The 71,513-nt window shown below is 38.3% G+C and overlaps 3 protein-coding genes and 1 long non-coding RNA gene across 6 annotated transcripts; 3 read left to right on the top strand and 1 right to left on the bottom strand.

Moving 5' to 3' along the window:
• Positions 1-11,649: 11,649 nt before the first annotated feature.
• On the top strand, positions 11,650-21,106 carry alpi.1 (alkaline phosphatase, intestinal, tandem duplicate 1). 2 transcript variants are annotated; one of them, XM_017413323.3, is made up of 11 exons: positions 11,650-11,843; positions 12,419-12,544; positions 14,410-14,525; positions 16,249-16,423; positions 16,798-16,970; positions 17,806-17,940; positions 18,035-18,110; positions 18,552-18,686; positions 18,806-18,997; positions 19,209-19,325; positions 20,433-21,106. In XM_017413323.3, exons 1-11 carry the CDS (start codon positions 11,750-11,752, stop codon positions 20,717-20,719), a joined length of 1,626 nt encoding a protein of 541 aa, XP_017268812.1. In that variant the 5' UTR covers positions 11,650-11,749; the 3' UTR covers positions 20,720-21,106. The 2 variants fall into 2 exon arrangements, with proteins under 2 accessions (XP_017268812.1, XP_017268813.1); XM_017413324.3 differs by lacking the exon at positions 11,650-11,843 and adding an exon at positions 11,875-11,992.
• Positions 21,107-23,014: 1,908 nt separating this feature from the next.
• On the top strand, positions 23,015-29,406 carry alpi.2 (alkaline phosphatase, intestinal, tandem duplicate 2). Its single transcript, XM_017413303.2, has 11 exons — positions 23,015-23,141; positions 23,630-23,746; positions 24,404-24,519; positions 25,618-25,792; positions 26,008-26,180; positions 26,424-26,549; positions 26,691-26,760; positions 26,866-27,000; positions 27,366-27,557; positions 27,674-27,790; positions 28,883-29,406. Exons 1-11 carry the CDS (start codon positions 23,030-23,032, stop codon positions 29,140-29,142), a joined length of 1,593 nt encoding a protein of 530 aa, XP_017268792.1. The 5' UTR covers positions 23,015-23,029; the 3' UTR covers positions 29,143-29,406.
• A 678-nt stretch (positions 29,407-30,084) lies between these two features.
• On the top strand, positions 30,085-37,879 carry ankle1 (ankyrin repeat and LEM domain containing 1). 2 transcript variants are annotated; one of them, XM_017413313.3, is made up of 9 exons: positions 30,085-30,452; positions 31,357-31,509; positions 31,618-31,723; positions 32,041-32,164; positions 32,608-35,010; positions 35,282-35,453; positions 35,678-35,840; positions 35,931-36,063; positions 36,642-37,879. In XM_017413313.3, exons 1-9 carry the CDS (start codon positions 30,388-30,390, stop codon positions 36,806-36,808), a joined length of 3,486 nt encoding a protein of 1,161 aa, XP_017268802.1. In that variant the 5' UTR covers positions 30,085-30,387; the 3' UTR covers positions 36,809-37,879. The 2 variants fall into 2 exon arrangements, with proteins under 2 accessions (XP_017268802.1, XP_037829920.1); XM_037973992.1 differs by lacking the exons at positions 30,085-30,452; positions 31,357-31,509; positions 31,618-31,723; positions 32,041-32,164 and having other exon boundaries at positions 32,666-32,694; positions 32,816-35,010.
• A 2,643-nt stretch (positions 37,880-40,522) lies between these two features.
• LOC108234400 lies at positions 40,523-68,782 on the bottom strand. Its single transcript, XR_001808524.3, has 3 exons — positions 68,458-68,782; positions 57,080-57,221; positions 40,523-46,916 (listed from the first exon to the last, which is right to left on the bottom strand). It is a non-coding gene; the product is annotated as an uncharacterized LOC108234400 (long non-coding RNA).
• Between the last annotated feature and the right edge of the window lie 2,731 nt (positions 68,783-71,513).

Here is a 71,513-nt window from a genome sequence, read left to right as displayed (position 1 = left end):
AAAACAATTAACCTGTCACATAGTGAATAATTATGCTCAAACACATCAATGTAAACAATAAAACTATTTTTTAACAATGTTTGCACTTTTCCTGATTGATTTACCAGTAGAGCCAATTGTGTTTTTTTTTTTCTTTGTCAGGGGTTAATTGACAGCAGCCAGACTAGCAGATGGAAAATGCTGACAGATGTGGGGCCCCTAGACATGCTGTCATCACCAGGTCTGTGGCTGTGACACAAATTTACACACACATCATTTAAATCATAACCTCCTGATCGTACCGCATGCCTCAGTGACTGCCAAAACTATTACTATTACTACAAGTAACTTTATTAAAAAGATCCAAAGTGTTAGTGTTAAATAATCAGATGTTTCCTCATGATAACTTGCCTTACAGCTCTCAGATCAACTCAGTCCGAGAACTTTGATCCATTATGCTTCTTATCAAGTTCATTTAGTGAACTCATATGCTTTAAAAACCCTTCATGTTGCTGTGCTGTATTTTCTTTTTCTTTCTACTGCAAATGCACACATTTTTAGCACCTTGTTTCCCCAAAGCTACACTTAAAATAATTTTCTATCCTGTCTTAAGTTACTGAAGGTTATTATTTTTTTTAGCTTTGAAATTGAGAGTAGTTTAAAAAACCTTTGGTTCATTACAGTTTTGGTCAAAATACTCTGTGTATTTTGTGTTTCCTGTTTGCATTTCATTTTACCATAGTGAAGTGAAAGTATAATATATTAACCATTCACTTAATAATAAGAGAAAAACATTTTTCTTTTTATTCAAATAAATTTCAGCAACAATATCTTGACTGACTGTAAAAAGCACAGAAGGCAAAGCTACATCACACTTAGAAGGTGTGGGTTTTATCTCTGCTGGTTTACTGCCTCAGGTGAGAGATCGAACCAAAGACTATCAGTAAGACTTTGTTTTATTTCTTGTTACCTTTTTTGCTCTTTTATTGTAACTTTAAAAAAAAATGTTTAAACAAAATCACTGTCTAGTCACTGGAAAATGAACAGATCACTTTGCAAAAGTAGTGATTCCCATAATTCAGAAAAGATCAACAAATGAAACAATATCATCAGCAATTCCAACAGAGAAAAGGGTTAAAGTCCATGATGAGGCGAGGTACAAATCGTGCTGTTTTCAATGTGCATTATTCTGAAAGGGATTTGAGACTCTGCTAGCTAATAATCTACAGTCATCTATTTATTCTAGCATAGCTGATCTCAAACTGTTTACTTTATTTCAGTGAAATGACTGACAGTTTTTATTTGTATTATCTCAAACTTTCCAAAATAACTGATTTCATAACTAATATGATCAAATAGCAGCTTAATGTTTTGTGTAGTGTTTCGGTGCCTGTGTTGCAAAGTAAGTTATGGTATCTTTATAGTGATTATCCAAAAAAGCTAAATGTTCAAGCTGGTGTTCTTTTTTTCTCATGAAAGTGTAAATTCATTTTTGTGCTTTCAAATAAGTCAAAACTCACTGAGGCTCCTAAATCTGCTTTAGATTTTTATGCTTATTTATTAGCACAATTTGAAGAATGAAAGAAAAGAGTGAAACAAACATTTTCTTCAAAAATGAACGGGACCTTTAAAGAATCACTGCTTTCGGGCTTGTTGCAGTGCATGTCCACTTTTGAAACATTTAAAGTACGCTGAGATTCACAATAACACTGTAGTAAAACAGAGGTTATGTGTATATGTGGTTTTTCTTGTTGATAGCACATGAAAAAAACAAACAGTGTTTATTTACCATTTGGTCCTCTGTTACTTGACAAAAATGAAAAATTGTTGTATTTGTACAATTGTTAGGCCCAGTCCACATGAAACATCTTCAAACTATGAGTAAAGCTTTTGTTGTGTCTAGTGAAACCAGGGGCAGATCTGTGGGCCGGGGGCTGACATATGATCCCCTGTAGCCACACAACACAACAAATAATGAAGTCTAGGACTACAAATGTACTCATAGCACTGCAGTTACATCTAGAAACTTTAATAAAATGATTCAATAAAACAGATTCAATGCTGGAGACTGTTGGATCTCTTCACAAGAAGCTCAGTTTAAAATGTATTCCTGGTGTGGTGGTCTGCATCCAAACTCATTAGTCACATATTTGCATTTTTCAAGTAGGAGACACAGCTTCAAGTAGTGGTTATGCACACTGGGCTGTAGTGGTTCCCCAAATCTATTTCTCAAACCAAAGTGTTGTTGTTGCCCAGTTTTATGTTACTCCAACAAGAGTCTGGAGAGTTGAGCTGCATGGAGCATGATGAAGTATGACAGGCTTTCTTGGTACTTTCGGTGTTTTTTAGTTCCAGTAATGCTTGAAGAGTTTTGCTTAAAACTCCTAAATGTTTAAATGTGCTAAATTTGACTTCAGACATCCAGTAGTTGTTGGCATTTTACTCAAAACCAAAAATGTAAATGGAACAGTTTCCAGAAAAAAAAAAAAAATCTGACACAGGAATTTATTGTCTGACTGCCATAACTGTCCTGTTATTTAATGGGGTTTTACTTCTTCTTTTTTGGAGAACTGCTAACTTCAGCTTGTTCTTTTACAACACAAAAAGTCAGCGAGTCACAAAGTTTTATTGGTCTTAACTCAATTGATGACATATTTTCACTAATTTAAAGGAAGAAACATACTGTAAACTGAAGAAGGGATGGAAATGAGAGTTTCCTATCTAAATATCTTCCTTATCTATTCAATTCTTGCTTGAAATTTTCACCCTGAGACAAAAAGTGGAGAACTCAACAAAAGCAATAAAATTTTCAAATAACAAGAAAAGTGGTGACTGTTCACAGTTTATTATCGAAAAGACTTTAAAAATTGTGAAATACAACTTATCAGCCATCTCTACAGTTTCCTGGGTGGTCCAGAGTGGCTTCAATAAAATATCAGCAGTGTACCTTCGTGGTAATCCATGTGTGAGTGTGGGACCTAAATGGTCAGTGTCTAATTTAAAATGGATGTTTCCGTACAGGCTGAATGAAACAAGCTGTCCGTCTCATAAAGCGTCTCTCCCACATTTACTGTTAGCGCTCTATCTGGGCAGCACCTGGAGACTGCAGAGGATGTTTTTGGACAGAAGATTTGCTGGGAAAATAAACCCAAGTCTGACCTCAAGCGCCAGTCACTAAGTCTCCTGACTTCACCACCTGACACGGTGTTCCCACATCATGCCTGGGTGGCCACGTAGAAAAAGGGAACACTTTTGGCTTCCTTTCGAAAGGGAAAACAAACACAATGAGGAGAGAGACAAGACTCCTGCTAAGGCATGTCATTTTTCATTTATTTACCATAATTAGGATTAATGAAAGATTTTTTTTTTGAAAATTTTCTATGATAGTTGGATCTCCTCATCCTGTCAGAGGCCTTGCCCTGTGAGGCAGACAGCAGAGATATTGATTTGTTTTGATTGATGCCTCTGTTGCCCCTTCCACTCACCCCCTCAATCTTTCCACCTTCTCTTTCTCCTGGCTCTCCTCTCCACCCTCCTTGAATCTGTCTGTGCCTGTGTGATTCCCTCTGTAATAAAGGCTCTTTCATGTGGAGCAGATCTGGGGTAAGTGTTCAGTCGAACTGGAGGCAATGCAAGGTGGGTTCACTCTCCCATCAGGCTGCACTCAGTCAACTTGAATACAAATGGATCTCCTCGAATATCCACAGCTTTTCAGCATAATCCTGCATCTCCAACCATGTTTATTTCCCCTGCCGTCCTTAAACCCCGCGTCCCACTTTGACTCCTTTGAAACAATTCAGACATTTCCTGCAGCCAACTACAAAGCCTGAACCTGTGTTAGCTGCTGACAGCTGTGTGTCCTCAAAGGGAAAGAGAGAACCACACTTTTATTCAATGCACCGAAAAGAGATGAGATGGGCAGTGTGTTGAGGGAAATGGGCCCGCTTTCTGATTTGATGGATTTTTCTGACGCAAACTGATAAAAAGGTGAATGTGAGTTTCTACATCCTTCTCTGTATTTCTGTCAAACTAAAGATTTAAGCCACAAACTAGAAGTGATGGGGAAAAAAAACAACATTTTTTATGCATAAGATGTTTATTTTCTTTGGACACCTTAGGAATAACAAAGTTTGACAGAGTTTAAGAGTCATATTTTCTTTGCTTGGTATTAAGAGATTCAAGAAATGGAAGTGAGAGATGGAGAAGAAGAAAAGGTTGTGTAACAAGATGAGAAAGGAAGAGCGAGACCTGTAACAATAGTGGGAAAAATAAATATGTCTAACTGTGGAAGTGATGTTGGGACTTGAAAAAAAGAAGAAAAGGATTATTATCCTACTCCTCTTTACTGGATTTGAATTCACAGGTGAGTCAGAATTCTACATTTGAGGTGTTGCAAGGTGAGCAAATAACAAAGTGAAGTTTAGCAAAACAGTAATTATGAGCATGTAAAAGAATAATTGTGATTTTTTATATATATATATAATTGGGTTTTATAAAAAGGTTATCAGCAGTCAAGGTCTTAACTGTTGTAGATAGCTCTTTGAACATCATCAGTTTGGAGAAACAGTGTTTAATTCTTATTGGATAGATGAGTTAATGGCTAAGAACAAAGTAGATTTATGCCGTCTTAAAACAGCTCAAATCTCAAATCATGCTGACATAATGAGAATCTTGACTGCTGTCAGTTTCAAATAATACATTTTTTAAATAAAAGTTGTTCTTTTTAATTATTATCATTGTTAAAGACCATATTGGACTGTTAATAGCAATAATCCATATAAAACTGATATCAATTTTCTTTTACGTCACATTTCTTTTCTATGCAATAGTTTTTCTGCCATGTTGAACTAAACAGATTCTGTTTCATAATACATGTTTCACATCCTCCACTGCTGGTGATGGACCGCAGACTGGCAGACATCAGTTGCATAATCATACATTTCTCTATAAATAACCATGCCAAATTGATGGAGGTGAAAGCATTTCTATATAAAAAAAAATTGCACAAATGATGATAATACTCTTGGGATTAAAGTTGTTTTAAGATGGCAGTGATCTGCTTGGTCTTGGTCCTGCTCTGACTAGCTGTTAGCTCATCCGTTCAGTCAGAATTAAACCGTGTTTTTCCAAACTGAGGCCATTTAGTGAGCTATTTACTCACTCCTGACCTATCCACAGAACACCACTTCAAAAAATCTGAACTATTCCTTCAATGTGGCTACCAAAAACCCATGAAAGTGTTTCTGTTCTAACAAAATGTCAGATATATTATATTACTTAATGCATACTGTAAGCATGGAGCTGCAGGCTATGACTAAAAGTGGGTTTACAAAAATTTCTGTTTTTCTTTCTATGTTATGACTGGTTTGGCATTAGACATAACCCAGTGACTATATATGTTCCATAGTGACCGACATGCTTGTATTTATAGACACAAGTGCACACATAAACAAAAGCCTATGCAGCTTTACTTTTTGAAACATTTCAATTAAATCAAGTTATTTTGTACAGTCTAACCTTATCCTTAACTTTAACATGACCAGTTTATGCCTAACTTTAACTTTGACCTAACCTTAACTAACATCTCACCCCCAGTTTCACAGTTAACTCAACTTTAAACTTGTTATCTAAATTACTTTTAAAAAGTGAAAGGTGTAAAGGCCTTCTATTCCTGACAAAAACAAACATCTATCTGATGTTTTGTGATGTTGTTGCTACATCTGGATCCAAATAACCACTCATAAAAAGGCATAAACAAGTCAGATGGTTTACTGTACTGTGTGTAGAAGTATCATCTACTTTATTGTCCTTCTCTTGTCTTATATGTTGTATTGCTGTGCAATAATAATTTAAAAATCCCCTTTTTTTCCTCCCTCCTTCTCTTGCATTACAATCTTTAATTTCTATCAACACCTACATAGATAGAAATGAATTATCTATACTTCCCAACTGTGCATTGCAAATATTTCAACACCCTGCTAAAATAATCAATGAAAACACTGCGAAGGTAGGGGAAAAAGAAGCTGCCTCGACATATCAGTTATCTTCCTGTGGGCTTTCTTCTTTCTCTCTGACTTCCCTCTTTTTTCCCCCTCTTTCTTTTTGCATTGCTACAAAAAGAGAACAAATTAAACCAAAAAGGCAGTGAAGCAGAATCAGGAATAAAAATCGATTCAGTTTAATTTATGACAATATAAAACTTTGCTCAACGTATGACCAATCTCCTGAAGTGGCTTACTGTAAACAAAGACGTTGAAGCTGTATATTTAAGAACATTGTGTAGGGGTTTTGTAGGTTACATAAAAAATCATGTAAAAATGCTCTAACTTTACTAGAAAAAGAGACACTATGATGACTTCAATTAAATAATACAGCACATTTGTTAGATTATCTGAGCAGCAGACAAAGGAATGCCAGAAAGTCAAAATATAAAATACATCACTAATACATCACTTTAATCTCTATTCTAGTTATTTTTTTATACTTTAGTCATCATGACATGTAACAAAGTGTCTTTAACTTTAGTCCTGCACAAAATGCATTGTACCTCTGTGTGTACAATGCAATAGTTGGCTTGGTCAGATACATATAGTAGTGCATAGACAACCCCACAAAACAAGAAATATTCATCACATGATGCTGATATGTCAAACTGCTGCATCTGTACCCAGAATGAGCAACAACATTAAATTTGTGCATGCTGCTGTGGACTTTATACAAGACTATTTTGAATTTAACTGCATTGATGGTGTAGCTCTAACATAACTGTTTCTAGTGATGCCATTTTAAATGATCTAGGATTGGCAGCTTGACAAAAAAACATATTTTTGTTGAGTACAGTAAGTCAACACTACTGCCTCTGCCACAGTGAAATGGGTTGGGTGACAGCTCTGTTTATATTATGTGGATTTGGACCAGGTCAAGTGGACTATAGATGAGTTAGTCTGCAGAAAAGCCCACATCTTGTTTAATTCTGCTTTGTTTGGAAATGGATGGGTTTAGCAAAGAACTGGGGCCCCAGATCAAATTTGGCTTAAATGCTCTATAAAACCGTGAACCAGCCCTGTTGTACGTTTGCGCAAACTGCACTTTTGTTCAACATGCATCTGTAGATTTCTGAGCAGTGGAGCAAATACATCCTAATTTTCCAGGTTTTGTTCTTAATTTTTTTTAAATATTTTAAACAACCTATGTCGGTGATTTATCAGTTATTTTCAGCAGCTGACAAGTCGCTAAAAACTTACATGTATCAATCTCTGCTCTGATTTATTTCACTTCAGTCAGTTTCAGTGTTTGTTATCAACCAAGTCTGACAATCTACACAGCAGAGCTTTAGAGGTGAACAGAATCACTGCCTGAAAATATTACAAAAAATGCAATATTAGTGTGTGTTCAATTAACTCTGCTCCACTGATTTCCTCCAAACTTGAAATGGGAACATTTCATTGTGTAATGTTGCTGAAATGAACCAGTTTGCCAGCCAACTTTGTCAGCTCTCATTGTCACGTTAATGCCCTTTTCTGACAACGCTCTGTGGCGAGGACTGGATGTTTGCAAAAAATAGTCACAGAGTATCCAAATAGTTTAAACTTCATTGTTAGGCTTTAGAGATGTCTAATTAAGGAAAGGCAGTAGAAACTTTCAGGAGTAACTTATTTTGTCAGAGTAAGCTATTCAAAACAACTTTATGCTCCAAAGAAATTTTTGATAAATGCCTAGTTTTTAAGTACCCTAAAGGGGGTATTTGTTGTTATTTCATTATTTGAAGGCAAGCATTAGCACTTGAAATGTCACCATCACACAATAATTCTGAAAATGTTTGTTTTAAGTTATTTATACATATTATTTTTAATATAATTATACCATTCATCATGGAAATAACATATTGTGTCCCAATTGACCTGTTTTTTTTTGGCATTTTCAATTTGCACCATCCTGCAGGTGACAGTCTCTTATAATCGGATGATCCAAGAGTTAAGATGGTGTAAACAGACCCTGTGCATTTGTCCAACTTTTGCTCTGCCATATTTTAAATCATAACGACACACACATATGCTCAGAGGTATGCCTGGTTTTATCAGATGTACAAGAGATCAGCGTCAGTTCACAGCTTAAAATGCCAGTGAGAGCAAACTGATGGACTGCGTATATCATCACCATTGTTTTTACTATTTTTTTCACTATTTTTGTTATTGTGGGAGTTTATACAAGGATATGAGTCACATTTCCATCTTTAGCCATGAATTGCTGTCGATGCTCCTTCTTGTGAAATCATTCACAATAAAACCAGTGTAAGAACCGCAAGATATGAGAGATGAAAACTAACAGAAAAGAAGGAGCACAGTTCCAGTGAATGAGTAGGGAAAATGCTGAGCCAGCGTGTAATGTCAGCGTGCTGACTTGAAATGTGATACCAGACATGCATCACTTCTGGTCAAAATGAATTGTGTATTCTGGTAAATCAGAATGATAATGAGAATTGCAGACGTTCAGAAATTGAGTGTTTTAAATGAAACCCCAGCAAATTGTAGTTATCATGTTAACATCATCCCTTCAGGCACATTTTTTTCTAAAACTTTTTAAGCGTTTATTACTTGGCTTTGCCCTGGATCACCTCAGTTTGTTACAACCTCCTGAGTCCCACATGACTCCGTACCGTGGGTGTGAGAAAAATTATTTTGTTTGTTTGTGTGTTCGTTTTAGCAGTTTTTCTCTTTCTTTTTCTCATGCTCATATGATCAGTTCTTTATAAATCAGTCTTTGCAATTTACCTTATTGAATACATAAAAATACAAACACACTAGCTTCATATTTTGGTGAAGCTACTTTATCTGTAAGTCTCTGTTCAGCAATCTACTTGCTGTGGTTTTTGTCTTTAGCTTGAATCTGGGTCTCATTGCTCTTTACCTTGAAATGTTCCTCTGTCTGAGCTAATGTCGCCCGTAAAACTTTTATGACCGACTGTCAAAATAATCTGAGTTCTCAGTCACCAGCATTTCTTATAAATATCAGTTACATTATTTATGATCCCTACTTAAGTTGAGCTAAATATATTCTTCATCTGTTATATGGATGTTAGTCTGAGAGTATTTTTGTGAAAAGGCCAGAACAGATTACAACCATCATTGCAAATGTATTTTTTCCCCCTGTTTTATACTCAGGACTTCCTGTTTTCTTTTTGCTAAATATACTCATAAAGTATCTACAGATTTTGCCATCATTATCCCTGGCTTGGGCTAAATTTCCTTTGTCCTTGTCATTTAAAAAATGTATTTTGCAAGATGTCTTTTAAAAGTCAGGGGTAGAAAGGATTCAGATCTTTCTTTGAAAGCTGTGTGGTCTGGCCTCACCCACATGCATAACCTCACTTTGACAACCTGAACCTAAACATTTGCCTGCATGAGCTGTAATCTAAACGCAAAATCTAGCTAACCACTGTAATTTACACAATCCATAGGTTCAATGAGCTCTGCATGTCACATGAAGGGAGGAGGGGAGGAGACTGTAACATTTGTAATTCATTTTAAGAGTAAATGAGAGAGTTCTAGCATATGTTCATTCCCAATAAAACCAACAACGCAAAGACATGAGATCTACTATATTTAAAGCAATAGGTGGATTAAAGACATGCTTAGCCAAATATAAAGGCTTGTTTTGCAATTTTAGCTATTTGTGATTTGATGATTTGTTGAAAAACAACTTTAAAAAGCTGACGGTTTTATTTCTCATCTTTTAAAAAAACAAACAAGAAATAAAAATCAGCCAAACCTTCTGCATTTATTGCAAACTGATGACTATGGTATCTATTTAAAACAATGGCATACTAGCTTATGTATCCTGAAAAAGATGTGCATTGCTCCGGACTTGGAAGGTAAAAGCACACAAAGGTTCAAACATCTGTCATGATTTCTAGTATTTTTGAGTTTGTTCTTAGTTTTTGTTCTGTTCCTGTCTTTGTTTCACTTTTCCTACTTGCCCTCAGTCTGCTCCTGCTTTCCTGTCACGCCCATCTCCACCTGTCGTCAATCTTCGTTACTCACCTGTGCCCACTTCACCTGATTATCCCCAGTGTTTAAAACCCGGTCAATTTCATCACTACTCCGCTGATTCATTGCTCTTGTTTCCCCGTCCATGCTACATTCATGTTCCTTGCCTTGTCGCTCCTTTAGTTTGTTTTGTATTTAGTTCGTTTGCTGCCTCGTCAGCCGTTTTGATTTTGTGTTTATTTTACGTTAATAAAGTTTTTTTTAAGAAGAGTCTGCACTCCGGGTTCGCCTTCTTTTCCACGCCTTACAACAACATCAAGACATAATAGACAGGTCTCTCTAATTCTTTGGCACTCCCACCCCCACCCCAAACACAAGTAGTCTCAGCTTAACTTCCCATAATGGATAATAATGATTCTTCCACAATATTCAAAATATTTGAGACTTGTGGACACAAATTTCTAGTATCAGGACATGAGATTTGCTTAAACACACCACATGAGTGAGAATCCCCACCAGGTACTCTGTTCCTGGTGGGGAAAAGCCACCCCCGGAAAAGCCACCATGAGTTTACATTTGTCATGGAGACTTTCACAACATAAACTAGACTTTCTCCCAGGGGCAAACACACAACAAATGACCCGACAGACGTGCCCATACAAGTTTTCCTGCTCTTGTGCATTGCTGCCGGTATTTTGAGTTCCACATCATGTGAGGCCTCTCTAGCCAGATTGCATCTATGATTTTATTGCAGCCTTGATTAGGTACATGTGACTGACTGGAAACCCCTGCTGGCAGCAAGTTAGCGGTTGGAGAAAGGCAGAGATCCTCCAGAGCTCTGAACTGTAACAAGATTCAGTCACAAAGTAAAAAGGCGTTCACTGGGAATTTGATTCCTCAGGCCATGTGGAGCAAGGTTGGCCCAACTCACCTGGATTCACACATCAACCACTGTGTTTGTGTAGAGGAGAAAAGACATTTTCATTTTCTCAGGCAGCCTCCACTACCTCACAGAAGAAAAATGCCTGTCCTGCATCATTTACCACAAAAAAAAACAGCCAAGATGGGTTGGCAAGAGAAACTATTGGGGTCCTTTACAGACAAAAATTCAAAGTGGGGGTAAATGGAAATATGACCATTTTCCTGACATAAAAAGCAGAGCACATCAAGACTAACTGATGGTATTCTCAAGAAGAGTTTGGACTTTTTTCCTTTTTCTGCACTTGGATTGTTTTTCCAGGGAATGGGGGCAAGAAGTGGAAAGACACACAGTTCTGATTTGTATCATATTTGATGCCAACATAAATTGGTTGGCCAATTTTTCTTTTCCTGTTTGAGGGATGGCTGCATAATAAGACATTAGGCATTCACCACATCAGAAAACCATTTAGGTTTTTAGAGTGGGAGAGCCAGGAAAGGTAGGGAGATTAAAATGAATATGTCCCCCTAAAACAATAAAACATGACTGGTGCATTCTTGGAAATCAAATTGAGTAGGGGGGCTCAGATGCCACATGACTCCTGTGTGGTCCCAATTTATCCCTTTTTTTTTCTGTCTCACTCCCAGTTCTTCCTGATTCCCTCACATTCTCTCTCCCCTTTTTTGTGGCTCTAAGCCTGTGGAGCTGGCGTAGGCCCTTCCTTTTTACACACCCCAGCGGGGCTTTATAAAGGCTGGGCCGGAGGTCTCAGCAGCCACACACACTCACTGCCTGTGCCTCTGCCTTTTGGTCTCATTGCTGCAGCTGGTCATCCTCTCCAGCCGTCAGGTTGTGTGGATAAAGGATGCAAATGGCATATTGCAGTGCCACAAGTCTTCAGGTTATCCTTCTGGGCCCCATCCTGATGGCTGTAGGCCTGGCCACTATGGACAACCAAGGTGAGGAGACAACAAAGATGGGATATAATTAGCACTTTGTGGGCAGACTAATGTACATCAGCAGGTAACCTCAACCTGGAAAGTCTGACTGTGTAAGCACAGACTGCTGAGGAGAACTTGAACTGCACTGATGCATGATCACAACTCAGGTTTGTGAATGGCATGGAAAGTTTCTGCAGATGAGCAAAACCTGTGTCAGTATATTTTTGCCTGTGTCAACCTGTGACTGCAAAATGTTTACTTGGATGTTTGTCTTTTCAGTTTTTCCATTTCTCTCTATTTTCCCCCCTTTTTTTCTGAAAAAATGCTCCTAATTTTTACTTAGCTAAGGATAAATTGACAAACGTCAGTGTCTTGATACGTTATGTCACTTTGTAACTGCTGTTCTTGTTTATCTAAATGTAAAATGTAAGTCAAAGTGGCAGTGAAGGCTTAAAATAGAAGTGTGCAAACATTTTTGTAGTAGATTTCAAGTGAGTTTAATCTTTGCCATCAAAATTTCTAAGTTTTGGACTTATCCACAATGTGCATGCACTTCATTCATCCCTGTCTGTGTGTTTGTTTATTTGGATCAGTGCTACATGAACTTGAGAAGGAGCCATCCTACTGGGACACACAAGCAAAGGTGGCACTGGATGCTGCACTGAAACTCCGACCTCAAGAGCACCGAGCTAAGAACATCATCCTTTTTCTTGGTGATGGTAGGTTTTGAAGTCATCCTGATAATAGTGAGTGCTGAAGCAATACCATTCTTCATTAATGGTACAAACAGTTCAGAATGCAAAGCAGGACAAGTGTATTTAAGGTTTTTGCTATGCTTACATGCTTAGGTAGTGGTATGGGCTGTGGGAAGAATAAAGCTGTAAAAAATGACATCTGGTAGGGTATCCCAAAAACAGTATGAAATAACAAATGTAGGGTGGTGTTATGGTCATCTGTTAAATCAGAAGACATTTATCAATAACAAAACATTTCTACTAAAGTACAGTTATATAATTTATTTATGTACATGACATTTATTTATTTAACCAGGCAAATCCCATTGAGATCTCAGATCTCTTTTCCAAGGGAGGCCTGGAGGCAGCCCAAAAACATGCATGTTTTTAGAAAACCCACACAAACTCCACACAGAAAGACCACTGGTACAATCCGGGGCTTGAACCCAGGACCTTCTTGCTGTGAGACAACAGTGTTAACCACTAATCCATCATGCTGATGTAGGTTTCCCTTGCAAATGTAGCTAGCCTCCAAGGTATTCTAAACAGCTTTAAAAATATATATATATTGTTACATGAACATTCTGCAATTTATATTAGATAACGTTTGATGCAGTTATTTAGTCAGAATACATTTGACTAATCAAAACATAAACAATACTTTAAAATAAAGCTTGAGAACATTCTTTTCTTTTGAGTCAGGTCAGGCCTTTAATTGTGGTGCAAGTGTTTACCACTGCAGCCAGTTTTGACTTCATGAAAATGTTTGATTGCACGATGTCTAAGAGGAGAAACTGCAATGATCTTTTTCGCAGTTTTAACTTGTAGTAGCACAAAGAAGACACTTTTGCAAGCAATAAAGTTGCACTAAGTGAGAGAAAAGTGTGTCTGTTTTGAATTCAGTATGACACTGACTTTAAAATTGGGTGAAAATAAGTTTTATTCTGAATATTTTAAATACAACCCAAGCATTTGAGTGCTGAAGGGGTTGTTCTCTTTGAAACAAATTCACCCTCATCACAATAAGATTGCAATCTCACTAAATTTATTGATTTGGTTGCCTTCCTTAGAAAGATTTGTAATGCATTTTTATTACATGTGCCATAAAATACTTTATTTGTTGTTGTTGAAAATCTTCTTTGTTGACACATTGCTTCATTTATTGGTACCATTAACGGCTGATTGGCTGTTCTGTGTTTTAAATGTGAGAACAACAGCACCATCAAAGTCCTGGCAAACATTTTCTGCTTTGCCTGTGCTGTGCATCTCTCAACTTTTAAGTAACTTAAAAATAAAGTTGCCCCATAAAGTCTTCAGTGCACCTTTGTCATCGTTGTTTCTATCACCACTTGAAATCACCCTTGAAATAATAAGTCATTTTGGAGGTTTTGTATCATCTTGCACTGCAATGCCTGTAGAAATAGTGACACCCAGAGGGAGACAGTTTACATCTGGATTAGATAAAAGTTCTATAGTGTTATATTTACAGCGAATGAGGCATTAGGAGAAGCTGTTTAAAGGCAGAAAGATTAAAGAATTGTTTTCCAGTGAACTACTACGGTATCTGTTTCAAATTAAGCTTACTTAGTCACATTTGTGGGTGGTCGGTGTTGAGTTTTCTTTGTGCATCTCTCCAGTCTGCCTTGCACAAGAGTCTGTCAGTTTTACGGCTGTGATTTTTTTAAGTTAAATTCATCACAGCTGTTATTTTTTTTCAACTAAGACTTTTAAAGCCACGGACAAAGTCCAAGAGATAAAATACATTATTAATTGCAAAATTCATGATTCATTTTGCAGTAGACTGACATTAGAAGCTAGGGAAAGTAAATGACTCTGATTTTTCTTGGCAGGAATGGGTGTGTCCACAGTTTCAGCTGCACGAATCCTGCGAGGTCAGATGGAGGGTGGGTTGGGGGAAGAAACACTGCTGGCCATGGACACCTTTCCATATGTGGCCCTCTCCAAGGTGACGATACAACACTACTGGTGCTTTTTTAAATCTCAAATTTAAACAGAGTTGATGCAGGGTGGCAGTAGGTGTTTAATCAGGCCAGTGAAGCTGACTGAGCAGTCAGTTTCAGATTATTATTTTTGGGTATGGAAGGGTAGAATGGTGGAAGAAGGCCTTTGTGAACGCCAAGGAACAAGCTACAAAGGATAAAATAGAGAAAAGAAAATTGCAGCAGTGGGGGAAATGTGTAGCAACAGTGAACTTGAATGAAAACACAAATACAAATGGCACCGTTCTAGTCCTTTTTTAGAAACTAAAATATTTACTAATGATAACTTTTCACTATTCCCCTCTCCAGAAACCGAGCACTTTTTACATTCAGATCGTACAAACATCTAACAGAATGAATGGATTAAATGCTACTGTTATTATATATGCATATAAATCTTTGAACGAGTCTGTGGCTTATGGTCACTTGGCGAATTACCACAATGCAACACACAGGAAAAAGACGTTGTTAGGGGAAAAAGACAGAAAGATGCTATCCAGATGAGCTCTCCAACTTAAAGACGAGTGGATTAGAGGTTTTTCTACGTGTTCATTTTCCTCTTGTTTTCCACTAACATGCTGCATCTTGTTTCATAATATCCCCCTGTAGCCTACGGTCCTAAACCACAGAGTGAAAAAAGACTTAAAAGATTTGATTAAAGTCCATACTTTATCTAAATTACTGACAATAAGATATAAACAGTGAACATAGATTTAGGGTCTCATGCAGCTTTCTGAGCAATCATAAGCCCTAAATTATTGTTACTTGAGTGATGTCAAGAGGCTGAGTCTGTACTTATTATTTGTGGTCTTTGTGTCTCAACCTGTCATTAGGACAGAGCTTATACATTATTAAAAAAAAAAGTTTTATATAGTGTTTTAGTTAGCTAGACCTTGGAAACCATTCTCTGTGAAGACAGAACATCTTAACAGCCACTTGCCTTGTACTTTTACCCCATCCTCATACCTACTGACGCAGTACACTACAAACCACACTAAGGCAGTAAAATAGCACACCAGAAGCTTCATGTGCAAATAAAGGGCACACAAAAAGTATTCAAAAAGTGTGCTATTTATGTATATTGCCATGACTTTATACTTTGAAGTGAAATATCAAACCTGCTTTACTTATTAAGAATTATTAGGCTAGAACAGTGGTGCCTAATCCTGGTCATTGAGGGCTTCTGTCCTGCATGCTTTAGTTGTTCCCTTGTTTTTCAGCATGTCTTCAAGTACTGATCAAAATTTTCGACGTTTTGCTGCTTTGTCACATCTGACTTGAATGAACGACTGATTAACAGGCTTCTGCAGAACTTAAAGACCCGCTGAAGAGCAGAGGTCAAGACTAAAACCTGCATGATAGTGTTCCTCTAGGACAAGGATTAATAAGCTCTGGGTTAGAATACTGAATAAATTCAACAGAAAATGAGTGAAAAATCAGCCAAAGAAAAAAAATGGCACAGTATTTTCAAATAAATGAAGTTGATGAGACAAAGCATATTTTTGATGAGCATAAATGGTGGAACAATTGGTTTGTTTTTTTCTGTTCCATACTTCCCTAACATTTTTTTAAATGGGTGTTGCAAAAAACAAATCAAAGGATGTGCAAAATGTGAAGAAATCTGAGACAGAACCCTTCATATCTTTATTATCAGTCTTATAATTAACTGTGTTTTTGTTCTTTTTCCAGACCTACAGCGTGGATAAGCAGGTAGCAGACAGCGCCAGCACAGCTACAGCCTATCACTGCGGGGTGAAAGCCAATGCTAAGACAATAGGACTCAGTGCTAAAGCAGTGGCCTATGAGTGCAACACCACCTTTGGCAACGAGGTGTACTCAGTGCTGCGGCGTGCTAAAGCACAGGGTAAGTACGAGTGATGACTGAGAGCAATGGGCGTGCTGAGTAATGATGGAAAGTTCAACCAGTTGAAACTGTATTCTTATCTTAAAACATAATGAGCATAAAATGTGTGGAGCTAAAGAATCATCTGATAAGGATGGTGTTGCAAATTGTGTTTCAATGTTCAGAAAACACTGAATCATGTGATCCTGCCTGTGGTGATAGTCATTTCCCTGCAAGGATTTTTGCATTGGATAAACCTTCTGAGCTTCAAGACATGTAGCATATATATATATATATATATATATATATATATGTATATATATATATATATATATGTATGTACTGTATGACAAAAAGCTGTGGCTCTTATGTGAGTGTGTCTCTGTGTTGTCCAGGTAAATCAGTGGGAATAGTGACCACCACCCGTGTCCAGCATGCCTCTCCAGCTGCTGCCTATGCCCACTCTGTCAGTCGCAGCTGGTACAGTGACGCAGATCTTCCCTCCAGCGCCCACACACACGGATGTGTTGATATCGCCACTCAACTGGTCACCAACTTTGACATTGATGTATGAAAAAAAAAACTATTATTGTTGGGCAGATTTTTAGATCACAACAACTAAGCTTTCTGATTATATAGTTATAGTGACATTTATATCAAAAGATATGTCGCTTAACACACAATTGAAATACAGTTTATGTCCTGTCACACTGTTTTTTTATTACCTTTATTATGCTGATAAGGAGTGTTGCAATATATTCTTGCAGTAAGTTACTCAGTAGAGATTGTTCATTAGAATATGACTCACATTTCTAAAGTAACATAACTGTTCAAGGACAATTATATTGCAAGGCAGCTTAGAAAACATCGCTAAACTATATCAAGCTTCAACTTAATGTGTTTTTCATATTTAATTTATAGAAAACAACAACAAACAGGTAAAATGATGCAGACTGTAATTTCAATCAAATTTAATGCATTACATTAAAAATGCATTTTATAAAATTACATACTAGAAAATATTCATGAAATACGCTAATAAATCCGTTATATGAATACATATGATTTGCAATCAAATAAATCACAGAGGTTTATTAGCATATTGTTGCAGAACTATTTGTAAATAACCTAATTATCAATTGATGAGGAGCAGCTTTTTAACTTCATGAACCACACAGCTTATTGCAACACACATTTCTTTATTTTAACCCACTACACTATTGCTCTCAAGAGTGGCACACCTAGGGCAAAGCTTAATTTATGTTCTGAAAAAATAAATAAATAATGCATTTTCTTCCTTTAAAATCACACCTCATCTTTTACACTTGTCTCAGAAATTGTATGTATCGTTTCACTGCAGGCATCAAACACTACAACAATATTCTTTTCAATGTCTTTTTAAGGTGATTCTGGGTGGAGGCAGGATGTACATGACACCCAAAGGCTCCCCAGACCCCGAGTATCCAACCTCCACCTCTCGGAAGGGGAGCCGCAAGGACAAGAAAAACCTCATTGAAGTGTGGCTGAAGGCCAAACCGGTGGGGTTATTTACCCTCATCCTGAAATATTACATAATAATTTTTAAGATTTCTGCTATAGACAGATTTACGTGACTTTCTATTTGTGTTTCAGAACAAAAAGTCACACTATGTTTGGCACAAGACGGAGTTTGATGAGATAAATGTTAAAACTACTGACCGTCTTATGGGTGAGTATACAGTTGTCAACAAAAAAAAAACAATATTTATCTGTTAAAAAATCATAGGGTTAGAAACTAAAAGTAATGAGAGATGATTGTCTTTCATCTTTACAAATGAGTCAAAAGGTCATGACAATGCTTTATCTTTATTTACTATTAACTGTATTATCAACCTCTACTATAAAGACGAGAGATAAAGACTCACAGATGTGTTCTTTACTCTGAAGATACATATAATCACAATACAGCCTTTATCATTCTGCTATCATCTTGTCAAGTGATATACGTAGTATTTATTCCTTCTTCAACTGTATTTCTACTGTTTAAAGCATTTTTTCTGTTTTTAAATTCTATGAGCTCTCATGCTTTTTGTAATTTGTGATTATGTAGCTCCCCAGCGCTATCTGCAGCCTAATATTTAGTCTAGTATTTTTCTTTCTGTGGTTCCAGGTCTTTTTGAGCCCAAGGACATGAAGTTCGAAGTTTTTCGAAATGATACGCGCGATCCATCCATTGTGGAGATGACAGAAAAAGCCATTCAAATCCTCAGGAAGAATCCAAAAGGATACTTTTTGTTTGTAGAAGATGAGTATTGAAAAGTATTTTTGCACAGCCTTAAAAGGAAAACATACCTATTTGCTAAGAGTACTGATCTCTGATGTTTTGCGCTTTATGTAACGGTCTGTTTTTTTATGCTGTTGTACGGGGGAGAATTGATCATGGCCACCATGACGGCACTGCCAAACTGGCCCTAACTGAAGCTGTGATGTTTGATCATGCCATTCAGCAAGCTGCACGACTCACCAGAGAGTCTGACACCCTGACCGTGGTGACTGCTGACCACTCTCATGTCTTTACCTTTGGTGGTAACACACCTCGAGGGAATCCCATCTTTGGTATGATACAAAACACAAACACTAATGCTGTTCAAAGTAAAAGTAGTAAAAAATCAGACTCGCAAAGTGTATTTGAGCTAATGTGTAGCTAAATAAGAAAATTTGCTATAATGTTAAATTTTTCATGTTAACTGCTTGTTAGCATCTTTTGCCTTTACGTAAGAATCCTGCTCATGACTTATATTACTAACATTCCCGTACCATTATTCAGGTCTGGCGCCAAAGAAAGCCGATGACGAAATGCCTTTCACCAGCATCCTTTACGCCAACGGCCCTGGTTATGTGCACATAAATGGAACCAGAGAGAACATCACAATGTTGAATTACTGTGAGTACAAACTAATGTTTTTCAGATGCATGAGCTCCTCCGTGCTGATGTGCATACAGACAGATTTAACTGATGTGGTTATGGCTGACTCATGCCTTTGTTAGTCTGTGACAGCAAAGAAGAAACATGTTGTTTATGGGAGACACGGTCCTGCCATTTGTTTTGTTTTCTCCAGAAAAACCCACTGGGTTCATGCAACTGCTTTTTGAAGGCATTTGTGTCTTTTTGTGAAAAACTGGACTTCCTTTTCCTCTAGTTTTTCATTATTCACCTTCCAGTATTAATGCAAAGACATTGAATGACTAGGTATACCAAAAGCTGAAAATAACTGCTCTTAAAAAAGTCCATGAATTACCTTTTTTAAACTCATTTTTTTAATGGATTGGCATTATGTCTTGGAACTGGAAGCTATATTTCATAAGTATACACTCAACCCATCTGGCACTTTAAGGGATTTGTTTTGTAAAATGTATCCATCTGGAGAGGCATAAAGCGCTGCAAAAGTCGGCGTCTGTGCTCTGATGAATGATATGAGACCAGAAAACAACTGCAACATTTACAAAGTAAAAGCATTAGAGAGGAAAACTTTCCAAGACACGTTTGCAACAATTTTCTAACATCACGGGAAATATTCTTTATCTAGAGCACAGAAAACATTGCCATGTTTTTATCTCAATAAATTCAAAACACTTTATCTCACTTGCTGTGCTTGTTTTTCCTAAAAAGTCAAGCACTTTTTTCTGTAATATCTATAGAAAAAAACCTTCAATAGGTTTTAAGAACGTCAATTGCAGTTCTGTAAAACACAATCTTATGAGCCAAACAACCAAAAAGAAAAAAGAAAAAAAAACATGCATGGGGGAAATGTAATCACGTTATCTGTGTAATCGTGTAATATTTGGAGTAGTAACATTAAAGAGCATAAAAAGTGGAAGTAGCAAAGAAAGGGCACATTTTTTTGTAGTAATACAATCCAGTTCAAAAGTTCAAATATCTTATTAAATATTCTATTAAATTGGTGATGTCTTTGAGTAAGGCTTATTTATACTGACATTTTCTTTTTAGTATTATAGTTTCTCTCTGTTCTTCAACTGTCCTTCTTTGTAGATGATGAGGTGTACATGCAGCAGGCTGCTGTCCCGTTGGATGCTGAGACTCATGGAGGAGAGGATGTAGCCATCTACGCCAAAGGCCCGATGGCTCACCTATTCCATGGGGTGAAGGAGCAGAATTACGTAGCACACGTCATGGCCTACGCCGCCTGTTTGGAGCCATACAGAAAGTGCCCTCCTCACCCTCACCCACACCCACACAGCCACTCAGCAACAAGCTGTGTGAACACACATTTAGGCTTTCTAATTAGCATGCTTGGACTGCTTTTGCTTTTTAGATGACGCCCCGCCCCCCCAGCAAACACACACACCTCAACACACATTTATACTGTTACTTTATATGCATGGAATAGCACAGACTATGCAGTAAATATTTGTTGTATAGTATGTGCACACATGCACTGGATGAGTGCAGGCTGGCAAACCAGAATGCAGGGATAAACATTGACAGTACTGTATTCGTTACCAAAAAACAACATAAATGCTAAATGTAAGCTTAAACATGTTTGAAAAGGTAAGCACTGATGGTTAGTACACATGCAAACATTCACAGATTAACAGTTATTCACCTGTGAGAAGTTCTTCAAAACAAAAAAAAAACATATTTTTTGAATTACACAGCCAGTAACTCTGATTATTTCTTTTAAACAACTTTAATGAGACAACAAACTTGCACTAACTTGTCGTTTCCCCATTTAGTGAGCTTTTTATTGTTGTTCTTTTTTTCTTAAGTTATATTAAGTCACTGTTAGCACAGCCTACTCAGAGGTGTCACAGACATACACAAAGTTGCAGTTGACTTTGTCTACATTAAACTGAACATTGGCCTAAAATAGCTTGAAGCAAACAAGCAGGCTGGGGGAAAGTCGCTGTCCAGTGTTTGGACTCTGTGGCAGGACAGTGGTGCTTGGCTATGACTACAAATGGAAAAACTGAGTCAATAATAGTAAAGTAAACATGACCTATGAACTGTTATGTCTCTGCTATATTATTAAATGACCTTTCTCAAGTTCATAGAGGCTCTTTTTCTCTGTCTTACACAAATAAAGAACAGTTTTTTTGCTTTGTTTTTAAATCTATCTATCATAATCTGAAATGTCTGATGTACTGTATGTGTGTTCAAATTGTAAATGAAAACATTTTGTAAGTTAAATGTAATTTGAATGTATTTTTATACTTCTTTTTTTTTTTCAAGTTTATAGGTATAAACATTTAGCTTTCTGACTGAGTCTCTTCTTTTTTATCTAATATCTCGAGGGAACATCCAGTTTTGGATTTCTCTGTTTAGAATAGGATTAATGGGTCTGATTTTTGATGCATTTCTTAAAGTTTGTTCCCTTCTGTTGGAAAATAAACTCAGCAGGGCTTAGTGGAGTTTTGTCAAATGTAATAATTACAACAAAGCCAAGCATTTGGCCTCCTAAGTGTTACTATTACGTCTAGATTGTGATTTAAGAGGAAACTTGGCAAGTCGTGGTCAGTCATGGTCCAACTATAACTATACACATGTGACAAAATACAAAAAATTTCACATGAACCACATTTGTACACAAAGCAACTAATGAAAGCAACGTGGCAGTTTAAAAAGACAGCCTTTCAAATGTCATACTTTATTATTATTATTATTATTTTAATTTAAGGTTTGAACTGAAGGCATTTGGACTCTCTTTGTTCTCAAAGCCTCCCACATGAAATGACTTCATCAGAGCAAACCAAACTTTAACCTGGACGAGCGAGAATCTACACCTGCGAAGTTCTAAATGCTTTAAAAAAAAGACAAAAAAACCCCCAAACAAAATAACTAAATCCGTCACTTGCCTGTTTGAAGTACACAGAAACCTGTACAAGAGTGCTGAAGTTTTCTAACTGAACTGCTGAAAATCATCTCATGGAAAGACGCACGCAGAAATAGTTGTTTAGTACAAAAATCTTGTTTCAGTCAGGTGAAGATTAACTGAATTGATCAGTAAAAGTGCTGTCTAGTTCAGAACTGTACAAAACAGCATTTATCATTAGCCTACCAAACTACAGTGTTTCATAGTAACTGTAAAAACATAATGATTAATAATGGTTAACCCTAACACTAACCCTAGAACAGATATGCATGCACATAAAAACAGATAATAGGTTTATTGTATCATATTTAGGTTTAATGATTAATACATTCTATCTTACATGCTCATGTTATCCATTTGTGTCAGAAAAATTAATGTTTTTTAGACTTCCAAGTGTCCTAAATACACTTTTTATGAAAATTAACATATAGTTACAAAGGAAAACATGAATATAGTACATTTAAATGTTGTTAGTAGAACATTGGGACTTTAATGAACAAAGAGTGTGAGGCATCTGCCTGCAAATTTTGCCATCTACTGAGTGCCGACTAACCATAAAGGCCACCATTATTTGCATAAATTGCATTGGATTAGCACATTGAGAACTTAGAGCCTAAATTTTGAAATATCTATGCTCAAATCTTCACATATTCTGTTTGAATGTGCATGTGTTTCTTTGTTGTGTATAATTTGGCCCTATACGATTATGTGCACTTTGCTCCTGCTGCAGCTATAAATGGTACCCGGGTAAGTGGACATGTACAGTTTGGTAGATTCACATGTAAGCAGCACAATGGCAAAGACACATAAGCTCATTTTTACTGGATTATTAATTTTTATCTCAGCACAGTGGACTTCGTGCGCATCAGGTAAGAATCCTCATCTTGTTCAATAACTGCTTCTTTCAGATGGTATGGAGATTTTTAAGACAATACAAATAGTGTATATATATCTATATCTATCTATCTATCTATCTATCTATCTATCTATCTATCTATCTATCTATCTATCTATCTATCTATCTATCTATCTATCTATCTATCTATCTATCTATCTATCTATCTATCTATCTATCTATCTATCTATCTATCTATCTATCTATCTATCTATCTATCTATATATATATATATATATTATTAAGTGACTGTGGTGAAAAATGTAACTTCTAATTTGCCATTTTTTACTGCTTCTCTTTTTTGCTCCTAATAATACTCCTTATATTGTTCTTGCTACTATACATTTGTTTATGTAACTGACTGGGAACTTTACTTTTCTTTACCCTCACATGGACGGCTCATGTACACTGCATGTGTTCTATCTGGTTGTCAACATCTTGATGCATTTGTCTTGCTCTTAGAGGAAGAGCTCCATGCTAGTTACTGGAACAACAAAGGGAAGCAGGCTCTTCATTCTGCTCTGAATGTTCAGCGTAGTCTGAACCGAGCCAAAAACCTCATTCTTTTCCTGGGGGATGGTGAGTCTGTACGATCATCAGAGTAATTTCTTTCACTTGTCAAGTGTTTACGTCAGTTCATTTAGTCACAGAAAAAAAAGGTGTAAGGCTGAAGCAATTTAACCCCCAATATTAGGCATCTATAGAGTGGTGAAGCATGAAAAAACAAAGTGAATTAAAAAGAAAAAAAAGGAATAGAGACACTTCTTTGATAAACATTAGGAAAAACAAACAAAAATACCCTCATTTGACCAGTGCTCTGCACAAATTACAAATTTATGAGATAATTATGGAGGCATCCTCTCCCTCTAAACATGCTGAATGTAGCATGTTTCAGGTTTTATCAGTGTTGGGGATTAATCAGTAACATTTAATCACCCCATATTCCACATGTTTATGATGTTTATGACAATAAATCAAAGTTCTTGTGTAAATGACCAGATGGTTATACATCATCAAGGGGTTTGTCCTTAAACATGACCAGGTTTTAGTAATTTATAATTTGTTCAGCTTATTTCATACACTTATACAAAGTTATATATATATATATATATATATATATATAAACCAGCACAACTTCTGACAATGATTAATGGACAAATACTTCTCAATATTAATTAATATCTTGAGGTTCAGCTCATTAACATAGTTGTGACTTTTCTTTCCATATCCTTTCAGGTATGGGGGTATCAACAGTGACGGCTGCCAGGATCCTTAAAGGCCAGTTGGGGAAAAAATCCGGAGAGGAGAGCAGTTTAGTCATGGATACCTTCCCTCACCTGGCATTGTCAAAGGTCAGCACACTTTAACCCCTCAGATTGCTCAGTAGAAATGTCTTCAACTCTTAATGATTCCACACATGCAGGGAAGAAAATCATTAAACAGTGGTAACCATTAATTCTTGTGAGAAGAGCACACAGTGTGTCATAAGAAACTCTGGTAACACTATTTAATTTTTGTTGATGGACACACCAGTTATTCTATTACCATGTTAGAATGAAAGAAACCTTGGTAATAATAATAAGGTGTCTTACTATTTTTAATTTTTATTATATTTAATTTTGTGATGATCCTTCACACAGTTCTATGAGTTTGAGTTTTTTTTATCCAAGTTGTTGTTATTATTATTGTTGTTGCTGTTATTATTATTATTATACAATTAGTTGGATTTTTAACTGAAGCTCTTGACAGAATTTGTTTGACAGCTTGCCAAAAACTGCTTCCCTGCTAGAATTACAAAAAACCTGAAGGACAACAAAATTTACTATAATACAGCTTACTTTTTCCAATCATAAAAAAGCCTATTTTTTAAAAACATCCTAATTTTAGCTTTATTTATTTATTTACTCGACAGCAAAGATTCTTGAAGATTTTCCTGTTTCAGTATCATATGTCATTCAATGTCATTTAAATGTTATAGGTTATAGGTTATAGGATACTCAGATTCAAGGAACCAAATTGGACCACTATAGAAACTTCCTGGGCTGGTTTTTTGCAGAAAGCAAAACTGACAATATGATATGAAAAATAGAGAATCTAATGCAACTGAGTATAAAACAAGCAACAGTGACCAAAGAGAGGACATGGTTTTTGTAGTCGCTAAGAAACTATTGTTTCTCACCAAACACTTTAAATTAAGCATCACACCAAACAAGGCAACTAGACAGATTTAAGATATAAAATTTAAGGTATCACTATAAGTCTTCACAAATCCCTGCCTTTGAGGGCACCTCCATTCTAACTGGGTTAAAAATCTCAAATTTCCAAAGCTTGTAAGAGTTGATGATGGTACCTTTTTGGAAAGTCTGTGCCACTTTGTATTAATAAAAAGACAATTACTTTAGATAATAAATGATAATGCAGCTGTGGTTGTCTACGTTTGGTCCCTGCAGACATACAACGTAGATCAGCAGATGCCAGACAGCGCTGGCACAGCAACAGCATACTTATGTGGTGTAAAAGCCAACTATGGCACTGTGGGCGTCTCTGCTGCCACTCCAAGGAGTAATTGTAAAGCTGCTAGTGGCAATGAGGTTACATCTGTTCTGCACCGCGCCAAGAAAGCAGGTAGGCCCCCCATGGACAAAGCTTTGTCAACATACCTGAACCCCACTGTTCTGTGATTGTTCATCAGGAGTAGTTCCTCTGCAGGGAAAAACATATACTATGACAGCACAGATGGCGTTGAACGTTTACAATAAATTGACTCCATGGGCATTTTGCAAATTAGTTGGTACATATTTTTTTTGTTTCCATTTTAATGAAAGTCATATTTGTTTTAGGGAAATCAGTTGGAATTGTCACAACTACAAGAGTGCAGCATGCCTCTCCTGCAGCAAGCTACGCGCACTCTGCTGACAGAGGCTGGTATTCTGACTCTGATCTCACCTCTGAAGCTGCCCAAAACGGCTGCCGTGACATCGCCTATCAACTGGTTCACAACACGGAGATAGATGTAAGTCTTTTGATATAAATAGCTTTTTGGTCTTAAGTCAGGAAACCTTCTCAGTAAGACTTAAAATGTTATTCAAACCAATCCACTGTGTAGTTTTCTACAACTTCTATGTACTTGATTTTTAGTTCTTCATTTTGTTTATGTTCGTTGGAGGACAGTCTTTCACACAAACATGGTGTAAATGCAAAAGGATAGTGTACATATGAGATGAGAAGAAAACTTTTCCCGTCTGTTTCCAAACAGGTCATTCTTGGTGGAGGTCGTCAGTATATGTTTCCCAAAACCATAAAAGACCCAGAATATCCAGATAAGACAGGAGATCGAAATGATGGACAAAATCTTGTTGTAGAGTGGGCAAAAAACAAAACGGTAAATGCATTTGCATGCATATTCCTATTTAGAGTTTAAGTTAATGTTAATATCTCTTCTACTTCAACTTTTCTTGATTGAATACTGTACATGAGCATATTTTCAAATTTTTGCCTGTTTGTTGCTGTTCATGGACTACAGAAAGCTAAATATGTTTGGAACAAAAATGAATTTGATGCTGTTAATCCTCAACATACAGACTTCCTGCTGGGTAAGAAAAAGTGGTTTTGTTATCTTCTAACCAACAAGTTCACACACAGAAAACTGAAATTACAAAATTTAACACTTGGGCTTGTAAATCTTTTCTTGCATTTAGGTCTCTTTGAGCTCAAAGACTGCCGCTATGAGTTGGAGCGTGATCCGTCCATGGACCCTTCGCTTACAGAGATGACAGAAAAGGCAATTAGGATTCTTAGCAAGAATCCTAAGGGATTTTTCCTGTTTGTGGAAGATAAGTTTATCTCTACACACACGATCCTTGCCTTTTTTTGTTTTGTTTGTTTGGTTTTGTGCTGGTTTAGATTTTGTGAAAATATAAAATGCTGCTGGTGTTTCACGTGGTATTCCTTGGTTGTAGCAGTTTTGTCCTCTGAGTGCTACATTTTTTATGTCTTATTATTTGATTTAACTTTACATCAAATATTTTACACTTTTAAGTTGAACACAGCACTCCTTTAAAAATTACTTTTAAGTTAGAATTTTAGTAGTTTTGCTAAGGAACCTAATCAGTTCTTTTACACAAAAATAAGTTGTTTTTTTTCTGAAAAGGAGTGTTTGTGATGCCTTTTTGTCTGTGTCCCTGTTGTTGGACTTTAAGGGGTAGGATTGATCATGGTCACCATGCTGGGAATGCCAAAAAGGCTCTACATGAAGCTGTAGAGTTTGACAACGCAATTGGGAGAGCAGCTGAACTCACCAGTGAACTGGACACGCTGTCTGTTGTCACTGCTGACCACTCTCATGTCTTTGCTTTTGGAGGACATTCTGCCAGAGGAAACTCTGTTTTTGGTAAAATACACTTTGAGAAAACTGATTTTGGCTGACTGCAGAGAAAGCATGTGAAAGAAAGTAATTTAATGTCATGAGATTTTGAACTGAGCACCCGTGTGTTCTGTGATTCTTAGGGGTGTCTCGTGGATTGGCTGAAGACAGAAAGCACTTTACCACTGCTGTGTATGGAAACGGACCAGGATATCAGATCGCCAATGGAACGCGTCCTGATATGAATGAGTCAATTTCATGTAAGTGTATGCTGATTTTCTTTGTAAGGAAGTCATAATGTAACAGCTCCATCTAATGGCCCAACAGGACACCTTCTGCACACACCACCCCAAAGTAATGTCATGTCATAAAGGACCACAAAAGCTCTTAGGGCCATGTCTGTGGCAGATTGTTTAATAATAATAATAATAATAATAAATCCAATTTATACCGCACTTTTCATTAACAAAAATCTCAAAGTGCTACACAGTGCAATTAAAATCAAAGATAAAAAATCAGAGATAAAAACAACATCATAAAAAACATGTAGAAGCAGAATAGGCTTGCTTAAATAAAAAAGTCTTCAAGCCTCTTTTAAAATCAATCAATGGTTGGGGAGCTCTCAAATAATCTGGGAGAGAGTTCCAGAGCCGGGGGGCAGCGACAGCGAAAGCCCGATCTCCCATGGACCTCAATCTGGAGCGAGGAAGGTGAAGGAAGTTACAGTCTTGTGATCGTAGAGATCTGGTGGATGAATGAGGAATGAGAAGGTCCTTCAAATAATCCGGTGAGGTCCCATTTAAACACTGATGGGTGATGAGCGCGATTTTGTACTGAATCCTGCAGTTGATAGGAAGCCAGTGAAGATCATGCAGGAGAGGTGTAATATGGGCAGATTTGCGGGCCCTCAAAAGAATCCTGGCTGCACTGTTTTGAATGTATTGGAGCTTCTGAAGATGTTTTTTATGGATTCCAACAAACAGAGAGTTGCAATAATCGAGCCTGGAGGAGACAAATGCATGAACGAGAGTCTCAGCATCAGAAAAAGAAAGAAACAGACGAATTTTGGAGATATTACGAAGATGAAAGAAACAGATTTTAAACAGATGCTTAATGTGATTTTCAAATGTAAGTTGAGAGTCCAATCTAACTCCAAGATTTTCTTCTTTCTGTTTCTTGTTTACTTTCAAGATAACGTTGAAAGTAAACAAATTATTTTTTAATGACCCCGCCTTGGCGGAAGTTTGCCCTCTCCGAGTGCTTCTAGTTTTTAATGTATTTGTTTGTCTGCAAAAAATCTCTGATAAATCAAATAAATGTGTTCCTCATTTTCACATCTCATTTTCCAACAGCAACAAATGACTACCTTCAGCAGGCTCCTGTCCCCCTTGACTCAGAAACCCATGGTATAGAGGATGTGGCTATCTTCGCCAAAGGACCGATGTCACACCTTTTTCACGGAGTTCAGGAACAGAGCTACATTGCACATGTCATGGCTTATGCTGCCTGCATAGAACCCTATGAAAACTGCGCACTACCTGACCATGCAGGAGCATTTTACCCCAGCCTGCTCCTTCTTCTAATGGGCCTCCTCCTTACCCTCTCCGCCTGAGATTACACTCCCAGTATTTGGCCAAATGTTGGATTAACTGCTCAATCTTTCCCTATGGTTGAAATATAAATTGTTCTTAAAGAGTAAAGGAATTATTGCTAAAGAGTGAAGCATACATTATTCCTAAAAGTGCTGTAAAGAATTTAATTTACAAGTTTGACACTACTGTGCAGTGTGACTTTTAAGACTGTATTGAATTTATATGTTTAAAAAAGCTCTCACCTCACACGATTGTGTAAAGAGAATAAAGTAGATGGAAAAATATGCATGGTTTTCTATTGCTCTACATATGAACAGCTTTATTTGACCCAGTTATGGAAACTATCTGCAAGCTGAGGAGGAACGTATTTTCCTGCACTCTTTGTAGTCTCTTATATTTCCACTTTATTTTATTATTTTAACCAAGACTGTCAGCACATCTTTGTCCCACATTCTAGTATTTTCAAACTGTTTTCAAAGTGTGATGCTTAAACTGAGCATCACACTTACAAATCCTACATCTTTATTCAGGAAATTCTCTCACTTCAGTCATAACCACAATGGCCAAGATTGTGGGAGATGAATTGTTTTTTATTCTTAATTCAAAATGACTGTTCGTAACTTTTAGAAGCAATAAAAAGAAAGAAGCAGCATTTTTTCAGTAAACTATTTAGGTAGGTTGTCAGCATCCACATACTAAGAAAAACAAATAAAATGAAATAAAAAAAGCTTTAATTTACTTTGTCTTATAAAGACTGTATCACAGTGCAGTGGTTTAGGAAATAGAAATAATATCAAAATAATTGACAATATTCGGCTCAGCTGTAAGAATAACCGTAGATGTAGCCGTCTGATTGGTGTGTTACGTTCAATAAGGTCTCTTCTGATTGGTTAACTGTTGTCCAATAAGAGCTCCTAAATGGTGAACAGTTGTCCAATCAGAGCTTCCCCTGGGCGGGTCTTCCGCTTGCTTCCTTGGAGGGAAGTTTAACCAAAACGTCCCGTAATTAAACTTGAAACTTTAAGGTTATTCATAAAGCCTGAGGCTCAATACATATTAAGTTAGCATAATAACAATTCGCATGAAATTACTGTCTAATGGAAGCATAAAAAAGGAACTATTATGTGTGTAAGCTATGAAAAGTAACCTGCAGGAGTAGCGCCGTAAGCTAGTCTCGAGTTAAAGTTTTTCATTGTTTCTTTGACATGAGCTAAAATGGAGTATGCTGCTTATAGTTGAGGGTAGCTTTAAACATCTCGGGAGCCATGGATCGCAACAAAAAGAGGCTGGCCAGTCAACTGTGTGCCGCAGTGAACGATGGCGATCCCAGGTACTGATCGAGCCTCTTTGTCTTTGTTTAGCCCAGACATGTCCCGCTGCAGAGACGAGACGACAACTCGAAACTGCTCCGATAATGTTGTGTTTCTTTTGTTTGCGCTGCAACGTTATTCGACACAAATCTGAGGCTGAACACTTATTTTGCAGTCACAAATAAAGCGTTATTTAAAAAAAAAACAATGATCACATTAGACGATCATTGCCGAGGATGTAACATTAGACTTTAGCAAACAAACTTAGTTTACCTGTCAATGTGTTTGTGCAGATATATGAGTCAGGAAGTTGCAGACTTCAGCTTATATTTGTTTTGTTACAGTTTATTACTCAGTTTTCCCTTTAGGACTGTAAAGTATAATCAGAACAAAGTCAATTAGTAACTTTTAAGCAATCAGCAATCTGCAACCATCATATGGAAATTGAAAAATATTTTCAAGCAAAATTTATATTTGATCATTATGAATGCTGGTCTTCTCTGTTTATATTATAATTAAATTGTCATGAATTACCAATTATATATAAACAGACACATAGTAAGACTTAACACTAAATTATAGACACCTGCTTGTAATAGCCATGTAGTAAATAATAGTTTAACAAAGTCTACAATATTTATTTTTATAGTTAGAATATTATACTTTGTTCCTGTGTGTGTCAAACAATAATGACAATAATTTGTACATTAAATTGAATTAAAAAAAAAAACAGATTTAAAGTTTTAGCTCTGGTCAATCACCAACTAAAGCTCCTGTTGATCTGAGTAACTTACTGCATTTCTATGACTGCAGAATAAAACGTTAAGTCTTTCTAGTCCGACTGTAATGTTTTGCTGTCTGTCATACTCTTATTTATAGAACGAATACTGTCTGACGTAGAGAGTAACAGACTTTCTTTGGCAGATGTGTGCAGTTGCTCCTTACGAAAGGTGCAAATCCTGACCTGGTCGGAGCCAAAGGCGTGGCTGCGATACACTTGGCCGTCGGTAAAGAAACTGAGAAGAACATCCGCTGCTTAAAAATGTTGCTACAGTATGGTGCAGACCCTAACGTCAGGTATTTTAATAAGCTTAATCTGCTTTTTTTTAAGATATCTGTTTAACATTATTTCCGGAGCAATACATAGTGACTGGTAAACGTTGTATTTTCACGTATTTCTTCCAGGTCATCTGAAGGCCTGACTCCTCTTCATGTTGCAGCACTGTGGGGGTGTTATCAAAATCTGAAGCTGCTCTTAATCAATGGAGGAAACCCAAAAATTAAAGATAATGTAAGAACTCGTTTTAAGTTTCTGTCAGGATATTATAAAAAAAAAAAAAAATTAGAGAGCAGAGCAGGACATCACAAAACAATTAAAACTACATTAAGTAAACCAATGCATTCTACTCGGACACAAAACCCTGTAGATCTGTTTGATTCTCCTTACAGAACATGTTCCTGTGCACCTCACACCACCTCCAAATGATGCCTGAGTAATCAGAATGTGCTTTATGTCTGTTTACTCTTTAACTTCGAGCCGCCCGGTTATACCCATTTCACAGATGATGCGTGGTTTCTGTTGACCTTGTTATGTGTTTGTCCATGCAGGAAGGGAACACTCCCAGGCAGCTAGCAGAGCAACAGGAAAACCAAAAATGCGCCCATCTCCTTCAGGAGTACCAGGCCAGTTCATCTGACACGGAGGAGGAAGACCTGCCTCAGTTCCAGTACTGTAAGATCTGGTTTTTCAAAACTTTATCCCTCATAAACAACTAGGATTGTTTTTTAACACACAATTGTTAAGTTGTTAAAATCTGTTTTATACTGAATGTTAAGACTTTGTGCAACCAGGGATTTTTTTTTAATGATTTCTATACAAATAAATCTAATGAACTAAAAGAGGGTGTATTAATTTTAGTATGTCAAAAGATTTATATTGCCATATTTCTTCTGATTTAACAAAGTAGCAAATCAAAACAAGAACATACTGAAACAAGTCTCTAATTTGCATGAACATTTACCATTAATCTTCACTATTTTTCTTGTTGGCTGAATAAAAACATAATCTCTCTAACAAAACACCCAGTAGTGGTCAGATCATACACATTGAAGCTTTTTTTTTTTTATTCTTTTGTGATTTTTGTTAATTCATAAACCCTTTTATTGTCTCCACAGCTGTGTTCTCTGACCAGACTGACATGTCCAACTATCCTGGATCGGACTACAGTTTCAGCTCCCATTCATCCAGGATAAGTGGTTTTGGTGAAGATCCACTGAGCAGCACAAGGCTCTCATCACTTTTCAACCTGTCTAACGTTAATGTAATGCCAAGTTGCAGAGGGTTATCCTTTAACAGACCTCATGGCACTTCTCTTCTTTCCAGTACTCGCCTGTCTGCAGTGGGACCTGCAGTTACAATGTCAGCTCCGAAAGAGGACCCTTTGGGTAGTGAAGGGATGTTGACAGCAAAAGCAAATGAACATGTTGCTAGCAGCAAAATTTCTCCTTCTAAAAGAGACGCATTTCCAGAGTTGTCTTGCAGGCGGAGACCAAGTTGGAAGAGTGTAAGCTTCAGGAATATAGATGAATATTTCCCTGTTTTCAGTCCTGAATCCTCCAAAAAAAGCGTTGATGGTGAAGGCAGCCCAAACACCAGCACTTTACCGTTTGACTTTTCTGAGTACTCAGACTTTCTAGATCCAGAACGCATGGCCACTGTTTTACCCAAGCAGAGCATTGATGTCACATCCCCGGATCACGTTTTTGTTTACTGCAGGGAAAACAGTGAGAGCACAGAGAAGGACTTGGAGAAAACTGTTGTCAGTCACTGTACTCTTGAAGTGAGCGATGATGAACTGGACGGACAAAATGACAGAGAGCCTCAGGGGAATCCACCTGAACCGCGAGCACATACTCATGTGGCCAGCAGCAGCAGTGGGACCGGTGGCAGCCGTTACAGTAGCTGTGACAGCGACCATTACACCAGTTGTGTGGATGCTTCCTCAGACCCTGGACGTCTTTACTTCCCTTCTGCTGAGGTTGAATCCAACAAAAAGGCTTCCTCAGACTCCAGTAATGAATTCCCAAGAGAAAATGAGAATATTCTACCTGCTCAAGCAGAACTCAAGATGAGTTCAAAACTTGAATCTGCAGAGCCTTTACCTGCTCTGCTTGATAAACTGACCTTGTCTGAAGAAGAACACCCAAAGAACAATGTATTTGGTACTGGCAGTGGTTCTGTTATGAACAGGTCAAATAAAGAAGACACAAAACAAGAATCTATTTTCAAATCTGATGAAACTGAAGTGTTAGAAGAAAACGATAGGCTTCTTTTCACACCCAGTCCTTTTGTGACTGGCAGGACACGCTCTAGATTGAGCCGCTGCTCAATGAGGACGAGCAGAACCCCAGAGAGCATGCTAATCTCGTCTTCTTTGTTTGACGATACCCTGCCGACGCCATTTCGAACGTTCCGCCAGACACCCAGGTGTCAGAGCAGTGAACGCTGTTACGACTCGCCACGCACACCTAGTTATACGTTGGATAATTCATGGAGAAACAAAGAAGGAAACTCCTTGTCTTCAGACGGCCAAGACACACAGTCCAGCACTTTTAAAGCTCCAAGTGTCAGTCATAGCCAAGCTGATACTCTCATTCTTACTAAGAGTGTGACAGACTCTGTTGACGACTCACAGGCTTCCAATGACACTGTTATATTAGACAAGTACCAGGATAATTCACTGGATGCTTATGAGAAAAATCTTGCTGAGATTATTCTTGCTGTGCGAGCACAAGGCAAGGATCCTTGGGAAGACAAGGGATTTCTAACTGATGATCTGACTAGTGCAGATGAAGCAGCTACAAAGGGAAATGTGAACGATGACTCTGCTAAAGAGCTGCAGGATGGACTCAAAAACAAAGATGTCTGGATCACAGAGGACTGCGGTTCTCAGTCGGACTCTGTGTCTTCTTCATCCACTTCCAGTTGTTTTTCTCCTAAGAGATCCAGGGAGGACTCGGATCTCCCTTATACTCCAGGAACAGGATGTACCCCGAGGTACAGCATGAGCAGGCTGTCGACCAGCCACAGGCCCCAGCGCCTGGCAGACCTGTCTTTCACCCCAGGTGGGCGCCCACTCATCCAGGACCTGGATGAACCGGTGGAATACCTCTACACTGACACAGAACAGGGCCACAAACTCATCGAGACGCATGTCCCTCCTACAACAGACACGTCACTCAGCTCCAGCATGAGTACCACCGGCAACGAGGAGACCGTTCTCTACGACTGGCGCTCCCTGCAGGCCGAAATGAAGAGCGACAAAAATAAAGAGAACCTGCATTGTGAGAAAGTGGCCCCGAAGAAGGTAAACAGTAACTCTGAAAAAAATCTGTTGCCGGAAATTAGAGGCATCACTGACAAGGAGCTGAGACTGAGGCTTGTGGAGCTGGGAGAGAGTCCAGGTCCTATCAGCGGCCGGACCAGGCCCACCTACATGAGAAGGCTGTGCCGCCTTTTACACGAGTCTAACTCCAACAGACAACAAAACAAGATACCGTTAGACCAACCACAAACAGGTAAAGGCAATTAAATAACTTAACCTGAACATTAATAAGTAAATCAATGCATTCTTTAAATTGGAGTTTAGGTTGTTGTCAGTTTTAGATAAAAATCAGTGCATCAGCAGTAACATAAATAAATATTTTAGTACAGATTCATAATTAGTTGTTAAATGAACTAATTTTTGTGAGATTGTGTGCTTTATTTGATTGTAAAATTACTACAATTATAACTGTCATATTGCTTATATTCACTGACATTTTCTGTCCTTTTTCATTATTATTTAAGTTAATTTAGGTTATAGTTTGGAGCTGTGCCGGGCCCTGCAGACGCTCCAGCTGCCTGATTGCCAGGCCGATGAGCAGGCTTTGAGCCAGCAGTTTGACCAACCGGATCAGAACAGGAAGTGGAGGGAGGGCATAATCAAGTCCAGCTTCAACTACCTGCTGCTTGACCCGAGGTGGATTGCCTGTGTTTTACTTTGTCCTGCACAATGTTTCCACCTCTGCCACAGATAAGGTCTTTCTGTGTCACAGTTCAAAAAATACTGTATGTTGGAGAATTATTTACGTATTTCACTGGTTGTTGTCACGTAGGAGCCTGTAAATGTGATAATTAAACATATTACTGATCAAGACAGTTACATTTGTTAATTTAAATTGTTTTTTTCTTTTTCTTTGTTAGAGTGACAAAAAACCTCCCCTTCCGCAGTCAGTCCACGAGTCCTCACGAGTGTTTCCAGAGTTTTATTCATGCTATATTTTATGTGGGCAAAGGAAAACGCTCTCGGCCCTATAGTCACCTTTATGAGGCTTTGGAGTACTATAGAGGAGACAAGACCTCCAAGGTGAGGCAGAATAAAGTCAAATAAAACAAATAACTGAGGGGTTCAGTGCAACATCTGAATAAAAGTTGGATTATTTCTTCTCTGTGACAGAAACTGTGCCCAAAAGTGCAGCACATCCTGGAGGTGTGGGGCGCCGGGCAGGGGGTCGTCTCTCTGCACTGTTTCCAGAATGTCATCCCGGTGGAGGCTTACACCAGAGAGGCCTGCATGGTGGAGGCCATTGGTGAGTGCAGCAGAGCTCCTATGTGTCTCTGACAACATCTGGGAGGTGTTTTGTAGTGCTCTATTTTAATGCGAATCTGGACAGTTCACTGAGGATCTCCTTCCAACTGAAAACATTACAGGGTTGTGTTTCTTTGGATGTAACTGTAGCAATGAAACATCACATGTGAGACTGCTGTGACTGTGAAGAGTAATGTTGGACATGAAAACAGTCCCTTCATAAAACGATTCTACAGAATCACTTAGACTAAATTTTGGGGTGGATTTATTGAGATTTACCAGCACTTAATGAAACGATGGACTACAAAATGTTTATTAAATACTAAATACCACACCATGTTGTTTCATCCTCTCTATGCAGACTTGGACTGTATTGGCAATTATTTTAATATTAAACAGGAAAGAAAAAGCTGAAGGAGTAATATATGTAAATAATATATAAAATACTTAATCTAACATATATTTTATCATTTCAAACTTTGCATCATTAACTTAAGGTAATAAAAAATAAGCTCTTTTGAGACGACTTGAGGACTGTCTTAGAACAGCATTGTTTCTTATTCCATCCGTTTATTCCAGGGTTAAAGATGCTCACCAATCAGAAGCGTGGGGATTTCTACGGCGTGGTGTCTAACTGGGAGATGAGGAGGAAACGGGAGCTCGGCATCCACCTGTTATATCGGGCCATGCAGATCTTCCTGGCTGAGGGTGAGAGGCAGCTCCGACCAGCAGACATCCGGCAGTAGAAAGTCCGACAGGAGCGGACAAATACCACTATTTTACAGCAGTGCTATTGTGATAGCAATGTCCAGAATTTCGTCGTTTTTCCTTGTTAGTGTCTACATCAGATGTGGAACACGTGACGTAATATCAGGGATGAGGCATATCGCCTCAAATCAAAATGTTCAATGCTGTTTCTTTGTTTTTATTTAGATTTAAAAAAAAACACTGGAAGAATGACCATACTTTTCAGAAGTCTAGAAAAGTTAAAGAAGTTGGTCAAACTGACCAACAAATTCAGTTCTGCCGCATTTCAGCTTCACCAAATCATGTTGTCTCATCCAGCAATCACAAATGAATCCAGTCTTTAAAAGTAGTCTGTGTAGTGCTTTTATTCCCAGGAAGTTTCAGTGTAGTGATAAGTAAGAGCAGAATATTGTACCTTGGGTGTACTAGATCAGCAGATTTTCCAGTTTTGTAGCCAAACTCGTTTCTGTTGTTTAAGCCTTGTTTTCTAGTGTGCAGGGTGTTCAGATTGCCTGCTGTATTTCTGGGGTTACAGCTGCTATTTGGTGTCATAATCTCCATAATTTTGTCATTTCATTTACCACACATCAGTGACCTGAGCAGGGAGCATCCAGACTGCTCATTATCGCCACAGGGAAGTACAACTGATGAATTGTCTGGAAGTTGCACACATTTTCTTTTATCACAAATGGGGCATTAATTTGGAAGAATACAAACTTAGGGTTTTAGAAAAAACAGTGGTTTCTTTACTTCCAAATGCCCAAGTTTAAACAAAGTTATATGAACATAAAATTCTTCTTTTGACAAGGATTGAAAAAATTACTTAATCTAAAAGTGCCAAGTTTTTAAATTAGATTCTTTTTCAGGGGTAATAGTTTGGAAAAACAGAGCTTTTTAGTGTGGTTTGATTTTTTAAAACTGATTTTTCTTGTTATTTGCAACAAAATTTACTTTTTATTATAGTGTAGTTGTTTATTTTAGCTAAGTGTTGTTGTTGACTGTGTTCTCTTGGTTGGTTGTTTTTTCTTTTGTCTAAATGTAGAAAGCATTAAAGATCTGCTGAGTTTTCAGTTCTTCTTGTGTCTCATTCATTGGTCTCCCTCTAGTGGCCAAAGGAAGACATTAATTTGCTTCAGCAGCACATTTCTTCACATTCTCATCTGCTATAATTGATCTTCATTTACTGTTTTTTTATTACTGTTATCACTAGTAGCAGTTAATTTGTGCGGAAGTTTCTGCTTTTAAAATCTAATTGCATGTGTATTTTGTAGAGCTCATGTTTTCTTTTCACACTAGGTCAGTAACAGCAAAAAACCAAACATCTTTAAAATCTCACCACAAGCTTCAGTTGGCTCGTACAGAAATGTGTACATGAAAAATGTGCATCTAATTAAGATGAATAAGTTTTTCTCGGTAAATGTTGACAAGAAGGTTCTTTAATTACTGTTAATGTGACTCATTTGGTTTCATCTGCAGTTTCTTGGTAATGGCTAGGCAGCAGTTTCTCACAGGCGTCATCGTCACCATCATCATCGTCATTTTCTCTGTAGCACCACATGTCCTGTCCTAAAGCCCGGTGACCTGAATGATGCATTCAAACATTCGATAGATGGTTGCAAATCTCTTCTGAGTAGCCGCCTTTCGTTTTATTCGTTTCACACTGTCCACCTCAGATCAACATCTTAAAATGCAATATATGTATTACATTGTTGATTTATTTTGAAAGCCTAAAATTACAGCCATGAGCCTTGTGGTGTGAGAAGTGAAATCGGATTCTTTGTTGTTGATGGTCAAGCAGTGGTTTTAATTGGGTATCAGCCCCCTTCAGTTTTTATTTATTTATTTTTAATGTGAAATACTAAGAAGGTACTTTCCTGGCTAGGTGGTGCGGAAAGAAATGAACTAAAAGTCCCTTTAGTGAAACTGAACGTATAGAAGCAGCCAAACACAGACATATGGTACACTGAGCAGCATACTTATGCATTTATTTATACTTACGGAGGATGTACTTATGTCTCATCTAATATCTCAGTTGCTTTATTTCAGTAAGTCAAAATGAGTGTGTGACCTTTTTTAGAGGTTGTCTCTTGTAAAAAAAGTAAACATTATTTTTCATTTACTAAATGTGCTGCTAACATTGTAGTTGCACAAGTTGGTATCAAGATTGAAGGAAACTGAGAATAAGTTCAATAATTATGTTGTTGGTTTAGGTCCAAGTTTAGCATTTGAAATTAGGCATTCAGCACAGATAAATTATATTAGGCTTGTTAACAACTAAAGTATTTAAGTGGAGCATGTGGGAGTGAAGTAGTACTGTGTATATATATATATATATATACAGTCTATATATATACGTGTGTGTGTGTAGAGCAATCAATTTACATTAAACTTTTGACACAAATGGTCATTCACAGCCTCTTCAAAATAGTACACAACATGAAGCTAAAGGTATTGTAAATCATTAAAGTTTTAATTATTTATTTACAAAATATTAGCTTTCAATTTGTAAATTGTTCTGTAGCCACTATGCTAAAACCTGCCATACTAACCTTTATAACTCAGGGGTTAAGATAATTATTTATGGTCCAAATTAATCAATGTAATCTATGAATAAAAAAAGCTTTATTCATAATGTCTGATGCTGTTAGAAATAATTTTGGCATAACACTCCAGTGAAGCTGTTGAAATCAAGAGTTTATGAAACAAAATATTGTAAGTATGATTATCTTTCACTTTCTTGGAAACCACATATAGTGTACCCCAAAAATGAAGGGATCTAAATCTGTTGGAGTATTGTATAAAATTAGAGAATAATAAAAAACGCTGTACTGCTCTTATAGAGCCATTTGTTTTACTGTGTTGTAGGTTTATATATACACTTAAACCTACAAGTAATCTCTTTATGTGCCCCATTTTTTTTTGTTTTTTTTTGGATTTATTAATATTGGGTACTTAAAACAATAGAACAATAGTGTTTTTAGGTTGTGTCCATTTCTTTTTTTTAAAATATGAGGAAAACACAATAACCTTTGAGTTATTTAGATTTAAATAGATAGATTTAAAGCCAGTGGATCAATATTTGGTTTCAAAAAGATTGGGGTTGAAATGTGCAGACTGAATTCTTTAGGATAGTGAAGTTTATTCTCATTTTGTGCGTGTTTGTGTTTCACCACTCATTCCAGGATTAAAAAGAAAAAAAAATCAAAATGGTAGACAAAAAGTAGCCGACATCTTGAACCACATGGTTTAATTTATTTGCTTTTATCCCCTTCACCCTCCCCACAGAGCAAAACCCATTAAAACCTTTTTTGTTCCAGTTTGTACATAAATTACATACAATATATAAATTTTGGTGTAAAATCATATTTAAATTTTAAACAAGAAAAGTGTTTTTTGTTAATAGTAACGTGAGATGCTGACCATCTGGAGTGCATTAAAATGAACTGGATTGATTAAAATTGGAATTAGACGGTTTTTATTTCCTGTTCAGTGCCTTTAGTTACGGTCTGTTGTGTGTTAGTGCTACGTAAATAAATTGACCTGAACTTAAAAATGTGTTTTACATCAGTGGTGGGTGGTGCTTTGATCAGTGGCAGAAATATATTGCAGATATCTTCTGATAAAGAGAAACTGCTTTGACCGCATTACACCCAACCTCATTAATTTTATATGCAGCCAAATTTTCAAGGAACATGAAAGACCAACAACATAACTGGGAGCTGAAAGGAATTTATTTGATCAAAAAACACACACATTAACACAAACACAATAAAGTAGTAAACAAATGAATGTCATTTCTAGAAGAAAAGACGAGTCATTATTTCATACTATTCATATATTTTTATTTTAAGCGGATCAAACTGCCAAGATGTCAGTTTACAGCAGCCGTGTGGATGCTGCTGAGCTCAGGCGAGGAGGAGAGACATGCGAATGAAAAAACACCACCATCAGCATGTCGTGACAACATTCCTTGTGACGTTCAGCTGAAATCTGGGACACAGTTGCATTCATCGTTCAGTGAGCTCTTCCACACAGTTAAACCCACCGACAGCAATGAATGTTGATTGTGACCTTTGCTGTGATTCTGCAGCCAGAAGTATTCTGGATGTTTCTCCCATCGGTAATTTGTTTACTTATGTTTTTGCTCAAGAAGTCACGAGTCGTGTTTGCGTCCAGGTTTCTGAACATTCTGGGCTTCCTTGTCCTTACCATTCTGAGACAGGGCGTGACAAAGGCTGGCCACAAGGTACAATCAACGGTCGATGGTTTACTTTAATTTAGCTCAAACTCACCGACAGCGTTGAATGTTCACTGGGGCAAGAAAGGACCTGATGGTGACAAGAGATGACAGTCTGCTCATACATGAAGTGTGTCTTCTCTGTGGGTGGAGGAGCTTCCAACACTCACAGTCAAACATTAATTCTCCTTCATTCTTGGGAAGGGTGCCGAAAAGGTCATCAGAGTTTTGCCAAACTACAGCAACAGAATCTTTTCCAATTAGTGCTTATCAGATAACTACTAATAGTTAAACAGAAAATGAGCCTACACTGACTTTCATCGACTGAGCTGTTTTCAGCTGCACAGAGATAGAATTCAAAAAACTTTGACGGGAGATAAAAACAAAAAAATAGCTAAAATCAAGAATAAATTGCTCTCAGAAAAATCTGCTTTTCTGCAAATTAAGAAAATTACGAAAGAAAAAGCCCCAAATACATTTCAAATTTAAAGAATACATGTTGTTGAGTTTATAATGAAGATATTTCTCCTACCACAGTCTGTGTAAAGAAAAAAAAGTAACAATCTTGACTCACCTCTGCTTTAATTCTTAGTAAAAACTGTGCATGGTACTTAAACTAATTTACTTCCATGACACATGGTCATTCTTACGCCACAGATAAGTGCATGGGAACAAATTTTCTTCTGCCTCAAGTAGCAGTTAAACCAAGAAAGTCATCTTGAAACTCCTGACTCATTGTAGCTTTTGGTAAACACGACACCTGGGCCGAGGCTGAAGCCGGCAGTCGAGTGCCGTTTTGAGGCATGGTGGCTCGGCCTCTAGAGAAGCGTGGCCATGCCTCAGAGGCTCGACGCAAGGTGGAGGATGAGGAAGACGCCGAGTATGAAACTGCAGACTCACTCTGATCAGTAGTGTTTGTCGTTTCGCTATGATGTGGCTCTGTGTCTTGAGACTGAAATATGTTTTTTTTCTCTCTCCCTCTCTCTCTCTTTGCACTAATACCAAGAAAGAAACTATCCACCATCGTTCACAGTGCTAAATCATTGCTCATTTAGAGAGAGAGAGAGAGAGAAAAAAGCAGCAGTTAGTGAGAAGCATGAAAATTAAATGCCACAGCGCTGCTCGAGCAATTAGATATGACGTGACGGCAACTGTGGCGGTGAGTCAAGATATGGTTGGACGATAAACATCGTGTTGGGACACGTTTCCAGAGCAGGATAAGGAGTGACTAAGATTATCTGGTAGATGTGTCACCTCCTGACAAACACTGAGTTGACACATAAAACTTTGATTTAAAAATAACAACGTGACTGCCTTTACTACAAAGCAGAACCGCAATGAGTGTTATCTTTTATGAAGAGTTTGCAGCCTCCGTTCTCCTTCACATCGCATGCTTCTGCTGTGTCCTGTTATTTTGTATCTTCTACATTTTTTTTTAGTTCAAAAGCAAAAAAAGTACATTTAAACATTCAAGACAAAAAAAATGGTTTTAGTTGATGACACTGACCTAGGCTTGAATAAGAAAAGCACAGTCCTTGCTGTGAGTAACACCACTAACTTACTCTCCTTTCACTCTTCCTCTCTCTTCACTGATTTGAGTGACAGTGTTGGAATTGACAGAAGTGGATGAGAAGGAATGTAGCTTTATAAGGTCTTCTCTGGCCGCAGGACGGGGCTGACAGTGGGAAGAAAGATCCGGGATACACAACTAAAGAGAGAAGAGCCCTGAGCTGACAATGTGGCCTTAATCTGAATGACAAGGTCTGCACATCAGCCCTCAAACCAGCCCGGGCTGAGATGTGGAAGCTAAGGGGGGGAGGAATAAGAAGAGACAGAGGATGAAGGAGGGGAGGGCGTCCTCCCTTCAAATGTGCTGGCCTTAATGGCACCGACAGCTCTGACATTTAACCACTGAATCATTTTTAGATAAGTGGACGTGGTGGGGAGAGTTGAGACTCGGGCTAAAATATAAGGAGCTTTGAAAAAGACAATAAAAACTCAAGAATAAAGAATAACGCAGATCAAAGAACTCGGTGCGTCTTCAAAATGACTCAAAGCATTTCATCTCAAAAACAAGGGTGGAAGGGCCTGTGACGAAGGAAACAGCAAACTGAAAAAAAAAAATCTGTGCAGAAGGTGAATTAAAAGCTTTGTGTTCTCTTGATCAACAATCAAATGTTAGTCCAGTGAATCTGCTCAGTGGTGAGATGCCTAGACTGTAGATGATATCTCTTAAAGTGGATTTACTTTGTAAGTGATACCACAGATAAAAGCCACATCTCCTGGACAGATTCCGATGTAGAGACAGTAACAAAAAGATTTAAAACAAATACCTTAAAATGCTGCAAGATAACTGAAAAAAAAAGTTTCCGTAATGAGAGCTGTCAGGGTTTCACAGTTATTACTGCGGACTGTCAAAACAGACAAGTAATTCCAGACAGACAAATCATACAGGAGGTGATTAAATTGCTCCCAAACTCAGCTCCGTTTCACAAGCGTGTGAATGCACTGTTCTGTTTTTGTCCTTTCATTAGCTGACGGGATGGGAGATTGCTGGGATGCAAAAAAAAAGAAAAAAAAAACAGGGAGGGCTTTCATAAAAAAAAAGACTTTGTGCTACTTCCTATCTATAAAGGATTTCTAGCTTTCTGCCATTGTCAGTCTGCTTCCTGCACTCCTTTAATCACTGGAGCTAATTTTAGACCTGAAAGTGTAAGCTTTAGCCTTGACAGGGGTGGGAAAAAAATGCAAAAACTTTAAAATTAACATGTAGTAGATAAGGTTTTTATCATAAAAGTGAAAAATAAAATCTATTAATATCTAAAAAAAGAATGAAACAGAAATCTACGATAAAAAAACATCTATATTTCATTGTGTAATTTATCTGTGTAGAATCTCATTATGATGTGTAAAAAGATTATGCCTAATCTAAATGATTTTTTAAGATACATTACTGATATGAAAATTATTACATACAGTCATTTTGAGGAGTCCAGAATGTCATTTTAGCAAACAAATTGGAAATATGTAAATTTTTATATTCTTTTATGACACTGCGGTAATTTTAGGGCTAATTTGGTTGGCAAAATGTAACTGCACACAGGAAAATATAAAAATAAAGTGGACACCCCAGTTAGCGCTTGTCTCTCACCTTCACCCCGCCCTTTTAGCAGAAGCGGGAGGAAATTCCTGGCGAGGGCTGCTGTGCGTGGCTTCTCTCTGCCTGCAGGTACAGACCGGCCTCCTCTGTCTGCTTGTCTGCAGATATCATACCGCGACGTGATGTGTTTAACGCCCTGACTTAATGCTCACCTGCTCACGCGCCCCCGGCTCTGCGTGTGTTTGGGTGCGTCTGTGTGTGTGTGTGTTTTTATGTGACCGTGTGTATGTTGACTCCTTCTGTCTCCGCACAGCTGGAATGGCGTCTCCTTCTTTATCTGGTGCGCTGCAATTACAGACATATGCACACAGAGAATGATAGATATATACTGCTAATGTAAGTTTAAATCTCAATTAAAAAATACTGAATTTAAGCAGATTTTTTTATAGATAAGAAGGAGTTTAGCGTTTGCTGATTTTTAAGCTTGAAGCGTTCCCTTTGTGTGACTTGCACACACACACGCCCGCACACTGTGTGTGTCACTTTCTTCTGAGGTTGTCACCACACTGACAGATACAAACTGACTTGGACAACCACGCTCACAAAACACACACCGAGACACTTGAGTCGGGGTCTGAGTCCAGCTGGAGGTGGTCCTCTGCCAAACCTGCAGGGAGGCTGACTATTCATATTCATCACACACACACATTGATTGGAACTGACAGGACACACACACACACACACACGAAGTTGAGCGGGGGAAAAAAAATGTACTGGTGAGAAAATGAATATTTCCAGTGCATCTCGCTTTCCTAAAGATTTCATAAACTGTTTTATTGCCTTGGATGCTTTATTATTTTTGACTTCTTTTTGTACCATTTTTCCAATTAATATAAAATATCTGCATTAAAAAATGAAGCCTGTTTAGAGGAGAAAAATGAGGTGTTTATGGAAAAGCAACAGCTATTACTGGATAAAGACTGGTAACAGTAAGTAATGTCATGAGAGGTGTGGACTAGGTGAGGGAAAAAAATGAGAAGTTAATAGCAGCCAGTAGGCTGGGAAGGCAACGGGATCAAGAGACACAGAGCAAGAGTGCTACTTTCGACTCTTTCTTTGTCTCACACAAACACACACACTTACACAGGCGGAAAGAGACTCTATGGGGCGCCAAATAATAACCTTCCTTGTCATTATAATCGCCCATCCAAACTGCTCTCTCCTCCCCACTCCACCACCACCACCTTCCATCTTCAACACAATCATTGTCCTATCGTTTACAGTCTGCTGTTAAATGGGAACATCAATAGACACATCCATTAGCAGCGTGAGTTCTTTCCTCTAGGATTCTCGAGTGCTTTAATAGTCGACACATACACACACACACACACACACACACGGTCGACGGTTAACCAAGCTAGCTCGTTGCAGTCAAAGCTGAACTGATGGAGTGTATCATTAAACTGGACAGTGACACGGTCACAGTGGCCGTGGTGCCGTTAGTTAACTCGAACCTGAAAATGAATGAAAATAAGCACTAACAACAAACATATAATTGTTTTTTTGGTTTTTGATTGTCAAATTTGAGTGTCAAATTAGTTTCTTCTGGGCAGTATAACTGATTAACATTTAAACATATAAATCTAACTTTGAAGTAGACACAATTCATTTCCTGTTGCAAATATAATTCTACAAATAAATCCTGACAAATTGCAGCCTATTTAAAGTGCTGCGTTTTGAGTGGCTCAGTGTGATAACATGGAGATATATAAAACAGAATATCAAGACAAATTAATTAGACTTTGCATGCTAATTAGTTGTGTTCATAAGAAATGATGAAACATAATTTTTTTCTTTTGAAAAAATAAAAAATAATAAAATCTCGGGCACTGAATGTTACCAATCTCTCCTCAAAAAAAAAAAGGGTCACATTTATTCATGTCTGGATAACCTCATTCTAAACTTAAATCAGTTCAATTGCAGATGCAAATGAGTGTGGGCAGCTGTCTAACAAGATAATTAACAATAAAATAAACCTTTGCTCAAACTCATATGAGCCAGAAGCATAATGAGGGGCAGATAAGGAGGGCAAATGTAGCGATATAAGGGAGGGAAGGGTTTCCCACAATGCTGCACTGTAATTTTGGAATGAAGGGTTTTTTTTTAGTGGAGGGTGTGCTAGGCAGGATGTTGGGAAGCCTGGGAGGAGCACAGGGTGGGTTATATGGGTTAGTTATGGAGGGGGCTGTGGGACATGTGGTACGGCTGTTAAACTTGTGCAAATTGGTTTTGACAGACTAAAATAGAAAAAAAAAAAAGGCGACAGCTTCAATGATGCATGCACTCATGGATACATTAAAAATGACATTCATGACATACGTAGTTATTTTAAAATGAAAATAAATAGCATTAATACAAATGTGCCCCAAAATGAGACATTTAAATTTAATGAAACACAAATTTAAGTGGTTTTTTTTTTTGTGTTGCTGCAAATGTCTTTTTTTTCCTCTATTGTGTTAGATAATTTTTCTTATCCAATGACAGAAGTTGTGAATTTGTTCTAAAGTCCAAGAATAGATAATGAGTTTGTTTTCCTAAATTCCCACCATTATAATCGTCCTGACTCGGAGGTCTCTTGATCCTTACTGTAACCAGCTATGTGTGTTTCAGTGTGTGTGTGTGTGTGTGTGGCAGGGTGGTGGTAGACCGCAGACAGCCTCTAGGTGCCATTGCGTGTGTGTGTGCTTGCGTGCCTCCTTCATGTCTGGACCTGGACAGAAAACAAACAGGAGAGAGAAAAAAAGGCACAGGATAAATTTGGGTGTTTGGTAAAGCATGTTATTAAAATATTACACACATATTCACTAAAGTACACACACGGTGGAATGAAGCACAAAAAACACAGAGTCAAAAAGACAACACACACACAACTGGTTCTAACAATGTTGGAGTTAATCTGTGTTTAAACCAAATAATTTGTACGGTTTATAGTGGTGAAATGTGTCCTAAAATGGTAAACAGCATTAAATGATGTGTGAAGTGTATTTACTTTAAAAAGTCGCCACTTTATGCCCTCTAAAGAACCGATTTGATTTGTACAACAAGCTCACTTTCAAGCCGGTTCTTATCAACAGCCTGGGTGGTCCTAAAAAACACAGGCAAAAAGCCACCATGTGTAGATTTACATTTGATTTAACCTAAGAAAAATAGCTGCTTCATGTTCAGGCATCTCACCTATAGCAGAAATGAAAAATCGGCTCTCAGAGTTATTTTGCAGTCTCTAAAATCTCGATAAAACATGCTAGAGTTAGAGTAAATTTTACACTCTGAACAAAATTTATATGTAAAGAGACACTAAAAGTAACGTATCATAGAGATGCATTTTGATATACGGACAGGCTGAAAGGGAATGTGCTCAGAGACAGAATATATTATCAAAAAGAATTTCTGAATATAAAAATCAAAAGTTGACCAGATGGAAGAGAAAAAACAAAAATGAATGCAACAGAAGGTGACTGACGAGGTGACGGATGTTGGCTATTTATATCCAACTAAAACTATATACAGCAAAGATAAAGTATATTTTTGAGGTAATGTATCCATTTCTCAGTTAACTTGTTAAAATATATTTCCCATTTTTCTTTTGATAAATCAAACTCTACATCATCTGTGTAAAAAAAGACACCCCCATGTTATAATGATTAGTGAATATCTGTTGTTCCTTCCCATCTCCTGATGTTTTCTATGATTCGAGTGTTGTTTGGGCTCTTATTGTGACAGATAATGAGTCATACTGAGCACTCTGAAACCTGCTGCTTCATTTGTGGTCAATAAGAACATCAAAGTTTCTGTAGAAATCGTATTCATTAAGGTCTTTTTTCCCCCTTTCTTTTTTTAACCCACTTTAGCCACATTAATGATTTCTGTAAGAACCTTGCTGATCAGAGTTTTAAGTAGTCCCTCTGAGTCTTTTTTACTTCTATCTCCTTTGGTTTAAAAACACTTTTTCCCTCTGGCAAAAACTAAACCAAGTGGTCATAATTAAATATGAGAAGAACAAGGGCTAGTTCTTAAAAAATATACAAGAGTCCTAATGTGTTGTGTTTAAGTACACTGTGTATATATATATATATATATAAACTAATTCTAGTCCTGCTTCATGTAAGAGTTGTACATATTATTTAAAGTGGTGCAGCTCTAATAAACTCATGCTAAAGAATACCACACAGCTATAATAAACTGACCTAAAAATCTTAAATAATTACGCATGCAATACAAAAAAAACTTTAAAATGAAAACATATAGGAAGGAAAAAAAAACAATCTGTCCAAAAGGTTATTAAAAAATAGCTTGCTAAAATAGACGTGCAAGCAAAATGTGGTTCCTCTGAACTCCTCTCAGCCGGATCTACACTCTCAGAGAAAGAACAATGATTAACCTTGACTGTAAGAAAAATTGCCTCAATTGTTCATACTTCACTTTGATGTTAAATAAGAGAAAGCCCAGGAAAGCTGCTCACTACAGTCAAAGGAGAAATTAAAGCTTTTATGCCGACTAAGAACTTCCTGCTTCGTTTCTTGTCGTAAAAGTTCACTGGCTGTAATGTTTCATTGCTGGCATGTGCCAATGCCAAAATATACATGCATTCTTTTATTTTATTTTATTTTATTTCCAATGTATTATTTCTGTCGGAGGAGCCAAAGTATTCTTTGGCTTCTTTTTTATGTTGCTGTTTTCTTAACATCTTTCTGCGTCATTTCTTTCCCATTTCTTTTAGTGTTTTTTCCCCTCGTTTTCCCCACTACCCTGTTTTTCTCAACACACTTCAATAAGCAGACTTTCTGTAGCCAGGCAGGGTACCTCCATCATTAAAACCCTGGTATATTCATGAAGGTATACCCTCGCTAGGATCCATGTTCTCCCCGTTTGATGAAGAAGCCACCTGACACAAAAGGGAAAGTTGCAAATGAAGAGATATTTCAGGGTTTTATGGAACACAGAAAGTGTTTGTTAACGAGCAAGAAAACTGAATTGTGCAGCTGTTGTTCTACCCTCAGAAAGGACAGTTTGCATTAAGTGGTTAAGTTAGATGACTATTGTTGAAGGTATGCAAAGCTTAAACCTTTTGCTGACCCATGTAGTATTTTTTATGCCTTTCAGTTTAAGGTAAATGCTGCTCTTGTGGTCCTGCATGGTTCAATGAGTTGAGTACAACACCAAGATTTAGAGTTCTGCTTCCAACGGGCCACCCAGGGTTGAAATGTACGATATGCGAGAATGAGAGATGCTGACGACAGAAAAATCCTGCCATTCTGACCCAGGCTCTTTGGGCTATTTGCGAGTGCTTTCAGGACATAAATACATTTCAAAGACTAGAGAAGCATTTATGGTTTTTATGGTAACCTTACGTGCATAAATGTAGCCCCCTTTCGGATCATCTGGCTCCTGCTGAATGCCTAAATACAGGCTTGGATGAAGGCTAAAGTTAGCTCCATGATGAAATGCAGGAGGCACACAGATTCAGAGTTGGTCTTAGTAAAGCAAAGCAGTCGTGTTTGAGTGCCCATCTATGAATGTCATGTATGTCAGCCAGCTGCTTTGATCAGTTCTGCTGGGCCACATCCAAACTACCGACACTGGTACCAGAGCAGGAAATGAGTGGCACGACTGTTTTAATGTCTGCATTTATGCTCCACTATATATGTTAATCTTTGTGCTTTGTTGATGTGTTCTTACCATATTGTGTCTGTTTATAATAAAACTAGCAGAGACATGTAGAGCTAGACCACCCAGAGAAGCTACCCAAACACCCTCCTCAAAGAAATGCACTAGTTTTAATTATATCCATCCTCTGGGCGTGACTTTCTGCCTAAAACAGAAATCTGAGCCAACCCCATCAACCAATAGGCCACAAACCTCCTGATGCAGCCATATGGAAAAAAAAACTAACTTTTTGGTCGATGCACTGACCTTAGATGGAAATAAACATGATAAGTGCTGCAAGAAGGTTTTTTTTTTATTTTTTTAACTGAGAAAGAATCTGATTTCATATCATTACCATGTCTTTTTGGATAAACAAAGAATCCACAGGGTTTCAAAGTCTTGCAGGTTTTTATTTTTTTATTTGAAGACATGGGGTGAATCCGACTGAAATAAACACCTGTGCAGTGCTTAGCACTTCATAAACAGGAGGAAAGACATGACAGCTTGTACATGTGGACCCACACATGAGCCGTATTATCATCTGGTCTGAGGAGGAGGTTGTTGTGACTGCACCGTTCCCTTTCATGATCTCTAATTTTCAAACTGGGAATGTGAGGAAGGGGGGCAGTCAGTTGATGTGCATGTAGAGACATAAAGGCTTATGAAGACAGAAATGAGAGATAGAGTCTTAGCAGCAACTATCTGCCAGACAAATCCTCCTTGTGCTTTGATCTGCTGCCACTTCTCCCTCTGATTTTTTTTTTTGTTTGTTTTCAGGCAAACAGCTGTGATGTTTAGTTGAGGTGCGATGAGATTCCAAGACCAAAAGAAGAGGAGACTGTCAAAATTTGGTTAAAAACAGAACAAGTTTAATTTTAAAGCCAATTTCACACAAAACAAGGCTAAAAATAAAACTGAACATGCATTCTACGGCGCCTCTTGTAACATTTTCATATCCATAAAGATCAAGGGGTTAATCTGCTCTTGTTGTAGTTTAGCTGAGATGCTATCTGAAGTCATTTGTTCCAAGTACTGAGGCTAATGACCCTGATCCAACGCTTGGTGTTAGGCAGGGAGCAAAGGAAGGTAAGTAACCTCATATATTCTCAGGGGGCCAAGATAATGAGAGGGAATGGGAATACGAGCTACGGTCCATCATCTACTTAGAATCTAGACAGCAATGCTGTCTCCTCCTCCCAGCCTGACTCGATACACACACAGAGATACACACTAACAAAAAGAATGCAAACAGAAAAGCCAACTCCTCTTCTACACCCAATTTTGTTCCTGTCTTGTTAAGTAAATGTAATATGTGTTGCGTTTTATCATCAATAAGTCAATAGTCCATTAATTCTGGGATGGCAGTATTATTACTGTAAACAAGGAGTTCCATCATCGAGACAGCAGCCTGTTTCCATCTGCCTTTTCTCGGGTTTTAACCACTTGGTTAGAATTCATCATTCTACTCAAGTGATTTACTTCCCAGTGATATTTTATACTGAAAAACATGACAAATGTGCTGTTGTTCCTTAAAAAAGAAAAAAAAACATAACTACAGTATATAGTATACTTCCTGTAGATACAAGTTGCAAAAAATTTTTTTAAAAAATGTACAAAATTTGATTCTACTTGTTTTTCTTTTCTGTTATTTATTATTAAGTCTCTCCTTACAGTTCAACTGATTTAAAGATTATTGTAATTGTTCGAGTGTTTTAACAAGTAATAATAAGTATTAATCTGAAGCCAGACAAATAGTACCAATAAACAGAATGAATCCATGGTTTTTCTTTAGTTAGATAAGCTATAGTTTCTTTACTTAATGTCTTGTGAATAGACTTTAACGTACACACAGAATAATTGAGGTACTTTGCACTATTTCCCAGTTGCTTCTTAAAGCTGTTCAGTGGTGCCTCCATACATGGAGGAACACAAGTGCATGTGGAGACAATGTATAGCTGGGCATGGATGTCCCTGCTCTGCAAGGCTGAGTGAATTCTGCTGTGATGGGAAAGCAGCAGGGGGTCCACTCCTCAGCTTTTATTCGATTTGAGTCAAGCCTGGCCGCCTCTTTCACTTCTGGCATGCACGGGGATATTTATGTGGCAAAAAGAGAATGGTTTCAGGAATAAGTACCTACTGCACTCAGTGTATGTGTGCAGAAGTGTGTGTCTGTGTGTGTGAGAGAGTAATACCTCCTATGGCAGACTAATGATAGGTCTTATCGACACCCAGCAGTGAATGCAGGCCTTTGTCTCCTCTCGGGACGCATTATGAAAAGCTTATGGGGCTGCCTTTGACTCCTCTTTCATTCGTTCATCCACAGATAAACCCCCCCACACACACATGCACAAAAACAAACAACTGTTATATGGCTCTTGTAGTGTAGCTAGGTTATTCACAAAAAAAAGACTTGTATACTCAAAAATAAATAAGTAAAAGTTAGACCCACAGCTCAAAAACTCATAAGTCCCAAACAAAAGACAGATATTAAGACTGGAATTTACATTTTGCAAAACAAAATTACATTGCCCCAAACTGCCACTCATATTAAAAATATGGTATATAGAATGAAGGCAAAACTTCAACATACATGAGCTTGGGGCAAATATTTAAATTATTTTCAGTAATACTGAAAATTCCACAACGGATCCAGGATAATAAAGGATGTAAAAGTTGCTTTAACATCTTCATGGTTTGGTATTTTACATTTGTTTTGTATAGCAACACACACCATGTTTGTCTTTAAACTTTTTAATTATTCTTTCAATCACAACATCCACTCTATATGAGAACATGTGATTACCCTACTTGCAAAAATTATCTCAGTAGTTTTCTTTTCCTTCCTTAATATGCAAACCTTCCTGATTCATGCTTCATCAAAACCTGACCGGATTTTGAATTTGACCTCGTCTCTCCTTAAAACAAATACTGATAATAATGACTTCCTCTAAATACATCTGAACTTACTGGGGGCAGAGTTTAAATTGCACTCCACCCATCTGCAGACTTAAAGAAAAACAAAAATCTTTGATTTGTTTGAAGGCTCTATTCATTATTGTACTTGCTCTGGGGTTACAGGTTGGAGTTTAGTTTCTTAGACAAGCATCTTATGAAATAAAAATGTTTTCCTTTCCAATGATGTCAAACGTTACTTCTCACATTTTTCAGAGTTCAGCATACAGCACCTTGGGGAAGCCATCTATAACAACGTTTTTTGACGAGTCAACAAAATTCTCTCTCCATCTATATTTTTTTGCACAGCCTCATTTTAAATTTGCTTTTCTGAATAGCATACACTGAGTTGGAGTTTTTCCTCTTATGCTACTTTCTGTCATTCCCCATTCAGATTTATTTTCTAGCATGGCAACTAGAAAAAAGGGAAATAGCAATTTTACCTAATATTTTATTTTATTTTTTTCTAGTTCTGTCCATAGTGTTTCTAAACCTCAATAATCAAATGTAGACCTTTGTAAATTGCTCACCCTTAATGTCCATTTTACTGACATAGCTTTGTAAAAGAACCTCCCCTCCAAAGGCTAAGCAGCAAGGAATTAAAGGCTTCATTTAGCAGACAGGTAGAGTGGAGACTTCCCCATCCCATTCCTCACAGCAATTAGAGAGAGGCCAGGAAGTGCATTATTTTTATGATCTTATAAAGACATTAGAGATACCACTGCACCGGCCCCCATCACTGCTCAATTTACCACTACCCCTCTTGTTTTTAGCTTTCACTCAAGATATTTCCCTAAAGCCACATATGAAGATTTTTCAAGAACATATTTTACCTTTGTTGTCGATTCCTACCCTGTAATTGTCTTTTTTAGCCTCTGTCTATTTATCTTGTCAATCATCCACGTATATACCTCAATTTTCAAACTGCTTTACTTTCAGACTCGATGAAAAGCTTGTTGTTCTTTGTGCAAACACAAAGGTTACCATTTCGGCCACTTGTCTTTTAGGTTTTCGTGGTTGTTTCCCTTCTGAGTGTGCTTTTGCCCTAACAATTGTAGACCATTGTGCATCATTCGCTGGTTGTTTTGCGTGGTCATGAAACTGTCCATTACTCAGTCTGTCTCCACGTCCAGTGGTAAATCAATATGACAAGATGGAGTAACTCACCTGCCTGTCATTTTCCCATATATTGGAAAATGAAACCTTGTGACACACTGTGGCTTGAGCCCTTCCAGCCTCCCCGCTATCTATGCAGAAACACACCAAAAGAGATCCAGACCTGTGGCTTTAAAAGCCAGCTTAGACAGACTCAGCTGCTCCTCAAAGACCTCTTTCCATGGGAAGACACACTTGAGAGGGAAGAAGTGGAAGAGGAAAGAGCCGTAGCATGTCTGGAAATTGTCCAGCATCCTCTACCTTTATCATTTTTAATCCTCACCCCCCATCCCCAAGAAAACGCCTGCATCCTTTGACAAGTCCTGAAAACAATAGGGTTGTGTATAGTTACTCAATTTGTCTACATTAATCTCAGATAGTTAATATTGAATATTTATCAAAAAGAGTCATGAAAGAATGCATTTTTTTCTCTAAACAACTTGTATGAAAAATATTTTTTTCTTGTTCAATTGGTATGATTTGGACAGGCAGCTCAGTGATTAAAACCTCCAGTTTATTTAAACCATCGCTCTACAGAACCACAAGAACCCGACAAACCCTTTCATCATGCTTTCTAACACCCTATTTTTATCATGCAACAGTATGAGTACTTTTCTTATCAAAGAACTGATAATGGCAGTGATAGAATAACATAAATAAAGATGTATAGACAAGCTGCATGTGCATGGAGGAAAAAGAAAAAAAAATATGAAGAGAAGATTAAAAAGCAGAGAGCAAAGGAACTGAAGAGGTCTGAAAATCTGCTCAGGCACACTGGAAACAGTGTGTAATACATGAAGAGCCTGAAGAGAGAACTGAGTGCAGCTGTACTGGGTTGATATGAAATGAGTTAACCTGAAATGAAATGAACCGAAATATGCTGAATTGAATTTGCTCTGTCTTCTGCAGAACATGAGGTGCAAGTCATACTGAAAGTCCTGTACATAGAGGTGGATGATGCAACACTGAGATATAAAAAAAAACTGCTATTTCATTTAATGGGTGTATCAGAAACAGTACATAGGAATTGAGAACATGAATATTGCATTTGTTAATAACATATCAATAACTAGTAATCATGTATGATTTTCTAATATTTTTAGGGAAATGAAAGGGAAAAAAACCCTGATTTTTCTTATCTTTTTAAAACCAAAAAACTCAACTGTAACCAATATAAGCTTGAAAGAAAAATCACATCATTGCTATTCAAACCTCTGGGTGGAAGGTTGAGGTGAAGGAGTGTTTCATCAGAAGGGAGGATGACAAGTACCGAGAGAAACAACATTTTCTTTTCCCTCTCGCTGCATCTCTTTTTAACCATCCCCCTGTCTGTGTATGTTGGTGGCCATTCTGTCCATGCCTGCATGGAAGGAAATGATTTACTGCTGTTTTCAGCTTCACACAGAGAGTGAGAAGATTACTCACCGAGGTGCTGCTCACACTGGGAACCGCTGAAACACAGTTAAGACAATGAGGTGGCTCCTCAGCCAGTTTTCATTCCTGTGTTTTGCCTCGTGGGTAAGCTGTTTTCCAAGGTAATGATTTATTTTTCCTTCACAACATCCCTGAAGTGTTGGACTTTTTTCATTCTAATGGATGCTGAAGGCGAACAATAACGTTTCCACTACATGAAAGACATTCTTTGTAATCACACAGGTTGAATTTGTATGCGGTGGGTTACGGTATTAAGAACATTAAAGCTGATTAGGATATTTCCATGCTGTAAAACTTTTTTGCTTACTTTTTAAATTAAGTACCTATGACCAAAACCTACTTGGATTGGAAGGTTTTTTCTGTAATTTTCTAAGAATGTCTGTCAGTGTGGATGTGAAGTTCATCTCCTGGCATTGATTAAACCACTAAAACCTCATTTCTGCCCTTCAAAATTTTTATCTGTAGTTTTCCTGCCTGAAAATAATCCCCTCATGACTTAAAACAGCTTAGATGTACTTCAACACCTTTGCCTCATTTAGAATGCGTGGATCTATGAATATGCAAATCAGTCCCCGCCTCCATCTTCACTGTCTGCCTGCAGCTTTAACCCAGCTCAGACGCTGAATGAGAAGTGGTTCTACTGGATTAGAAGGAAGAATTGTTCACCTTCAAGTTGGTTCATCTGAACGGTTATTTTTTTTGTGTGTGTCACACTTTATAATGTAAGAACCAACACTTCCCAGCAGCTAAACAATGTTAGAAAATGGTGGATAATGTATTTGTTCACTCTCTAAAATCTACATTGAAGCAGCAGTTGTCATCAAAAACTTGATTTTTTTCTTTCTTGTTTGCTTTGTTGGTCAACTTAACACAAAGTGATAAGCACTGTCATTTATTTTTAACAAAAACAAATGAATCTGTGGCTAAAGCTTTAATTAGTAAAACAGAAAAAAAATATATAAAGATTTTAAAACAAAATTCTTTTGTCTTCACTTCGTCCGGGATGTTTATTCTTCGTCCATCAAACTGCCTTCAGGTAATAAAAAAATAATATCTATAAGATGTGAAGTGCATTCAGTAAGAATTCTCCTAATTTTCTTACAATCAGTTAATTTCTTAGATTTGTGTGGCAAAGGTAAAACTGCAAAAGGCTGCTTTTCCAAAATTATTTTACAAATTTATGGGTGAACTCTCAGAAAGACAAACCAATGTAAGGTATTGCTGTTATAAAGTTGTAAACTCTTTTAAGCCCCACTTTGTGTTTTAAACAGGACCAATGATAAGGGTACGGGGAAAGAGCACATTAGGGTTGTTTGTTTGCCTATTACTAAAACATTACCACCAATTTGTCTAAAATCTGACTGGGTAGATTTGTACCATTTTGCTTATGTAAAACAAACAAACAAAAAGATTGGACTGAAAACATCAGTATGAGAATTTCAAGCATGCTGCTCAATAGAAAAGAGAAATGAGTGGGAGAGAAAAACAAGATAACACACAATAGAAAAAGGTGGAGGGAGATGCTGACTCAAACAGGATGAAAGGTTCTCGACATGAGGGGCACACAAACACAAGACAAACATCTTCAATCCAAAACTTAAAAACATGCACGCACCAGACCTACCCTTGCTGCTGCACAGCTGACTCAGGTAACAGAGACATGTTTTCAGAAAGGTACTGAGCTCTCACCTTCTGTTTAATCGCCCTTGTCTTTTCTTCATTGCAGTCTGCCTGGAAGGTGTGTGTCGGGTCTGCTTTCAGTTCTCGCCTCCGTGGTGAACACTGAAAGTTCTCTTCCTTTTCTTTCACTTGTGCCTGCTCCTTCAATGACCTGACACACACACACACACAAAGACGGAAAGTGGTAAACAAATTGATAAGAATCTCTTTATGTTAAATAGAGTAATCTCTAAAAGCACCCTATGTGTCAAAAAAAACAACAACTTTCAGCTCATAAAGATGGACATCATGTTGTAAGTTTCTTACTTATGGAGTCAAAATAATTAAGGCAAGCTGAGATGCATTTTATATGCATTCCATTCGGACTGCCACATAAACATTTTAAAGGAAATCCTGACTAACTTCCAGTGCTTTTATTGCTGTGAAAAAACAAGATGACTCACAATAAACAGGAGGTTGAACACAGAAAACACTGACTGGCATTCAGGAAGAGCCATACACGTTGATGAATACTAAACATCAATGTATTAAACAGCTGTATGGGTGTCATTTATGGTTTTCATACCTATTGGCTTGTTATAGTGTCCGTTCTGTCTTTCTTTTGATTACATAAACTGTTTTGACATGTGCTGTTTGGGTAATTTTATCATGGCTGTAACTGCTCTGAAATAATTGACACGGTTTGTTTCGTGAGTGTGCGTGCAGGGGGTGTCTTACAGTGCACTGATGAAATTGCTAACAGCTGTGACAGCCGCCATTCAGCGCACAAACACTCTTTTCGCCATCTCATTTGTAGTGTACAGCTGCACGGATAAAGCATGAGGGTTAAGCAAATAATGCACAATGGCCAGAAAACAATGCACCAGCCCGGTCCCTCCCCTATCACTCACACACACCCTCACACACTCGCTCCAACTGCAGCATTTTTAAGAGTGCGCCAGCTGCATATGTGAAAAAATGACTAGCGCTGCTTGTCCTCTTTATTGCTGCAAACAGAACAGACACCCCTGCTACCCTCCCATTCATTCCAATCTCCTTTCTTAATGATGAACCTCCTCAGTTGCACTCTCTCTTCGTTTGTACCCCTCCAACCGCACCCCTCCAGTCTGGTGTCGACCCTCGAACAAGGCAGCAACAGTGCTCCTTTGTCTGCCCCCTTCCCCTCCTCTCTCGTCTTGCCCCCTCACCCTGCCCCGAGTGATGCTGGTTGGCGGGGATGGAGGCATGCCTCAACACGAACGCCAAGAGGAAACGAAGGGAGCAAAAATGTAGATGGGAGTTGGGTCAATAAAAAAAAGAAAACTGCAAGAATCTCTCAGTTGATTTTTGTAATTCTTTCATTTCTGTCCTTTAAGTCAGTTCAGCTGTGCTGAAAGCATTTGTGGGGTGAGGAGGGAAAGCAGAAGGTGGGTTTTGAGTGACCACACCCTCAGTGAACCCACTGACTCCGGACTCAGCATCGCAGAAACTCATTTGCAGAGAATCGCAGCTAGTTTAGACAAGAAAGCTCATTTTAAACAGAAAAAAAAAAAAAAAAACATTTAAATTTTTTTTTATTACCACTCTTTGAAAAATATCCCTGTTCACTGGCTTTCATGGTTAAAAAAATAATGTGTGTGATACTCCACTGTGGAATTTGTAAAAATAGCCTTTAAGCACACAACATATAATTTCTCATTTATGCAAAGAAAACAGACTCTGCCCGCTGAGGTTAGTCAGGACATAATTTTAGCCGATTCATTTTGATGCCACTGCAAACCCAGCTCCCTAATAGCATAAATACACCTTCTGTAATGGTGTTTGGGGGAATGTCTCATTTGGTAGTGAGGGAGGCAGCATGGTAGAGCGATACCTTTTAGCCAAAACACATAAACTCTGTGGCACCTCGAAGGCAATCGGATCATTAACCCCAACTAATCTACAAACGTTTTGTTTGTTTGAAAGTGCCTTTTGCAGTTTAGGTGCTCGCACATTTAAACCATGCCAGTTTACTCTGAGCTTGAGAAAACAGGATATGGTGTATCTGTAGGCAGTGACGAGGTGTGAGTTACAGTATCTATGTACAAGTGTGTGTGTGTGTGTGTGTGTGTGTGTGTGTGTGTGTGTAGAGTATCTGCTGTGACAGGCAGACAACATGTAAGAGAGAGCAAAATAATGTGTGAGAATGCTTAAATATGTGTGTGTGTTTGCATGGCATGACTGTACTAGTGATGCAGCTCCACCACAGTGATCTAGACTCCTGCCTCCTTGTGACACCCGCTGCGCCTGCTTCATTAATCAATATGAGAGATGAAGACAGACTCCTGCTGCGCCGTGACGGAAAACGGTGGCTTGTGTTTCCAACTGTGTGTATGTGTTTGTGAGTGTACCGAGACTGGAATGCCCTCGGGTAGAACATGGCAGACATGATGCAAACCTTCAAGGCTTCCTGCCCACACAGATCATCTGCATTGTTAGTGCCTTCATGTCCCTCTAGAAAAAAAAAGTCTGACTCTATTTGTTGACTAGAATAGACTGATGTTTGCTGCTGTAATAATGTGAATTTCCTACATCTTCTAATGTCTTTACAAAATGAAAACTATTAAAGCTTTTACTTTTAGAAGGTCTGTTCTATTCAATTCCACAGTTTTCTTACTTTCTGAGGAAACACTCAGGGTAAGTACTTTTGAAAATTTAAATTAAACATTAAACTAAAATCATGTGGAGTATGACGCTTCTTTGATGGAATGACTATTGTCCCACTTTTTCCAATGGGACACAAGCCTTTGAAGAAATAATGAACATCTTCAACTTCAATTTTAGGTTCACACACACAAAAATGTAATTACGCACATCCAAAATGCAATTGGTGAGTCTCTTTTAAAGCTTGAGCTGTAAAAAGAGCTTTAATGGCTTACTGGGAAATCTCTGAAAACAAAGGTTTACTGTACCTCAAACCAAAGGGGAAAAAGTCCCAAATAAACTGCAATTTTCACAAGAGACCAATGAAATATACTATACTGTTTTTTTTTTTCCGTCTTCACATATTTTTAGCAGACAGGCTTTATGGATCCATTTCAAAGTGCTAGTCAAACTGTGACGAAAAGTAGCTTGCTGGAAATCCTAGTGTTTATTTTCATCTAAAAAAGTAGGAACAAACACCTTTAAAGGTTTCACTTTATAAGCAAGTGAGAAAACAATGTTATCACATTCAAAATATCAGAGTCTGTCACTCACACAGGTAAGTTAAAACACCTCTGTGATCTTGGTAACATGCACGCTGTGATGTAGCTGATGCATTATAGAGCACTAAGTTTGGCTGAATTTTGCAGGTGCAACATTTTCCTACGTAAATTTTCCTCAGTCTTTGCAGTTCACACTGCTCATACAAACACATGCAGTAAAGGTGACCATATTGTGATGGCTTTGAAACAATTCACTTTACAAGAAAGCAATATCAATTTTAACGAGGGTGTGCAATACATCATTGCCACATCTCTTTGTGAGTTGAACAAATGGTTTGTTACTTTTGAGAAGGCTGACATGGGAAATATATTTTCAGGTCAAGTGAGATTTATGATTATCAAAATGAAGAGTTTTTTATGGTTTGGGATAAAATGAATTAGTGAAATGGAATAAAGCAGGCTTCACACTTTGCTTTGGGTTGCTTGACTGCAATATAGGACCAAACTATGATATCATGATATTTACCAAGATATCATAGTTTGGTCATAATTTATCAAGGTATTTATTTTGTATGATCTAAATGTACTTACTTAAAACAGGCTTTGGAAGATGGCTACAGTCTTCAAGTGCACCTATGGTTGTTAATAAAGGAAATTGGTTTGAGTTTAATAAGGCTAGTCACAATGCGTCTGTGCCTTTTATTTATTTTTACAGATGTTAAACATGACTAAAATTACAGAAAAAACTGACACCATGAATTTCATTAAATGTTTGAATGGAAGACAGCTGTTGTTAAAGGATGAAGCTAAAATATCAGTACGTCTTTATCGTTAGCTTTGTTTTATTTCATCTTCTAATTTAAAAAGTGCAGCACAATCATGTGAATGATTTTATTTAATTTCACAGACTGTAGAAGTCAATAAGACTGCAATTTTATGAATAACCACTTAGAATTTACATCAATGTAATATGATTTACATTCAAGTTTATTTTCTTTACTGGGAAACGAGGAATGTGTGTAATTTCCTGGTGCTCCCAATGACTTAAGCCACTAAGACCATTTGTACCACAGAACGTTATCAGTCGTTGGAAGGCTTTGCCTCCACAGCGTACCACAAGACCATTTTGTGTGTATTCAATATAACTTGTGATGTTTGGCCAGGACTCAGTGCCCTCTTTGTTTGCCATTGTGCATTGATGAATGAATCGTTCTTCCAAATTTCATACAGAGATGCACTGTGTGAAACCATAGCGACACCTCTGAGACCACTCAACTGATGGACAGATTATATATGTAGCCACTGAGAGTAGTACTTTGTTTATAAACTGCTATAAAGGGAGTTTTAACCCTTGAATTAAAGTGCATTTCATTGTATTACACATTATGTATTCAGCATTTCTTCTAAGTATTGAAAATATTGTTTTATAAACCAACAAAGAGATAATTGGAATTTAAGTTAAGATTAAATGTTTTAGGTTTTACATTTCATATTTGTTAAACATAAGTATAAACAATGCATAGATTTTACTGGGACTCATACTAAAACCCTTTGTTTACTCATAAGAACACTCCTTATGATAACATTATTCTGAAAGTTTTCTTGCAAAACTTCACATGTATAAAATCCTGTTTTTTTTTATTTTATTTGAACAAGAACTGTGATACAGTAGTCGATTATTAAATAGTGTCTTTTTAAAAGTTACTTATGGCTGACAATTTGTATAGCAAAAATAAATGATTTCCAAATGCTCAAGTAAAAATATATTTTTATGTGCTGAAAATGAGTGTTGTGAATTGTCAAAATGTATCCCTATATTTAAAGTTAAAATAAATTTTGCTTATAAAAAAGTAATTCTGTATCATTTCTTAACCCAGAAAGACCTGGTTGGATAAGGACATTGTGTGGTTTGACATTGTCAGTCTGACACTCAGACAAAGGGGTCGATGTAGGCCTCAAGAGGGCAGATGACAAACACTCCTAAGCCATAGCCAGACATAATCCCCCAACCCCTCCCACACACACATACACACCCACACACACCTCCCGCCAAAACCCTCAACAAACTCAGGGTGGAGGTGGGCTTATTCAGAGCATATTAGGGAGGTGAAGGGGGCCAGGCACAGAGGGACCCTCTTCACTCAGCTGTCCTAATCGTCTGAGACAACCCCTCCAGAGGCAGACCTTCCCGCCTGCAAACCCCACCCCACCCCCCTCAGGCATGTCCCAGACACATCCAGGAGTGTTTACAAGGGCAGGCGGCCATGAAGTAGAGAAGCTGACCAAAAAATGAACAGCCCCCCTGGGAGCTGTAGTTTAATTGTCCATCTTCTTGGTCCAAATTAAACAAGCTCAAGCGCGTTCAAGTATCCACACATAGGCACACCCCACCCACCGACCCACCATCGCTACCCCACTTTTAACAGACTGGCACGTTCCATAGAGAATGCCACTGATGCAGAATGATGAGCGAGACCCCATTGTCTCGTTATATTGTCTTCAATTAGGGAGGAGATGATGGGAGACAATGAGAGGAGCATTTGTAATCATGAGCCTCCCAAACTCATGCTGAGAAACAGAACTTCATTATGCCCAATGGTCCCTCATTGACAATAAAACTCAGAAAATATGCAGTTCATCCTTAGGAAGTTTTCAAGCATAAATGGATCGGAAAGAAGTGAGTCATGAAGAAAAACTGTGGGGGTTCTGAAACTTAAGATAACAGCAGATATGTACAGAGGCATATCGCTTTCTTTTATCTGAACAGCAAGTGAGCAACAGATTATAATCTGTGAACTCACATTAATTATATCTGCAACTCACTTGCCTCATGTTAAGTTTGCATTTTCAAGTTTTTGAAAGTGAGAAACTGGAGGGGTTTAAAGAAAGAGTGAGTGGATTAAATAAAAAAAGAATCTCTGATAATCCCTTAGGAAAAACAAGAAACTCGATGATCCTCTGTGCTACTTTTTCCAGGGATAGATTTCCAGGCATAAAGTGTAGCCATGATGTCTTTTCATCTTTCCCCAGCAAGTGCTTTACAAGCTAAGCTCTGAGAACAGAAGCTCTGGCAGCGCTTGTGTCAGAACTACCGGTAAAAATGAGACTTCTTTAAAAAAAGAAACTCAAGAACGCATTATCTGCATTTACCTGGAGAGCGTTCAGCTGAGAAATGACTCTAACTCGACATATCGCCGGCTTTGTAGCTCATCGCGTCATTTGAAAAAATCACGTTCCACTGAGGGTGTCGGGCTTTGATAGAACCATCCAACCGGACAAATACTGCTTTCAGAAAATTGTGCAAATGATTTCTTTCAATTGGGATTGTGGCTGTATTGTCTCCACCCCCACCCCCTACTCCTTCACTCTTCTCCTCTCTCCTCATGGCACAAGAAGCTAATCTGTGACAAACACTTGCACCAGCCGTAACATATTGCAAAAACAGTGATTTTATTTTCTTTATATTATGCAAATTAACAAATGAGGGAAAAGCCAACATCCTTGGAGACCAACTGGAGTTGTACACCATGTTTCATTTGACTCATCTAACCCTTCAGCTGCTCTTTTCTATGTAAAATATCAGAAAGGCACCAAATATTTTTAAATCCTTTTTTGTTATTTTTGCCTATTTGCAGATAAATTTTGACTACGATGGGTGAGAGATATATCCATGAACTTGAGCTGCCCCAGGGCTAAACATCCTTTACTATGAAGCCCCATTCCCTTATCTGATTCCAGCAAATGGGGCAAGATGATGGCCATGCCAGCCAGTGCCTTTGATTTTTTTTTTAAAGCATATCCCTCTGCTTTCACACTGCTTTATTGATTGCCGACAGACCTCATTTTGTTCCTCTGCTTCCACAACGCTCTATTTGTAATGTGATCACCCAGATGAGGATGGCAAAGAGATGGACAGATACTAATCCCCCTTTTCTCCCAGTCTCAAGCATAGTATCCAATGAATTTTGCTTTTCCTTTCTGTTGATCGCCTCTGTCAAGTTTTGTCACTGCCTGAGGCTCCTAGGTCAGGGCATAATCCACATTTAGGAGTTAATTTCTGTGTTCAACAATTGCCTCCATTAATTTATTTGCAAAAGGAAAGGGCTAAATGACATTAAGCGCATTCAACAAAAGTAGTCTGGTCAGGCCTCTTCAGTGATGTTGATTTTCAGCTCATTCTCAAACGTTTCTGGCCAGAGGCTTAACGTTAAATGTGCTCATCGACCTCTGAGGACTTGACACATTCCTCCATGTTGAACAACACAGCGCAGCAGTGCAGCGTAGGGAGCATCTGCCTCGTCACTCCACACAGATGGCAGCAGAAAGTATGTAAATTGGTTCATTAACCTTACAGTGCTTTAACCAGCGGGCCATGCAAAGGGCTCATTCAATCTGGGCTTTCTTGAATTTTATTAACGCCCATTAATAACATCAGGGAACTTTTGCTAATGGCCTGAGGTGGTTTTCTGTGGTGATATCAAATGCTGTAGTAATTATACATGACATCCTTCTGATTAACACTTCTGTGATTATTATACCATGTAAAAATTCCATTTACTCCCTTTAAAAGACAGTTATCGATCTTCTCAGTTCAAAAACATTTAGAAGAAACGTTATCACAGCACTGCCCATATCCCAACAAGTACGCTTGGATATTTAACCCCAGACAATAGAATGGCATGAAGAAAAAGAAGAGAGGGGGGTTACAATGTGAATGGGATCTGCATTTTCATGTGGCGTTTCCCCCAGTGCGTGCAGAGTGTGTGAAAAATTGGCTTGTTGTGAGTGTCTGTGTGTGAGCTGCCAGCAGTGAGGGCTTGCACCTGGAGCAGGGAGGAGCAAGCGAGGGGCCAAGGGTCACCTCGTGGGCTAAACAGGATTGGAGTTTTCCCTCTTCCTAAGGAGGCCAGACGGCCCCCGCGGCTGCATCGCACAAGCAAGCCTTTCACGCCCCTTCCTTCCTTTTTCCTTCTCTCCTTCCTCTCCTGGTCACCTCTTTTTCTTTTCTCCTTTGGAAAGGCACAGTAATCCATAACCCACTCAACTATCAGTGGCTCAATTATCCCTCCGGTTCCCCTATTTTCTCCCCTCGGATGAAGATTTAAAAACAATTAACCTCTTCACGGCTGGGGACTTTTCCTAGGAAAGGGCACAATTGTAATTGAATGACTCCACCATTTACATTCCTGACCATGACTTCACTCCTTCACGCATAAATCTGGTTACCAAAATCCTAATCTGTGGCTTTGTGATCATTCTATGTTATTATCATGGATTTTGTATTATCAAGCTTTGAAGACAGTTTTACTTCATGCAGGAATTCACCACATAAATTGTTGTTAACATTTTCAAAACACTCTGGTGACCTAAATATTAATAAATTGTTTATTTTCAGACCACATGTTCAAGTATAAGAGATGTTACAAAGAAGAAATCTATTGAGTGAGCAAAACACAAGCCAGTAAAAGCCAGTAGACAGCACTTTTCGGAAAATGGCACAACTAGACTACTTCACACCAAGTGTCTATAAGCCATAACGCATCCCCCACATCTTCAGCCTTCAATAAAATGTTCTCTTCTCCTTCGATACAGAGGGGCCTCCTATTCATCTCCAGGTAGAGAGCCTCAAAGTCTAGGAGGGAGGAACAGCTTGTTGCACCCATTGAGCTTTTTATTACTTCCCCTTCAAAGGGTGGTGGCAGGAGAAGAGACAACCTCAAATCTCCTCGATGCCATGACGCAAAAGAGTCAGAAAACAAACAAGAAGGGAGGATTTCAACTGATGCTCTGTGCAGATTTTACCACCACTCGGTCATCAAAACATCCTATTTGAGCAGATTACTTTGTTGTCAATGCACAGCGAGAGCCCGTCCAGCTGTTAGGGGATAATCCTCAAACAAACAAGTTTATCAAAAATGGACACATTTGAGAAAAACAACTGGCAGCACATCAAAAAAAAAAATCACCTTATTTAACTAGAAACAGCAAAATGTTTAACAAAAGACTCCACCCGGCCATTTTATATAACACAAGCTAACTGAATATGTAGCTAGCCCAGCAAAAACAAAATGATGAAATCCACGACCAACATGCATCAAGAACACAAAGAGGAAAACGATGCTAAAGAAGAATTTAACATTAAAAAAGAAAAATAAGGCACTAACTTTAACTTTCCAACCATAATTGTTAAGAAAATCTTTCATACAAGAACTTCAAATGCCAGAAGATCTTAACCATCACCTTCAAGACGGTCGACCTGAAAGCTGAAGTACGTCATCAACAAAGCCTTCGTTTAGATACAAGGTAATCAAAAAGTTTATTGTTTATTTTGGAAATTTAAAAAAAAACCTAGCTTCTGTTTCATAAACCCGACATGTTCATCTATTTTTCCGAACAAGATGAAAATTTAGAGTGAATAACATCACACGGAAAGAAGTTAAAAGCAAGAAAAATATTAAAAATAAAAGTCTCTTGAGGGAAAAAAGATTTATAAAAAACTAGCAATATAGCCCAAATGATCTAGAAAGAGCCACGTAGAAGAACACAAGAGCTATGATCATAGATGCTCGCCTAAACAACACAGCTAACTTGTGCACACACACGCACACACACTCAAGAGAACACAGAAGAAGTCTTTGATGTTTTCTCATGGGTGTGTGTGTACTGCAGCTCTGTGAGTCACCCATTCTCATCCAAGATCCAGCGACAGCAGCACAGTAGCACTGAAACTGCAACCCTCGTAACACGCATGCAACGGCACAAACTTAGAAACAACATCGCGCGTCTTGATTGGAGTTGGAGAGCGAGGAAAAAAGAAACCAGACGAATGGGCAGGGTAAACCAGGCCAGGAGGGGAACCAATATAAAAAAACAAGGAGGAGAAGATGAAAACCTTAAACAACTGGCTGAGCTTCAGACAGACTCAAACTTCTCTTGATCATCATGTCTAGCCTTCAGGTGTCTGGGGTCGGCCAAGTGTAGGCGCTAGTTAGGTTGAGGGGCGGTGGGAGGATGGGGTGGGTGAGTGGAGATAACACAGCAGCCAGACAAAGAGGGAATAAGAGCGCTGCCTACATACCACCAGCATCAAGGAAGAGAGGGTGGGAGTCAAGGGAGGAAGCGACAAGAAGAAAAGAGGAGGCTTATAAAAATTTGATTAGACAATCCTTCGCTGAAGTGACTTTCTGTGTCGGTTTGCTTTTCTTTCTTTCTTTTTTTTCCCCTCCTCTCTCATCTCGCCTGTTCCCCTCCTTCCTCCAGACTGCTGCCTCAGAGAACAGGGCAGACAGATTTTATAGGTCCTAATTAAAGCCATCTGAAGCCTTTCAAAACATCAAATGGCCCCGGTCCCCCAGTCTTTTTTTCTTTTTTCCCCCCTCTGATTGTGTGGAAGGAACAAAAAAAAAAAAAAATCAGAGGACACCTATTTTTTTGCTTTGACTCCCAAATGTACTTAAATGTTTCATCCCTTGCACCCCTCCTCCTATGACCCCCCAGGACCCCCTAATTTCCAATCAATACAAGGGTCCACAGAGTGACATGACCTCAGAAGGTGGATTCACAGGACAACAGGACATGCATTTTAGTAACTTACCTGTTTCATTTAATAAATAATTGTAAAGTATTTTAATTAAACCATTTTGAAATGATATATAACTACATATTTACCCTCATCCTCCTGGCGGGTTGAAGTGAAGTGCAGCCCTGTTTTGGTGCGCTTCAAGCACTCCATTTATTTCTCCTGTCTGCCCCCCCCCCACCCCCCTAATTGTCCTCATTGAGCCGTGTGGACCGGTTGCACAGCCTGCCTGCCTGCATGTCTGACTGAGGTCAACGGGTTTAGCGTGTGCTTTTTTATCTATATTTCATCCTATGGCGCTGCGCGGAGACAGCCACACATTCACAATGAGAACATTCACAGAGGCACACAAAGAATGTCGACAGCACACAGAGCAAAGAAAGAAAAATAAAGAACTCAGATTACTTCAGAATAAACTCAAGTCAAATACGTTTGAGTATACAAGAGTGTAAAATGATTTTAAATGTTTAAATCTCCTTTAAATGGCTACAAAAAGAACAGAAAGCATTCGGCGCAAAAAGTGCCCCAAGCAGTCATGCGTTTAAAAATGAGGTCGAATACAAAATACTAGCCATAAAAATGATCGTTTTTAAGATGGAAAAAAGGATATAAAATAGAGGAAAAAATCTAAGATCAACACTTACTGTTCATTTTAGCAACTTCTGGGTGTTTATTGTCTCGCCCCTGGCCGCGTCTCTCCGTTTGGACCCAGAAAAAGTCTCGTCCAGCAGGGACGCGGCGCCCGGGCGCCTCGTCGGGAGGAAAGGACAGATGCGGAGCGTGCGTGGGATAACACCTGGTCAGCAGCGGGGAGGGACACGCAGTGGACGTCCGATTCCGCCGATGTCAGGGTCTTCAGTGATGCCCGCACTCGCCGGGATTGAGCGCTGAGAGGACGGGGGAGCGCACAGAAAGGCGTCATGTGAGTCGGGGCGAGGTGCGCCATTGGCCAGCCGCGGGGAAGTGCGATAAGGCTCCTCCGCGCGCCATTGGCCCAGGACGGACGCGGAGGCGCCTCCTCGCCAGTCTGTGCGCAAGAATGTGAGTGCGGCTCAGTGTTCATAATTTTCACGGAAGGGAGGGGGTAGGGTATGCTGGTGTGTGTGTGTATGTGTGCAGTAAGTGACAAATTGCTACCGAGATGTTGTGTTATATTTTTTTTTTGTTTGTTTTGTTTTCTTGTTGTTCTTTTGTTTTCAGTTGTGGATAAGAGCATATCCCCTCTGCTGGACCGAGAGAAACCACAGGTTAGTCCACATATCAAGTTTAGCATGACTAAACTTGTCAATAAAAAAACCACATCTAGGCAAACTGTGACATTTAAGGTTTTGGCTTCGTAAAGAAAGATTAAATATCACACTAAAAATTCAGTCTGCAAAATCATTTGCTCTAACTAACCGTGCCCATGACTCTTCAGCCCCTCAACCTTTCCATAAAAGTAGCCAGTTTTAGAGTTTCCATTGTTCTGTTTTACCTTGCTCTGGTAATTCTTAGTGTTTATCATGAAATATAGCCTGTGAACTCCACACACATTCACACTGGGGTCTAATTTTGCAGCAGTGTAGCATGAAAAGTATGAAGATTGTTGACAGGAAGAAAACTGACACAATTTGCAACTCATAATTTAATTTGCCAAATAGTTTTCTTGGTTCATTTGCTTGGCAGTAATCTGCTTCTTCAACAGCTCAAACGCATTTCATTTTTAAAAAAATATGTTTTATATTATTTTTTAAGAGGAAGTATTAAGAGGAAGTATTCCCAATCAGGTAAAAATTTACACCCAATGTTTTGAAAGAACATCATAAACATCTAACAGCTCATGGTGACACATTTTCATTCTCACTTTATGAAAAACTAATTGAAATTTAGAGTGAAAAGACCCACTCCAGTCTTTACAATATTTTTTTTTATTCTTGACAAGTTCCCTAGGTAATTCATTATTCAAGAATAACACAGTTCATTTAAAAAGTAGAATACAACCTATAGGTGTTGAAGTAACAATTAGTGGATCAGCCTGTTTCATATTCACTTTGAATTTGATCAAATTTGCATATTTTCCTCCTATTTGTGCTACTCTTCGATTTTCTTTTCTTTCCGCATTGATTCTTTACACAGTTGGACTTCGCAGAGGGTAACGACACATAAAAGAGCATCCTTTCGGTGTCTCGCTGTGGTTCTCTGGAGTGTGGAAACTCCAGGTTCTGTATGGGTGGGAAATAGAGCGCATGTAATCTGAAGCACGCATCTTCCCTTGCTCAGGCTGCAGCGTTAAATCGATATTCCGCAAAGCTTTCCCTTGTTTTCACATTCACTTGACTGCTGCCATAATGCGCCGTGAGGGTCGAGCAGCCTCTCCTTGATTTTTGTGGCACTTGCACGCCCCCCATCCCCCATCTCCTCATCCCCCCCAGCTCTGTCCTCCCTGTTCCTTCTCCTCCACCTCCTCCTGCAGTTGACTTCCCTTCACTCCATGGTAGGCACCCTCATTTGGATGGCTCCAAGGCGATGCTCCTGTTCCATTTGTCTCCTGCGCGAACGGGAGGCGGCAGGACTAAAGCGCAGCGTTATCTCGACACAAAACATTATCTCCACTTTGCTCCTCCAACACCGTGAAACCAGGATTATTAGTTGCTTAAGGAGTGGGTTCAAGGATTTTGAGGCTTGCCGCCTCACTTAAAGAACACGAAGTATGTGGCGCAACACATCACACATGCACACATCTTTCAAATTCCTTCGACAAAAGATATTTCCCCTATCCTTGTCCCTTGTGAGTCCCATCAGTGCTGTCTTGCCCGCCACTTTGGAGAGTATAGCTAACAGTATTATGACTGGACGTGTGACAGCAGAATTTTTCACCAGAAAAAAAAAACAGCCTATCATTTCCTTTTGTAAGATTTAAAAGCTCGTTGTGCATCCTGGTGTACAAAGATACACTTTTAGCATTCGCACATGCTCGCTTGAGCTCTACAGTTATGAAAGCAAAACCCTGCCTCTGCAAAATGGGTCATACACTGCAGTCACTTTATTTCAGCAAATGCATTGTGCTTGTGCGAGTGCAAGACATGCAAATGTGTGATTAGACATCAAAGGCAAAACTCTGGTATTAGAGCATGGGAGTCTTTGCTGAACCAGGACTTGAGCAAGTCAAGCCACCGAGTGTTTTCAGCAGTTTCAAGCTTGTATGATTTAGTTTGCACGGAAAGCCAAAATGTCACTCTTTCCTTAATACCTTCAAACAGACAAGAAGGTGCTCTCCTTCTAAAATAAACTCCAGTGGCATCATTTTTTTATTCCACCGCAGTCCCCTGTTTGCTTGACACGACAACAGGTTCAGCAAACATTTGAGCACATACAGTAGGATTTTCTCCGAAGACAGAAAATAAAAGCATTCACCCTTGGTACATGTAGAAAGATCAACTGTCAGGCTAATATAGACACACACACACACACACACACACACACACACACACACACACACACACACACTTGCGGATATTTAACCACTGTGGAATGAATTTGAGCTGTGGGGTTCAAAGCCTTGCCAATCAAAGAGGGAGCTCTACGCTTCCGTATTATAGACCCATTGCTGTGCGAGCTAATCTGTGATGTGCTCTAGCCCTATATTTAGACCAGTGTTTTGTGAACACTTAGCATAATTCGCTGAGACGACAGAAGCTTTTCAAAGCCGTTAACCTCGTCT

Source organism: Kryptolebias marmoratus, linkage group LG24, assembly GCF_001649575.2.
Source record: "Kryptolebias marmoratus isolate JLee-2015 linkage group LG24, ASM164957v2, whole genome shotgun sequence".
In the NCBI taxonomy this organism is placed as follows: domain Eukaryota; kingdom Metazoa; phylum Chordata; class Actinopteri; order Cyprinodontiformes; family Rivulidae; genus Kryptolebias; species Kryptolebias marmoratus.
This window is presented reverse-complemented; position numbering and strand designations above follow the sequence as displayed.

Excerpts from the sequence above, each read along its gene's own strand:
- alpi.1 (XM_017413323.3), top strand. The coding sequence starts at position 11,750 with ATGCAAATGGCATATTGCAGTGCCACAAGTCTTCAGGTTATCCTTCTG. Across the intron at positions 18,111-18,551 it reads AACTACTGACCGTCTTATGG|GTCTTTTTGAGCCCAAGGAC; the intron begins GTGAGTATACAG and ends CTGTGGTTCCAG. Across the intron at positions 18,687-18,805 it reads ATACTTTTTGTTTGTAGAAG|GGGGGAGAATTGATCATGGC; the intron begins ATGAGTATTGAA and ends ATGCTGTTGTAC.
- alpi.2 (XM_017413303.2), top strand. The coding sequence starts at position 23,030 with ATGTACAGTTTGGTAGATTCACATGTAAGCAGCACAATGGCAAAGACA. Across the intron at positions 24,520-25,617 it reads CTCACCTGGCATTGTCAAAG|ACATACAACGTAGATCAGCA; the intron begins GTCAGCACACTT and ends TGGTCCCTGCAG. Across the intron at positions 27,791-28,882 it reads TATGAATGAGTCAATTTCAT|CAACAAATGACTACCTTCAG; the intron begins GTAAGTGTATGC and ends ATTTTCCAACAG.
- ankle1 (XM_017413313.3), top strand. The coding sequence starts at position 30,388 with ATGGATCGCAACAAAAAGAGGCTGGCCAGTCAACTGTGTGCCGCAGTG. Across the intron at positions 30,453-31,356 it reads GTGAACGATGGCGATCCCAG|ATGTGTGCAGTTGCTCCTTA; the intron begins GTACTGATCGAG and ends TTTCTTTGGCAG. Across the intron at positions 35,841-35,930 it reads GAGGAGACAAGACCTCCAAG|AAACTGTGCCCAAAAGTGCA; the intron begins GTGAGGCAGAAT and ends TCTCTGTGACAG.